Source organism: Rutidosis leptorrhynchoides, chromosome 1 (assembly GCF_046630445.1).
Source record: "Rutidosis leptorrhynchoides isolate AG116_Rl617_1_P2 chromosome 1, CSIRO_AGI_Rlap_v1, whole genome shotgun sequence".
Lineage (NCBI taxonomy): Eukaryota > Viridiplantae > Streptophyta > Magnoliopsida > Asterales > Asteraceae > Rutidosis > Rutidosis leptorrhynchoides.
In genome coordinates, this window is record NC_092333.1 from 545,634,172 (window position 1) to 545,706,260 (window position 72,089).

Consider the following 72,089-nt stretch of genomic DNA (forward strand, 5'->3'; position numbering starts at 1 on the left):
CAATTTTATTTATTTATCGCACTTTAATTTATCGTAATTTTATTATTGTCATTTACTTTACGCTTTAAATTAAGTCTTTTATATTTTTAATATTTTACATTAGGTTTTAACTGCGACTAAAGTTTTAAAATCGACAAACCGGTCATTAAACGGTAAAAACCCCCTTTTATAATAATAATATTACTTATATATATATATATATATATATATATATATATATATATGGCTAGCTCCCTGTGGAACGAACCGGACTTACTAAAAACTATACTACTGTACGATTAGGTACACTGCCTATAAGTGTTGTAGTAAGGTTTAGGTATATCTACTTTATAAATAAATAAATAACTTGTGTAAAATTGTATCATTTTTAATAGTATTTTCCTAGTAAAATATAAGCTATTTCGTATACACCTCTACGCACATCAGAGGGTTACAATAATTAATATGGGTTGATATTAATTCGAATAAACATTTCGGATAAAGAAATACGATAAAAACGATACGGTTTTGATAACTGCTTTTCGAGCAACGAAACTCTCGGATTTATTTTAATAATTAATTTATTAATTATTAACTTTTTAAAAATATTTAATTTATTGGGTTTTTAATAAATTAAGCGTTTGGTTGCGTTTTAACGATCGGTTTAGCGTTCCGGGCCTTCGGTACGACTAAACGGCACTTGAAACGAACCACGAGTACAAGGTTTTACACAAAATGAGTCCGAGATCCGAGCCCAAGGCCACATGGCCGTGACCTCATACATCATCATTCTTGATCCCATGATTAGCCCATGCATGTTGACTATTAGTTTTAGGCCCATGTTTGTTGACTTTTGGTTTTTAAACACTAAATAACTAACTAGATAATTCTCTAAACAATTATTACACCCTCATTCTATCCTACATCCACAAAAGTGTAGCTCATTCCTCCTCCCTCTCTTCTTCTTCACATCAAACACACACACACACACACACACAAATCAACCATTAAACTTGTTTGTTTGCTCTTACTCGTTTGATCAATCTTGCTCCGATCGTCGTTCTCTACGCGCTAGTATAAACAAATTGTGTTTTGAGATATAATTACACTAACCCCAATTCAATTAAATCTAATTTTATTCAATTACATAGTGTAATCAAGTCTAGTGCTCAATTGATTGTGTTATTACTCGTTGTTAGTCGTTAATTTGATCAATTGATATTGTTTACATGAAAAACGAATTGTATTCACAAGGATCTGATGAGAGTTGACTTTTGATCTGATCATGTAACATGTTTAGATGTTTAGCGTTCGAAAAACTATTAACTTTAGGCTTCGATTTCACTTGATTTCGTTACAGTATGCTTAAGATATGCTAAATCGAAGTTTTGACTAGTTTATAATTGAAATCTGAATTCTCTGAGATATGTGTTTATTGAATTAGCTAATGAAAAGTGTACTACTGTAATTCTTGTGAAAAATCATGCATGTTAGACTTAAGAATTACATCAAAAGCTTTTGTAATGCTCCCGATATGTTTAAACGAAGATTTATACGTTAAAGTGTACAGAAACTGTTTTAATGCTATAAATAATTACCTAGAGTGAACTAGAAATTGATTTAGGCTTTCATCTTCTGTATTATGTTATTTCATATGTTCCTTAACATATTTCATTTGCATGTTAACATCTGAAAATGTTAATTGCCATGAGTTATAAGATTGATAATTTGACATGTCTAGTTGCTATCTAAAACTGATAGATCAGTAAAGATCGGTTAGTTTGTACAAATTGGCTAAACAAAAATTGATCAATTTTTGATATGTGTTAGTTTAAATTATCTTTAAACCAAGGCCACTAGAATTGTATCAATTTCATGTCCCTAGCTCCGGTTATAGCCAAAACAAAATCAGTGCGCGGTCAGAAACTGACTTGGCAAACCATAAATGTATCCCTTCTGATTCCTAACTTTTAATTATCGTATGAGACCCTGGCCAGACTTTTTGGAATCGATTTTGAGTATACTTATTATCTGGAGTTTTCCATGTTTGTGTGAATTTTGTACTATGAGATAATATGCTAAGTTTGCTACATGTACATGAACTTTGTGCACAACGATAAACTGAAATTGTGAAATTGACCATGTATGACCTAAAACGTGTTGTTTGACTTAGGTTGGATATTTTGACCAACATTTGACATGAACCTACTGATGTTGACCTTAGTTGACTACTTTGACCAAGTTTGACTTTTGGTTTGACTTTGGTTGACTTTGTTTGACTTGCATGATCTAGTTGACTATATGTTGACTTTTACTTTGAAACGCGTTGAGTCGAGCAATAAGACAACTTATACTATGAAACCACATATGTTTAAGACATATTTATTGACCAACCTAAATACGTATACTTAGGTTGCATTACTCGACTATAATTCGTACAAGTTTTTGTCTGTCATCCGAGCTTTATTCAAAGGTGAGTCTACAGTCCCGCTTTTTACATGCTTTCAGGGATGAGAGTACACGCTGTTATACTTACATTATCAAATGCTTTTTGTATTGACACGAGTAGTATATATGCATATTGAGTTTGTTCACAAAGCCTCTAGCTTGAATACTTTTAATACCATCGGTGTAAGCACAATTTAGATGGACGGATCCATTAGGTTGACAACCTCACCCTACAATATTAACTGTGGTGCATTTACTTTGAACATTAGATATACTCGAACAAGTGTATAACATTTTATGAGGTAAAGGCAAGTATAGTGGTTTCTATACTCGGGTCATTGCTAGTATTCAGGTGCTCATAGATTATGAAAACATTTTCGCAACTTGGAGTTGTACTTGTAAAATCTCGTGGTCAAGGAACTTAAACTATTTCCTGATAACTATTTTTCAGATCCTGTTACATAACTTTAAACCTGTAGATTCACCAACATTATTTGTTGACCTGTTTTTGCGTTTTTTATTCTCAGGTCCTTAAGAGGTAGACTTCCGCTGTGTTTGCTGCGTGGTCTGGCCGTGGAGTCAGCATACTATTTAAAGAACATTATTTACTTTTGCATTTAAAACTTTTATAACTGTTTAAATACTGTTGGCTTGTGGTTACGATCACAACAGTGTTTCTATTTTGGGATTTATTGACTTATGTTTGAAAGTCAACTTTTAATAAAATTAAATGCGGTTGCTTTAAACGTCTCATATAGAGGGCGTAACTGTTAACTGTGGGACCCTGATTAACACGCAGTCAGATGGAAATTTGACGGGGTGTTATAGTGTCTGAGCCTTAAACATCACCATCCAGGCAAATCTCAATAGCCAAATCCGTGTAGCTCAAGATGAGGCTCTCAAAGAGGAGAATATCCCTCAAGAACGCTTGAACATTCTCTCTCGATTCGAGGTTAAGGAGACTGGACTCCGATATTTCGCTAAAAGAATTTGGGTGCCTAGTTATGGGGATTTACGAAGTCTTATTCTAGATGAAGCCCATAAGTCAAGGTATTCAATTCATCCAGGAGCTGGTAAGACGTACCACGATCTCAAGGAGCGATATTGGAGGCCAAACCTCAAAAAGGATGTTGCTATTTACGTTGGAAAGTGTTTAACTTGTTCCAAGGTCAAAGCCAAACATCAAAGTCCATCTGGGTTACTTCAACAACCCGAGATCCCGTAATGGAAGTGGGAAAGAATAATGATGGACTTTATCATGAAACTACCAAAGACGGTAGGCGGTTATGATACCATCTGGGTTATTATTGACCGTCTCACCAAATCCGCTCATTTTCTAGCCATGAAAGAAACCGATACAATGGACAAACTTGCGCAACTGTACATAAAGGAAATTGTATCTCGTCATGACGTACCTTTATCGATTATTTTCAACCGCGATGCCCATTTTGCTTCTAGATTTTGGCGTTCCTTACAGGAAGCCTTGAGAATACGTCTAGACATGAGCACCGCATATCACCCACAAACTGACAGAAAAAGTTAACGCACGATTCAAACCTTGGAGGACATGTTACGAGCTTGTGTTATTGACTTCGAAAAAGCTTGGGAAAAGCATTTGCCTCTAGCCGAATTCTCTTACAACAATAGCTATCACTCGAGTATTAATGCTGCACCTTTTGAAGCTTTATATGGTTGTAAATGTCATTCTCCTATTTGTTGGGCTGAGGTAGGTGATAAGCAAATCACTGGACCCGAACTCATCCATGAAACAGCCAAGAAGATCGTTCAAATCCAGAAAAGGCTCAAGATGGCCCGTAGTTGCCAAAAGAGCTATGCTGACATCAGACGTAAGGATCTCGAATTCTAAGTAAGTGACTGCGTAATGTTGAAAGTCGCACCTTGGAAAGGTGTAATCCGTTTCGGAAAGCTTGGAAAGCTAAATCCGCGATATATTGGTCCTTTTGAAATCTTGGAGCGTATCGGACCCGTTGCTTACCATTCGGATCTTCCTACTCAATTGAGTTCTGTTCATCCCACTTTCCACGTATCGAATCTGAAGAAGTGTCTTGCCGAACCAGAACTTATCATACCACTCGATGAGCTTACGATTGACGACAAACTCCATTTCGTGGAAGAACCTGTTGAGGTCGTGGACCGTGAGGTCAAGACTTTGAAGCACCACAAGATTTCAATTGTCCGAGTCCGTTGGAATGCTAAACGAGGACCCGAGTTTACTTGGGAACGAGAGGATCAGATGATGCAGAAATATCCTCACCTTTTCCCTACTCTACCGTCTCCCTCAGCTTAAAATTTCAGGACGAAATTTTCTTTAACGGGTGGGTAATGTAACGACCCGACTTTTTCGACTTATAGTTATATTTATTACTTTCACGAAACTATGTATTTGTGCGTACTGAGCTATATTATATTCTGGGATCATTATTCATGTTAATTACTTTCGTTAATATCTTACAACGTGTTATTAAGTGCTTAATCACTTAACTTGATCCTCGAATGATTTTACGACCGTTAGTGTCACTTATTGTTTAAAACGAGCTACGTACTTTGTACATGTTAAACTTTTATCATAATTGGAATATTATGACTACGTAAAACTAATTGTTATTTCCTAATGACAATTGCTTGACTTATTGGTTGCTTAATTACGCTTAGTGATTTACTAATGCACACTATGTAGTCTTAATGGACTTTTTACCATAATGGACTTAAGCCCACCCTACTCTAGCTATTGGACTTTTAAGTTAGCCCAATTTTAATGGATTTATGACCCATTAAGATGTAGGACAAAAACCCATTAAGTTAAGCCAACATACTAGCATCTTTGTTAGCCATTACTACACATGTTGCTTGGGATCCCAACATACAAGCACCACCTTTGTACCACCACCATGCAAAAAGCAAAATTTGTCCCCCCTTATCCCCCATAACTGTCACCACCATACTCCACCACCACCACTATAAATTCAAGCCTCATTCTTCATTTCACACTTCATTTCATTCTCATTTCACACACACTTTCTCTCTAATTCTCTCTCTAGTCTTTCTCACACTAAAATTGTAAGTTCTTGAATTTTCTTCTTTTTCTTTTTCTTTCTTGAATCACGACATCATCATCATCATCATCAAAGGATCAAGCTTTTTAGCTTTTTGATCTTGTTACATCTTGTAGATTCAAACTTTGATTTGGAATCTTCAAGAACATGAAAGATTTAAGCTTTTTGTCTTTGAATCTTCATTACTTTGTTGGATCTAAGTTTTAAAGCTTAAGATCACTTTATTTTGTTAAAAGATCAAAACTTGTGTTTATGATCTTCATGTAACTTGTAGATCTAACTTTTTGCTTTAAAGATCTTCAAGAACATTAAATATCCAAGCTTTCTAGCTTAGGGTTTCATTATTTTTTTTAGGTCTAAGCTTTTTAGCTTATGGTCTCATTACTTTTACTAGATCTTAGCTTTCTAGCTTATGGTCTCATTAATCTTGTAAAAATCCAAGCTTTCTAGCTTAGGGTTTCTTAATACTTGAGATCTAAGTTATTATTGTAGATCTCACTTACTTGAAACCTTTCTATGATCTTTATGGTAATAAAAATCAAGTCTTCACCATCTTACATGATAAAGATGCATGAACTTGTGTCAAAATGACAAAAGTTGAAGCTTTATTGTGTTTATACAATAAAGAGACAACTTTGATGTTCAAAACTCATAGAAAGTTAACTTTTACTTTTAGTTGTGTGTTGATGGTTAAAACTTGGTCAAAGTGATGCTAAATCATCAAAGAGTTGTACACTTGAGGCTTATACGCATCAAGGATGAGAACCGTGATGAGCATCAAACACCGAGAAATCCGCTGGAGCACTTGTTTCTGTTTTTTAGGGTCTGATCAGACTCCTGGGACATCTGGAAAGTTGATTTTTAGATAGTTCGATTTGAGTAGATGACTTTTCGTTTAAGACTCATCTAAATCCGATATACGGTTTAGGATTTATAGCCTTCCGAAAATCACTACGACTTCGTAACGACGTGCTAAAATTTCTGACCTACTCGAGCTTGAACCATCGCCACGGTCAAACGACATCGAGTTAGGATCTGAAAATTGAATAGCGGTAAGAGGACTCACAAACGGAGCCTTGGCCAATGGCCGCGCATCATTTCAGTTTGTATAGAGGTCGTAGCGGCTGTTTGAAGTCAGCCCTTTGTTTCGATCTCTATTCTTGATTAAAAACTTACTTTATCTTTTAAGTATGATGATAATGATGATGCCTAAGACTTAACTTACGTACTTTTAAACATTTTGGGACGATTTATTGACTTAGTAACCTTTGACTTAGGTTGAGGACCTTTCGGACCGACTTACTACTTGCGTACGTTTTCGTATCGATTTTACCGCACATTCACTGTGAGTTATAGCTCCCTTTTTACTTTACCTATTTTTGAGACTGAATACATGCGCTTTTTATGTTTTACATACTAGACACGAGTACTTTAACTTTATATATGTGTGGGTGATATAACGGCACAAATTTTCCCCTTAGCTCGGTAACGTTTAGTAATTGGTTTATGAACCGGTGAACGCGAATCTTAGATATGGATCCATAGGGTTTGACATCCCCACTCGGGCTAGTCGCGCTAGAATTTAACGGGTGTTTAATACTTCGTCTGTTTTAACGCACTCGCCAAGTGTACTTTTAGGGGGTGATATATTATTTTACGTTAAGTTAGTTACCAAGTGCCCATGGCTAAGCATATACTTTTCATACTGTTTTGAATACGAAATCTCGTGGTCAACATTACATTATTGTTTACAATAAAACTATAGCTCACCAACATTCGTGTTGACATTTTTAAGCATATTATTTCTCAGGTGCTTAGATGAAATTGCTTTCGCTGTAATAGACTGCTGTTATAGACTCGCTGTGTTAGACTTCTGCTACATTACTAGAGATGTCTCAAGCATGGACTTTTATTTTTACATTCACTACTTATGTCATTTTCGAACCATGGTTTTGTTATGACCTTAGTGTCACGTACTTTTGTTAATGCTTTCTATTTGTAGAAGCATGTTACCTTTGTAAAACATTTGACGTTGGTAAAAAAGTTATCTTTTCATGAATGCAAACTTTGTTTCAAAACAGCATGTAGTGTTATACCGTGTAATGGACCTGTTGTTGATGATCCGTACATGTTGGTTTTGGACGGGTCGTCACACCAATTCCAACGAAACTTGTTACTATTATCGGAATCGATCTGCAACGAACACATTTTTATCTACCTCTAGTGCGAATATCCTGCCATATTTATCTTTTAGTATGAATTCTCCAAGCCAACGATCATACCAGAATTTAACAGTTTGCCCATTCCATATTTCCTTGACGAAAGATATTGTGAATCCAATTCCTTTTGTATCAATTGCCAAACCCGCTTTGATAATATTACACCAAGTTGAAGTGCCATGGCAAAACCTGTCAATGGTAGAAGCATCTAACCCCCCGCCCGTCCCATAAATACTAGAAATAACCTTGACCTAAAGAGAATTTTGGTTCGTTTTGAACTTCCACCACCATTTACCCAAAAGTGCTAAATTTTTTGCATCCTTACATAAATAAATCAGATAGATAATCACTATGTTCTACGGAGTAATTTTTAATTGGAATTATTTAATGTGTATAAAATCCCTTATTGTAGGAATAGTCCTTTATGACAATTGTTTTTTAAACTAGTGGGCAATGCCCGTGCGTTGCACGGCTTGCTCCAAATTTCAATATTTTTAAAATTTATGTATCGAATCGTTAGTGTTAGGGCATGAACTGAGAACTATCAAAGAAGATAAAAATAACTATCAAAGAAAGCGCAATCATATATACATATATTAATAAAACTACACACAAATCAAATGTACATCTTTAAGTGAATTCAAAACAACTATCAAAGAAGATAAAAATTACGTAAAATAAGATAAAAATTCTTTTCACACAAATTACATCTTAATGAATCATACCGTAACATAAATATATATAATGTTCATGTGATGGACGGATGTTTGACATTGAAAGAGCAAATCAATCATGATGACGATGATGATGAATAACTAACGTCTATACAACTCTATCAATTATTTCAATTGCAAGGTATGACTAACTTTGAAATGAAAAATGAGCATTTATAGACAACAATGTATCAAAGTAGTTAGCTATTTAATATAAGAAAATAATAAAATTAAAACTTATATATTTATTATAAGAAATTGAAAGGATTGAAACTTGAAATTTATCTATTTATTATAAGAAAAATGAAAGGTTAAAGGTTAGTCATTTAATAAAATAAAAAATAAAAGAAACTAATTAGCTCAATAAATATTTAACAAATTTAACTTATGTCATAGATAATACTATTATTTCATTCTTCACATTTTTGTGATGGTAATAGCTCAATAATGAAAGATGATCAACTACAATATTCACCTATACCAATTCTTTAGCTTTAGGATTATATTAGATATCTACTTCATTACATGATTATAAACGGTAATATGATATGAATGTTGATATAAATCTATCTATAAGTCTATATACTTAAATATATCTATCAAAATGGGTAGATTAGTTTTAAAACGTTTTTTACTATGATAATATAAATTTATCTTTAAGTCTATAAATTTATTAGTATGGGTAGATTATAGTTTTAACTATTTTACTATGATGATAAATGTAAGAGGTAATGCATAATCTAAAAAGATATTCTTTGAATGGGCTCAATGGGTTAATGACCCATTGTCGATGCTTAATCCTGAACCTCCTTGAAGAACACTTCTACAGTATCAAATTGAAGCATCCTGTGTAAATTTTCATTTCTATATATATGTGTAATAGGATGCTGTCTTGCCTACAATGGCAATCTTAGTTTGATTTGGGCACTAGGTCCATGTGGACTCAGTAAACTTGTACATACCTATAGTTTGTGTTTTATAAAATTTTTGCCTTTAAAAAAAAGAGGTAATGCATATTAATGAGCTAATACTCAATATTTATAGAGATAGAGATATAGATATAATGAAAAATTAAGAATTAAGTTATTCATAAATGTATAAATATTTAATAATTTAGTAATTCTAATATTCATGAATAATTCATTATTTTTTATTTTACTAATTTTTATTTTATTTAATTTAGTTAACCTATTTATTACACTATACTTAATTTTCTAGGACTCAAAATTTATATATATATATATATATATATATATATATATATATATATATATATATATATATATATATATCGAAAGTGAAAACACAATAATGAACAAATAATATTTAATATTAAGGTACGAAAAGACATTAATAATATTGATATCGAAATGAACAAATAAAATTGAATGAAAGTATGATGACTAAAGGGCTTACGTTTTTCATGTGATGATGATGATGATTAATACAAATCTAAAACACAATAATAATATGTATATTATGAACAAATAAAATTGTGTGAAAGTATGAATACTAAAGAGCTTAAGTGTTCCATGTGATGACGATGATGATGAATACAAATCTAAAACACAATGATAATATTATATCGAAAGTAAACAAATAAAATTTGAAGAACTTACGTTTTGCATATAATGGCGATGATGATGAATATAAATCTAGAACACAATAATACGCAAGACTAATTGAATGTCTCCTCTTTATACTAAGGATTCAATAACCTTTTCTATCAATAGAACATGGATGGATGAAGAAAAAGAAAAACAAATGGTTAAATGCTAACGATCTTACTCTAAAAGCCCCGCCTCTAAATATACTCTAATAGAAGCACTTCAATATCAATTTAGTTTAATAGACAACTTTAACAGTAAAATCATTATGAACCAGTTTATATAAAACAATCCCCTTTCATCATTTTATGTAACTAATCATTAATCATTGCAAAAAAATGAAAAGCTAGTAATTATAATAAAAAGGTTCTTGAATTTTCTATTTATTAAATGTATTAGTTTTAATAATTAAAATAGAGATTCTAATTTACTTTTTACCATTACTCAATATATATTTTGTAGTAAATTTTTTTTATCATTAATAAATTTAACGAGAGGTGAAAATCTATTTAATAGACCGTATTTAATTTTCTGGAACTCAATTCTTATAGATACTAGAAGGCAATGCCCGTGCATTGCACGACATGTCTCAAATTTCACTATTTTGAAATTCGTGTTCCGAATGATTAGAGTCATGGCGGGAGTTGGTTGAAAACATATTAATCTTGAAGTGAAAGTTGATGTTGGTCCCATTATGCAAGCGGTTAAGTAGGATTATGTGTATATGTTTTGTTTGCCACTATGGAAATCTGCACATTTGGGTCATATGTACTAACGTATGATGAAACTATATATAAACAAAAGTTTACTAAAGGTGGTCAAATGAGTTAACAAATGATGACAAAATACATTATAATACATACATATAATAAATAAAAACATACATTACTTTTATAATTCACCATTAAATTTTTGAATGTCTCTCTTTATGACTTCATATGTGACAATAAGTAATTACATAATAATTGGAGTATACAAAAAAAACTTCTAAATATAAACATGAATCGTTACGTATTACTACACCACACAATATAAAACTTGTGAATAGAATAAGATTGGAGGTTCATAACATTGATTAACAATTGATATCAAATAAATAATTATTTATTTATTTATTAACTATTATTATAATGATATGTAACACCACCAAGAGTAATATGTAGTGACCCGAACTTTTTCATGTTTATATATATTAATTGAGATTGATATTTACATGATTAAATGTTTCCAACATGTTAAGCAATCAAACTTGTTAAGACTTGATTAATTGAAATATGTTTCATATAGACAATTGACCACCCAAGTTGACCGGTGATTCACGAACGTTAAAACTTGTAAAAACTATATGATGACATATATATGGATATATATATAGTTAACATGATACTATAATAAGTAAACATATCATTAAATATATTAACAATGAACTACATATGTAAAAACAAGACTACTAACTTAATGATTTTTAAACGAGACATATATGTAACGATTATCGTTGTAAAGACATTTAATGTATATATATCATATTAAGAGATATTCATACATGATAATATCATGATAATATAATAATTTAAAATCTCATTTGATATTATAAACATTGGGTTAACAACATTTAACAAGATCGTTAACCTAAAGGTTTCAAAACAACACTTACATGTAACGACTAACGATGACTTAACGACTCAGTTAAAATGTATATACATGTAGTGTTTTAATATGTATTTATACACTTTTTAAAGACTTCAATACACTTATCAAAATACTTCTACTTAACAAAAATGCTTACAATTACATCCTCGTTCAGTTTCATCAACAATTCTACTCGTATGCACCCGTATTCGTACTCGTACAATACACAGCTTTTAGATGTATGTACTATTGGTAGATACACTCCAATGATCAGCTCTTAGCAGCCCATGTGAGTCACCTAACACATGTGGGAACCATCATTTGGCAACTAGCATGAAATATCTCATAAAATTACAAAAATATGAGTAATCATTCATGACTTATTTACATGCAAACAAAATTACATATCCTTTATATCTAATCCATACACCAACGACCAAAAACACCTACAAACACTTTTATTCTTCAATTTTCTTCATCTAATTGATCTCTCTCAAGTTCTATCTTCAAGTTCTAAGTGTTCTTCATAAATTCTACAAGTTCTAGTTACATAAAATCAAGAATACTTTCAAGTTTGCTAGCTCACTTCCAATCTTGTAAGGTGATCATCCAACCTCAAGAAATCTTTGTTTCTTACAGTAGGTTATCATTCTAATACAAGGTAATAATCATATTCAAACTTTGGTTCAATTTCTATAACTATAACAATCTTATTTCAAGTGATGATCTTACTTGAACTTGTTTTCGTGTCATGATTCTGCTTCAAGAACTTCGAGCCATCCAAGGATCCGTTGAAGCTAGATCCATTTTTCTCTTTTCCAGTAGGTTTATCCAAGGAACTTAAGGTAGTAATGATGTTCATAACATCATTCGATTCATACATATAAAGCTATTTTTTTCTAAGGTTTAAACTTGTAATCACTAGAACATAGTTTAGTTAATTCTAAACTTGTTCACAAACAAAAGTTAATCCTTCTAACTTGACTTTTAAAATCAACTAAACACATGTTCTATATCTATATGATATGCTAACTTAATGATTTAAAACCTGGAAACACGAAAAACACCGTAAAACCGGATTTACGCCGTCGTAGTAACACCGCGGGCTGTTTTGGGTTAGTTAATTAAAAACTATGATAAACTTTGATTTAAAAGTTGTTATTCTGAGAAAATAATTTTTATTATGAACATGAAACTATATCCAAAAATTATGGTTAAACTCAAAGTGGAAGTATGTTTTCTAAAATGGTCATCTAGACGTCGTTCTTTCGACTGAAATGACTACCTTTACAAAAACGACTTGTAACTTATTTTTCCGACTATAAACCTATACTTTTTCTGTTTAGATTTATAAAATAGAGTTCAATATGAAACCATAGCAATTTGATTCACTCAAAACGGATTTAAAATGAAGAAGTTATGGGTAAAACAAGATTGGATAATTTTTCTCATTTTAGCTACGTGAAAATTGGTAACAAATCTATTCCAACCATAACTTAATCAACTTGTATTGTATATTATGTAATCTTGAGATACCATAGACACGTATACAATGTTTCGACCTATCATGTCGACACATCTATATATATTTCGGAACAACCATAAACACTCTATATGTGAATGTTGGAGTTAGCTATACAGGGTTGAGGTTGATTCCAAAATATATATAGTTTGAGTTGTGATCAATACTGAGATACGTATACACTGGGTCGTGGATTGATTCAAGATAATATTTATCGATTTATTTCTGTACATCTAACTGTGGACAACTAGTTGTAAGTTACTAACGAGGACAGCTGACTTAATAAACTTAAAACATAAAAATATATTAAAAGTGTTGTAAATATATTTTGAACATACTTTGATATATATGTATATATTGTTATAGGTTCGTGAATCAACCAGTGGCCAAGTCTTACTTCCCGACGAAGTAAAAATCTGTGAAAGTGAGTTATAGTCCCACTTTTAAAATCTGATATTTTTGGGATGAGAATACATGCAGGTTTTATAAATGATTTACAAAATAGACACAAGTACGTGAAACTACATTCTATGGTTGAATTATCGAAATCGAATATGCCCCTTTTTATTAAGTCTGGTAATCTAAGAATTAGGGAACAGACACCCTAATTGACGCGAATCCTAAAGATAGATCTATTGGGCCTAACAAACCCCATCCAAAGTACCGGATGCTTTAGTACTTCGAAATTTATATCATATCCGAAGGGTGTCCCGGAATGATGGGGATATTCTTATATATGCATCTTGTTAATGTCGGTTACCAGGTGTTCACCATATGAATGATTTTTATCTCTATGTATGGGATGTGTATTGAAATATGAAATCTTGTGGTCTATTATTATGACTTGATATATATAGGTTAAACCTATAACTCACCAACATTTTTGTTGACGTTTTAAGCATGTTTATTCTCAGGTGATTATTAAGAACTTCCGCTGTCGCATACTTAAATAAGGACGAGATTTGGAGTCCATGCTTGTATGATATTGTGTAAAAACTGCATTCAAGAAACTTATTTTGTTGTAACATATTTGTATTGTAAACCATTATGTAATGGTCGTGTGTAAACAGGATATTTTAGATTATCATTATTTGATAATCTACGTAAAGCTTTTTAAACCTTTATTGATGAAATAAAGGTTATGGTTTGTTTTAAAATGAATGCAGTCTTTGAAAAACGTCTCATATAGAGGTCAAAACCTCGCAACGAAATCAATTAATATGGAACGTTTTTAATCAATAAGAACGGGACATTTCAGTTGGTATCCGAGCGTTGGTCTTAGAGAACCAGAACTTTGCATTAGTGTGTCTTATTGAGTTTGTTAGGATGCATTAGTGAGTCTGGACTTCGACCGTGTTTACTTGAAAAATGATTGCTTAACAAATTTTGTTGGAAACTCTATATTTTTAACATGTGAATATTATGTGATATATTAATCTCTTAACGCGTTTGATATTATGTGATAGATGTCTACCTCTAGAACAAGTCCCATTGACTCACCTAATAATAATGAAGAGTCAAATGTAAATTGGAATGATTCGTGGACTGATTCACAAGTTCCCGAAGAGGAACCGGAAGAAGAGTCGGAACCGGAAGAAGAATCGGAACCGGATGAAGAAATAGAACCGGTGGGGGAAATAATAAAACGGTTAAGTAAAAGAAAATCCTCAACCAACCGACCAAGGTTAATTATGGTCAATGGTGTTTTCGCCAAGGAAGCAAAATATTGGGAGGATTACCAATTCTCCGATGAATCGGATTCCGACGAGAATTCCGATGATGTTATAGAAATTACCCCAACTGAATTTAAAAAGGCAAAAGAAAATAATAAGGGAAAGGGCATAAAAATAGAGAAATCTGATTCCAACCCCGATGAACTTTATATGTATCGTCAACCCCCGAAGTCCTTAAGTTGTAACAATGACCCGGGAACCTCTAAACCACCAGGTTTTTCTAAACCAATGTGGAAAACGACGGCTCGTATTAGGGGAACATCATATATCCCTAGAAACTTGGCAAAACTATCCAAAACCGAAGAAGAAGAAACAAGCGAGTCGGAATAAGATAGTTGTATTCGTGTGGTGTAATATATGTAATATAGTGTGCTTATGCTTTATGATATATGTAAAAATTGCGTGTATTAATAAGTATTTTTTTTATGAATCTAACTCTTGTCTATTTTACAGTATAAAAATACAAAATGGATAGACAACCCAATATTTTAAGAGACCTACCCAAAGACATGATTGATGAAATCTTGTCTACAGTCGGTCAGAATTCTTCGGCACAACTATTTAAGGCGAGATCAGTTTGTAAGACATTCGAAGAACGTTCCAAGAATGCCTTGGTTTATAAAAGGCTTTCGTTCAAAAGATGGGGGATATCACATTGGGAAATCCATAAGTTACGATGTGTTTACTTTGACGCATATATTGCGGGGAACCCAAATGCTATTTTACGCAATGGGTTAAGAAATTATTTTGACTCAATATATCCGAATATTGGACTTCGTGATTTAGAAAAAGCGGCTAACATGCAACATAAAGAAGCATGTTATGCTTACGGATTAGTAATGTTCACTTCTCACGAAAGTGAGAACAAGAACATCGGGCTACAACTATTAAACAAAACGTTCCCACAAGTGACGGAGTCGGTAATTGGGGTAAGAAATGAGGTTTTTAGCTTGTTACGGGACTGTTGGACATTACGTAACCCTCGTCCCTTTGACGACGTTACAACACGCTGTCTTATCAACGGCCATAACGGTTATGTTCCACAAGACCAAGGATGGGAAGTAATCCTAGTAAAACCAGAATGCATGACTTGTTTCTGGACGTATGAATTACGTGTCTTTATTGCCTTTGCTGAACGACTTGTGTACTAGCTAGAATTATCTTCACAACCATCTTGTATCAAATTTATTGTGTGCTATATTTCATGCTATATGTAAAATAAGCGGTATTGTAAGTTTGTAAAATATTGTGTAAAAGTTTGAACGCGAAATATTATTATAATCAGTTTTTCATATAGAATTGTAGTAGTTGAATTGTATATTAGCTACTAAGTATGAACTTAACGGGTAGGTACTATCCAAATTTAAACTTATAAAACGCTAATATGAAGAAAAAGCTTTTGTAAATGAGTTCATATTATGCTACGAAATACTATTAACTACTCTTAATATTCTGTATGATTAACTTGTTCCATTTGACTATTTTGAAGGAAATGGCACCGACTACTCGACACACCGTGAATATGAATGAAGAGGAATTCCGTACTTTTCTAGCTTCAAACATAGCCGCAGTACAGGCTGCGCTACATACCAACAATAACCTTGAATCCAGCAGTACAGGAAATCGTGTAGGATGCACCTACAAAGAATTCACTGCCTGCAAACCTTTGGAATTTGATGGAACCGAAGGACCGATCGGATTGAAACGGTGGACCAAGAAGGTCGAATCGGTGTTTGCCATAAGTAAGTGTACTGAAGAGGACAAAGTGAAGTACGCTACGCATACCTTCACAGGTTCTGCGTTAACATGGTGGAATACCTATCTAGAGCAAGTGGGACAAGACGATGCGTACGCACTATCGTGGTCAGCATTTAAGCACTTGATGAACGAGAAGTACCGTCCCAGAACCGAGGTCAATAAGCTCAAGACAGAACTTAGAGGGTTACGAACCCAAGGATTTGATATTACCACGTACGAAAGACGATTCACAGAATTGTGCCTATTGTGTCCGGGAGCATTCGAAGATGAGGAAGAGAAGATCGACGCGTTTGTGAAAGGATTACCGGAAAGAATCCAAGAAGATATAAGTTCACACGAGCCCGCCTCCATACAACAGGCATGTAGAATGGCTCACAAACTAGTGAACCAGATTGAAGAAAGAATTAAAGAACAGACTGCTGAAGAGGCCAATGTGAAGCAAGTCAAAAGAAAGTGGGAGGAAAACGGTGATAAGAATCACCAATACAACAACAACAGCAATTACAACAATAATCGCAACAATTATCCCAACAATCGCAACATCAATCGCAACTACAACAAACGGCCCAACAACAACAACAACAACAACAGCAACTACAACAATCATCCCAACAACAATAATAACCGCAACAACAACAATCAGAAGCAGCTATGCCAAAGGTGTGAAAAGTATCACTCGGGGTTCTGCACCAAATTTTGCAACAAGTGTAAAAGAAATGGTCATAGCGCGGCGAAGTGTGAGGTCTACGGACCAGGGGTTAATAGAACGAAAGGAACAAATGGTGTCGGAATGAGTAATGGCGGAGCAAGTAGTGTCGGAGCAAGTTATGCCAATGTGTTTGTTATAAATGTGGAAAACCGGGCCACATTATTAGAAATTGCCCGAACCAGGAGAACACGAATGGACAAGGCCGCGGAAGAGTTTTCAATATTAATGCGGCAGAGGCACAGGAAGACCCGGAGCTTGTTACGGGTACGTTTCTTATTGACAATAAATCTGCTTACGTTTTATTTGATTCGGGTGCGGATAGAAGCTATATGAGTAGAGATTTTTGTGCTAAATTAAGTTGTCCATTGACGCCTTTGGATAGTAAATTTTTACTCGAATTAGCAAATAGTAAATTAATTTCAGCAGATAATATATGTCGGAATCGAGAAATTAAACTGGTTAGCGAAACATTTAAGATTGATTTGATACCAGTAGAGTTAGGGAGTTTTGATGTGATAATCGGTATGGACTGGTTGAAAGAAGTGAAAGCAGAGATCGTTTTTTACAAAAATGCAATTCGCATTATACGAGAAAAAGGAAAACCCTTAATGGTGTACGGAGAAAAGGGCAACACGAAGCTACATCTTATTAGTAATTTGAAGGCACAAAAACTAATAAGAAAAGGTAGCAATGCTGTTCTAGCACACGTCGAGAAAGTACAAACTGAAGAAAAGAGCATCAATGATGTTCCCATTGCAAAAGAATTTCTCGATGTATTTCCGAAAGAATTACCGGGATTACCCCCACATCGATCCGTTGAATTTCAAATAGATCTTGTACCAGGAGCTGCACCAATAGCTCGTGCTCCTTACAGACTCGCACCCAGCGAGATGAAAGAACTGCAAAGCCAATTACAAGAACTTTTAGAGCGTGGTTTCATTCGACCAAGCACATCACCGTGGGGAGCTCCTGTTTTGTTTGTCAAGAAGAAAGATGGTACATTCAGGTTGTGTATCGACTACCGAGAGTTGAACAAACTTATCATCAAGAACCGCTACCCACTACCGAGAATCGATGACTTATTTGATCAACTACAAGGCTCGTCTGTTTATTCAAAGATTGACTTACGTTCCGGGTATCATCAAATGCGGGTGAAAGAAGATGATATTCCAAATACTGCTTTCAGAACACGTTACGGTCATTACGAGTTTATGGTAATGCCGTTTGGTTTAACTAATACACCAGCTGTGTTCATGGACCTTATGAACCGAGTGTGTGGACCATACCTTGACAAGTTTGTCATTATTTTCATTGATGACATACTTATTTACTCAAAGAATGACCAAGAACACGGTGAACATTTTAGAAAGGTGTTAGAAGTATTGAGGAAGGAAGAATTGTACGCTAAGTTTTCAAAGTGTGCATTTTGGTTGGAAGAAGTTCAATTCCTCGGTCACATAGTGAACAAAGAAGGTATTAAGGTGGATCCGGCAAAGATAGAAACTGTTGAAAAGTGGGAAACCCCAAAAACTCCGAAACACATACGCCAGTTTGTAGGACTAGCTGGTTACTACAGAAGGTTCATCCAAGACTTTTCCAGAATAGCAAAACCCTTGACTGCATTAACGCATAAAGGGAAGAAATTTGAATGGAATGATGAATAAGAGAAAGCGTTTCAGTTATTGAAGAAAAAGCTTACTACGGCACCTATATTGTCATTGCCTGAAGGGAATGATGATTTTGTGATTTATTGTGACGCATCAAAGCAAAGTCTCGGTTGTGTATTAATGCAACGAACGAAGGTGATTGCTTATGCGTCTAGACAATTGAAGATTCACGAACAAAATTATACGACGCATGATTTGGAATTAGGCGCGGTTGTTTTTGCATTAAAGACTTGGAGGCACTACTTATATGGGGTCAAAAGTATTATATATACTGACCACAAAAGTCTTCAACACATATTTAATCAGAAACAACTGAATATGAGGCAGCGTAGGTGGATTGAATTGTTGAATGATTACGACTTTGAGATTCGTTACCACCCGGGGAAGGCAAATGTGGTAGCCGACGCCTTGAGCAGAAAGGACAGAGAACCCATTCGAGTAAAATCTATGAATATAATGATTCACACGAACCTTACTACTCAAATAAAGGAGGCGCAACAAGGAGTTTTAAAAGAGGGAAATTTAAAGGATGAAATACCCAAAGGATCGGAGAAGCATCTTAATATTCGGGAAGACGGAACCCGGTATAGGGCTGAAAGGATTTGGGTACCAAAATTTGGAGATATGAGAGAAATGGTACTTAGAGAAGCTCATAAAACCAGATACTCAATACATCCTGGAACGGGGAAGATGTACAAGGATCTCAAGAAACATTTTTGGTGGCCGGGTATGAAAGCCGATGTTGCTAAATACGTAGGAGAATGTTTGACGTGTTCTAAGGTCAAAGCTGAGCATCAGAAACCATCAGGTCTACTTCAACAACCCGAAATCCCGGAATGGAAATGGGAAAACATTACCATGGATTTCATCACTAAATTGCCAAGGACTGCAAGTGGTTTTGATACTATTTGGGTAATAGTTGATCGTCTCACCAAATCAGCACACTTCCTGCCAATAAGAGAAGATGACAAGATGGAGAAGTTAGCACGACTGTATTTGAAGGAAGTCATCTCCAGACATGGAATACCAATCTCTATTATCTCTGATAGGGATGGCAGATTTATTTCAAGATTCTGGCAGACATTACAGCAAGCATTAGGAACTCGTCTAGACATGAGTACTGCCTATCATCCACAAACTAATGGGCAGAGCGAAAGGACGATACAAACGCTTGAAGACATGCTACGAGCATGTGTTATTGATTTCGGAAACAGTTGGGATCGACATCTACCGTTAGCAGAATTTTCCTACAACAACAGCTACCATTCAAGCATTGAGATGGCGCCGTTTGAAGCACTTTATGGTAGAAAGTGCAGGTCTCCGATTTGTTGGAGTGAAGTGGGGGATAGACAGATTACGGGTCCGGAGATTATACAAGAAACTACCGAGAAGATCATCCAAATTCAACAACGGTTGAAAACCGCCCAAAGTCGACAAAAGAGCTACGCTGACATTAAAAGAAAAGATATAGAATTTGAAATTGGAGAGATGGTCATGCTTAAAGTTACACCTTGGAAAGGCGTTGTTCGATTTGGTAAACGAGGGAAATTAAATCCAAGGTATATTGGACCATTCAAGATTATTGATCGTGCCGGACCAGTAGCTTACCGACTTGAGTTACCTCAACAACTCGCGGCTGTACATAACACTTTTCACGTCTCGAATTTGAAGAAATGTTTTGCTAAAGAAGATCTCACTATTCCATTAGATGAAATCCAAATCAACGAAAAACTCCAATTCATCGAAGAACCCGTCGAAATAATGGATCGTGAGGTTAAAAGACTTAAGCAAAACAAGATACCAATTGTTAAGGTTCGATGGAATGCTCGTAGAGGACCCGAGTTCACCTGGAAGTGTGAAGATCAGATGAAGAAGAAATACCCGCATCTATTTCCAGAAGATTCGTCAACACCTTCAACAGCTTAAAATTTCGGGACGAAATTTATTTAACGGGTAGGTACTGTAGTGACCCGAACTTTTTCATGTTTATATATATTAATTGAGATTGATATTTACATGATTAAATGTTTCCAACATGTTAAGCAATCAAACTTGTTAAGACTTGATTAATTGAAATATGTTTCATATAGACAATTGACCACCCAAGTTGACCGGTGATTCACGAACGTTAAAACTTGTAAAAACTATATGATGACATATATATGGATATATATATAGTTAACATGATACTATGATAAGTAAACATATCATTAAATATATTAACAATGAACTACATATGTAAAAACAAGACTACTAACTTAATGATTTTTAAACGAGACATATATGTAACGATTATCGTTGTAAAGACATTTAATGTATATATATCATATTAAGAGATATTCATACATGATAATATAATAATTTAAAATCTCATTTGATATTATAAACATTGGGTTAACAACATTTAACAAGATCGTTAACCTAAAGGTTTCAAAACAACACTTACATGTAACGACTAACGATGACTTAACGACTCAGTTAAAATGTATATACATGTAGTGTTTTAATATGTATTTATACACTTTTGAAAGACTTCAATACACTTATCAAAATACTTCTACTTAACAAAAATGCTTACAATTACATCCTCGTTCAGTTTCATCAACAATTCTACTCGTATGCACCCGTATTCGTACTCGTACAATACACAGCTTTTAGATGTATGTACTATTGGTATATACACTCCAATGATCAGCTCTTAGCAGCCCATGTGAGTCACCTAACACATGTGGGAACCATCATTTGGCAACTAGCATGAAATATCTCATAAAATTACAAAAATATGAGTAATCATTCATGACTTATTTACATGAAAACAAAATTACATATCCTTTATATCTAATCCATACACCAACGACCAAAAACACCTACAAACACTTTCATTCTTCAATTTTCTTCATCTAATTGATCTCTCTCAAGTTCTATCTTCAAGTTCTAAGTGTTCTTCATAAATTCTACAAGTTCTAGTTACATAAAATCAAGAATACTTTCAAGTTTGCTAGCTCACTTCCAATCTTGTAAGGTGATCATCCAACCTCAAGAAATCTTTGTTTCTTACAGTAGGTTATCATTCTAATACAAGGTAATAATCATATTCAAACTTTGGTTCAATTTCTATAACTATAACAATCTTATTTCAAGTGATGATCTTACTTGAACTTGTTTTCGTGTCATGATTCTGCTTCAAGAACTTCGAGCCATCCAAGGATCCGTTGAAGCTAGATCCATTTTTCTCTTTTCCAGTAAGTTTATCCAAGGAACTTAAGGTAGTAATGATGTTCATAACATCATTCGATTCATACATATAAAGCTATCTTATTCGAAGGTTTAAACTTGTAATCACTAGAACATAGTTTAGTTAATTCTAAACTTGTTCGCAAACAAAAGTTAATCCTTCTAACTTGACTTTTAAAATCAACTAAACACATGTTCTATATCTATATGATATGCTAACTTAATGATTTAAAACCTGGAAACACGAAAAACACCGTAAAACCGGATTTACGCCGTCGTAGTAACACCGCGGGCTGTTTTGGGTTAGTTAATTAAAAACTATGATAAACTTTGATTTAAAAGTTGTTATTCTGAGAAAATAATTTTTATTATGAACATGAAACTATATCCAAAAATTATGGTTAAACTCAAAGTGGAAGTATGTTTTCTAAAATGGTCATCTAGACGTCGTTCTTTCGACTGAAATGACTACCTTTACAAAAACGACTTGTAACTTATTTTTTCGACTATAAACCTATAGTTTTTCTGTTTAGATTCATAAAATAGAGTTCAATATGAAACCATAGCAATTTGATTCACTTAAAACGGATTTAAAATGAAGAAGTTATGGGTAAAACAAGATTGGATAATTTTTCTCATTTTAGCTACGTGAAAATTGGTAACAAATCTATTCCAACCATAACTTAATCAACTTGTATTGTATATTATGTAATCTTGAGATACCATAGACACGTATACAATGTTTCGACCTATCATGTCGACACATCTATATATATTTCGGAACAACCATAGACACTCTATATGTGAATGTTGGAGTTAGCTATACAGGGTTGAGGTTGATTCCAAAATATATATAGTTTGAGTTGTGATCAATACTGAGATACGTATACACTGGGTCGTGGATTGATTCAAGATAATATTTATCGATTTATTTCTGTACATCTAACTGTGGACAACTAGTTGTAAGTTACTAACGAGGACAGCTGACTTAATAAACTTAAAACATCAAAATATATTAAAAGTGTTGTAAATATATTTTGAACATACTTTGATATATATGTATATATTGTTATAGGTTCGTGAATCAACCAGTGGCCAAGTCTTACTTCCCGACGAAGTAAAAATCTGTGAAAGTGAGTTATAGTCCCACTTTTAAAATCTGATATTTTTGGGATGAGAATACATGCAGGTTTTATAAATGATTTACAAAATAGACACAAGTACGTGAAACTACATTCTATGGTTGAATTATCGAAATCGAATATGCCCCTTTTTATTAAGTCTGGTAATCTAAGAATTAGGGAACAGACACCCTAATTGACGTGAATCCTAAAAATAGATCTATCGGGCCCAACAAGCCCCATCCAAAGTACCGGATGCTTTAGTACTTCGAAATTTATATCATATCCGAAGGGTGTCCCGGAATGATGGGGATATTCTTATATATGCATCTTGTTAATGTCGGTTACCAGGTGTTCACCATATGAATGATTTTTATCTCTATGTATGGGATGTGTATTGAAATATGAAATCTTGTGGTCTATTATTATGATTTGATATATATAGTTTAAACCTATAACTCACCAACATTTTTGTTGACGTTTTAAGCATGTTTATTCTCAGGTGATTATTAAGAGCTTCCGCTGTCCCATACTTAAATAAGGACGAGATTTGGAGTCCATGCTTGTATGATATTGTGTAAAAACTGCATTCAAGAAACTTATTTTGTTGTAACATATTTGTATTGTAAACCATTATGTAATGGTCGTGTGTAAACAGGATATTTTAGATTATCATTATTTGATAATCTACGTAAAGCTTTTTAAACCTTTATTGATGAAATAAAGGTTATGGTTTGTTTTAAAATGAATGCAGTCTTTGAAAAACATCTCATATAGAGGTCAAAACCTCGCAACGAAATCAATTAATATGGAACGTTTTTAATCAATAAGAACGGGACATTTCATAATAAAGGTTATAAACTTTTTCAATAACTGTTATCTTTTTATTTTCCTTAATTTAAATTTAGTTATAAATATTCATTCATAAAAAGTAAAATTTATATGTCATAAATTATATGATTAGTTTCAATCTTTTCATTTTCCTTATCATAATTTTGTCATAAATCTATAACTAAGCTATGACATAAATAATAACAATAGTTTCAAATTTTTCATTTTTCATATTTAAATTGATAGCTATCGTTGTGTGTGTGTGTGTGTATATATATATATATATATATATATATATATATATATATATATATATATATATAATTATTTATCAAAATTTATTAAATAAACATGATTTATATATTTACATAGATAAAAAATATTACACCTATAATAATCATACTTATATAAATTATAAATAAAATGTAATAATAATAAAAATAAAAATGATAATTATTATTATTAATCATAATCGTAATCATATTCATAATTATAATTATGAATAATTATTTATATAAATTATCTAAATAAATATTATCTATATATTTACATGTATAAGAAAAGTTACACCTATAATAATCATAGTTATATGAATTATAACTAAAATGTAATAATAATAAAAATAATAATCGTAATCATATTAATAATTATAATTATGAATTATAATCATAATCTTAATTATTAATCATAAAAGTTATACAAATATACAATATAATAATCATAATATCATAATATTAACATTAAAAGGAGAAGCTTCAGTCAATCGATCCAACATAGTGTTAACCACGTTTCTTCTTGTATTGTCCGCGGTTTACAATATTTTAAAATTGGTGTTTCTTCGATACCTACAAAAACAAACAAACATATATTATATTTAATAATATATATATATATATATATATATATATATATATATATATATATATATATATATATATATATATATATATATATATATATCGTATATATCTACTATAATATTCTATATATCATTTCTTCTTTCCATCTTTAAAAAAATCGAGAATACAGCATTAGTAATATGGTGTATACTTTTGTATGATTGATATAGAAAACTGGAATGAAGGTAACATATTTATAGGCTAAAAAAATAACTTGCGAAAGGTTTATATATTTATTGATTATTAATTACTTTAATTCTATTTATGACATTTTTATTTAATATGATTTTTTTTACCATAATAATTTTTAACCTTTTACCAGTCTATTAAATTGTATGGGTAAATTTTATTAAGTTAAACGTAATTAATACACCATACTTATGATTCTAGGACTCAATCTATACTTTCTATTAAAATCCTATAATGACGATGTCATTATTAGGCTAATTCTTTTGTTAAAAAAAATCAAAAAACAAAAGAAAAAAAAATCTAAACATGGTAAGTGATGTCATTAATTTAAATAATTTTGAATTAAAATTAAATCTTATTAATTAATTATTATTATTAAATCTTATTAATAATTATTTTAATTATTAAAATTAAATAATTTTGAATTATTTTTATTAATTAATTTGAATTGGGTACGATAAGATATAAAAGCTAAGTAGAAGGAAACCAATTCTAAATTTATATTTTAATTTACATTTTTAAAATAAAATGACAACTAATATTATCGCTTATGATTGGATATGAATTTTTTAATATGTATTTTAGGTGTTTGATGAAATGTTTAGCTGATGAGTTTCTTAGTCGGACTTTGTGATTTCACGGGTCATTAAACTAAATGAATTTAGCATTTACGTTCACGTAATACTTAAAACATATCATTAAATTGTTTCGTTTAAACAAACTCGTAGTTCCACGGGTCATTTAACTAGTTACTATAGATATAGATATAGATATAGATATAGATATAGATATAGATATAGATAGATAGGTAGATGTGTGGTAGCTAGTTTCGTTCTCGATTATTCCAATGGATCTTTGTTTCTTGTCTACTTCAACCCTGAAGTTTAGGGTTAACATCTCAAAAGTCCCTCAATAAAGGGATATAAAAAGTCCCTCAAGACCAAATATTAAATATTCATTAGATTGAGTTTGCAAAATCGTGTTTTTCTAGAAGTTAAGAACTTAAGGGGACTTCTAATCACGAAATGTTGTCTTACTTTTCAGTTTTCAACTTACGTGTCATTTAAAAACTGATATGTTCAAAATACGCATTTTGATATATGATATTCTTATAATTTTTAGTAACAATAATAAATATAAATAAATACTGTAATATAATATGAAGTGTAACAAAATCACAAATTATAGGTTTTCCATGTGTATATAAATTCATTAAAAATTCCACTCGTTAAGCACATATTATAATTTTATAAATTTCTTACGGAATACAACATTTCTGTGTACAAAAGAGATTTTCACACTTAAAGTCACTACGAGAAAAATAGCATTAGTGATAAACGCTATTGATCACTAATAACACTAATTTGAGTAATAACTAAAATAGGTTGGTCATCTCGTTCGTATAGATCCGCCATAAAACATTATTAAAGACAAAAATATTAAACTTGATAACTATAATGACCATTTGTTTGGTCACTAATATTGTATAGTGACGACTTTTTAATGATGACTAAATGAGATTATTAGTGATCAAATAATAATTAGTCACTAAAAGATTGTCACAAAATTTAGTGACAATTTTTTTTTTATGTGAGCTTATAGGAGTTTGAGCTTATAATTTTAATAAGCTCCAACTAATAAGCTTCGTTTGATAAATATAAAAAGTAGAGCTTATGAAAATCATAAGTAAAAAGTAAACTCCTCATAGTAATTTATGATAAAAAATAGAGCTTATGAATTGAAAATAAGTTCTAGTTAGTTTACCAAACACTTATAAAATATAATGAACTCCAACTATCATATTTAAAAATAAGCTCCAGCTCCACCTCTAGCTCACAAACTCTAGCTCCAAGTCCAAATTCCGGCTCCAGCTAGTTATGTATGATAAATTAAAGATAGTTTTAACCTTACTAAAAAAAAAAAAGAAGGGTTTAGCTTCAACTATATGCTTCTAACACCTCCCGCTACAAACTAATGCTAACAAAACACACTATGAATCTCAGTTAATCTTAATTCTTAATTACTACGCCGTATAAATTGAAGATACAATCTTTTGACGATGGCTTTTTAATGTGGGTTGCTAGTCTGCCTCGATTATTCCTATGGGCTCTTCATTCTTGGTTACTAGAAGGACCCTGAATATATATTTAATGTCATACAAGACCCTAACTCATTCTTACTAGTCGTTTTAACTTTTATACTTTTACAGACAAATTTCATTAGTATGAAGTAAACAATAATAAGTCGATAACAATGAGAAGGTTTGAAAATCGGGACTAGTGGTCATGATTTCTCACACTCTAGTTTTCTTTGGTTTTAGGTGCTTGTGTGTTTTGGCATGTCTGTTTTGTTTGTTTGGCTTTGTTCGTTGGCTCACTGTGACGACCCGGAAATTTCTGACCAAATTTAAATTTAATCTTTATATGATTCCGACACGATAAGCAAAGTCTGTAATATTAATTCTCAAAATTTTTGAACTAATGTTATATATTCAGTTAACCTTTGACTATTGACCGACGATTCACGAACATCTATTTGTGTGTATATATATATATATATATATATATATATATATATATATATATATATATATATATATATATATATATATATATATATAATAAGTTGGAATATTAATGATTCATAAATAACTTGCAATGTGTATTTAAAAACTGATTTATGTATATTAAATAAAGATATATACATATATATAATTTCAAGTTATTTAGTAAACGATAGTAACATTCGTTTATTGATTCGATTGATATTTAGATAAGTTAACTAAAACGTTTAAGATGAACAAGTAAAACACTAATTTACTACAGTATTTTCGAATTGCTACAGTACCCGAAACGCTACAGTGTTTTCGAAAATCACTATTTGCTACCGTAAAAATCATTTTGCTACAGTGTTTTCGAAAATTACTATTTGATACAGTGAAAATGACTTTGCTACAGTAAATACTATTTGCTACAGTTAAACGACTTTGCTACAGTAAAACACTATTTGCTACATTGAAAACGACTTTGCTACATGAAATACTATTTGCTACAGTAAACACTATTTGCTACAGTACACTATTTGCTACAGTAAACACTATTTGCTACAGTGAACACTATTTACTACAGTGAAAAATCATGTCGGCAAGCAAAACGTTAAACAAATGTGAGCTGAAATTCCTAGCCATGCGATCGCATGGCCATAGAGTGTTAACCCCATGCGATCGCATGGGATGCTGTTTCAGAAATGGTTCTATAAAAGCTCGCGTGTTTGGCCGAATCCATTCATTCCTCTATCTTTTAATCTCACTGATCTCTATATATATTTTATAATAATAATAATAATAATAATAATAATAATAATAATAATAATATTATTATTATTATTATTATTATTATTATTATTATTATTATTATATTAAGATTAATATTATTATTGATCGTATTATTATTATTAGTCGTAGTATTATTATTAGTATTATACATAAAATACTACGATGAGGGTATGCGCGAGTTATTTCAAACGAGTTTTTCGAGCGGGATAAAGCTAAGAAAATTATGGGTTATAGCTATGGAGGTTATGGGTATTGTTCGAGGGTATGCTCGTGAGATCAAACTAGTATTTATCATCTCCGTTGCGTCTACGTACTTTCCTGTAATATTGAATCACAATATTGATACGTGAGCATTCATATCTCAACTTTTATATATTAATAGTGTATCCGTGACTAGTGCTCGAGTATAAATGTTTATACATGCTTGTATGCTTTAATTTTGTCGTTAGATAGTTTATGATGAATCACGAATTTGATACATATTCTACTGATATAAAGTATATGATATGCATGTTTTTGGAAAGCTGGCGAAAAATTATTAACTTTTCATTTAGAAATCGCGTGATTTTGATGAACGGATTAAAAGATATGGTCAACTGAATTATGGTTAACGTTAATTGAAATTGTGTTTGAACTGTAAATTAATATTTAAACAACTTGTCTATGAGATTGATAAATTGAATTTTTAAATATTACTAATCGAGTAAATGAATTTCTATATAAGGCACGTCTCGTCTTGTTGAGCAATTGTCAAAGTTGACTGTCTTATCATGTTTTAAAGCTTTATAAACATTATAATCTGATTTTACAAGTATTGGAAAACTATGTGAAATAATAAAATATTTTCGATTGCCATGATAATTCAAATATAATATAGCTCTTGAAATAAATAATATTTTGAGTTTGATAAACTATAAATTCGTTCAATTATCAAGACTTATACTATGATAATAAACATGTATAGATTTAAAGATCATATTGGGTCAGGTTGACTTTTGAGATGACTTTTGTTAACTTTTGCATGTCGGTCTCGAGCATTAGGATTGTGATACATTATGACCCGACCTAGCCTGTTAGACATTTATTGACCAACCTATGTTCTCTAGGTTGAAATCTATGATTACTTTGCATTTCGAGTTTCGGTCACATTTCGATGAATGACCTTATGTACTGCTAAGGTGAGTTTCATTTGCTCCCTTTTTAATTGCTTTTGCAATCTATATTTTTGAGCTGAGAATACATGCACTTTATTTTAAACGCAATGGATACAAGTACATACTAAATTCTACACCGAGTTTGAACCGAAAATCCCTTAGCTTTGGTAACTAGTAACTGCCGATTATAAGAACTGGTGGGCGCGAGTAGTTATATATGGATCCATAGGGCTTGACATCCCCGTCTGTTCCAGGTATAGAAACCCTAGCCTGAACTATAAAACAGACGTATACTATTTGAGTTTAGTACACGTTGGTTTGCGTGTATTGTACATGTTGGTTGCATGTATGTTAAAACAGGAGTACTTATTATAACGTTAAAGTTTAGTTACCAGGGTGCTCAATTTCGTAGAATATTTTGATAAACGTTTCTGGATGAAACAACTGAAATCTTGTGATCCACCTTTATATATAGATTATGCGCAACATTAAAACTATGAACTCACCAACCTTTATGTTGACACTTTTAAGCATGTTTATTCTCAGGTTCCTAGAAGTCTTTCGCTGTTTGCTTATACGTTATACAAGCTATGTGAATGGAGTCATACATGCTTTATTCAAGAAAACTTTGCATTCACAAAATCATCACCATGTATCTTATTTTGACTGCATTGTCAACAGATGTAGTATTGTAAACTATTATATACGGTGATTGTCTATACGTAGAAATTTTGGATTTATATATTCATTTATGGTGTGCCTTTTCAAAAGAATGCAATGTTTACAAAACGTATCATATATAGGTCAAAACCTCACTATGAAATCAATGAATGATGTATTCGTCCAAGTGAATTTGGACGGGTCATCACACTCGTGTTGTCCCTTGTTCGTTTTTAGTTAATATAAAATTCTCGTTATTTTGCAAAATAAATAAATAAATAACAATGAGAACTTATTATTGATTATAGAATACCTATTTTGGTATAGTATACGAACTCTAATAAGAAAAACAAAGGGAGTAAGATTTTTCTTTTAAATTTGAGCTTGATCAACTTAGGTTAACTTTACATTTTTCTTTTAAATTTGAATAATGATTTTATTTTATGGACAAATTACATAAAAAGGTAACCTATTTTATGTGTTTTCCTATTTTCGTTAAATGCCAACGCCGTAGGTAACCTATTTTAACATCACTGTCTAAAATAGTTTATATTGTAAAAAACTTTATAATTCTAATTTAAATTCATGTTTTTTGACCGACTTTGATCAACAAATCTGATTTTAACCCATTAACCAGCGTTAACCGATTACTTAAAAGGATTATGAAAAATCGGAACGAACTGTTTTTAAAAAAGAGTAATCAGAGACTAATCGAGAGTAATCAGAGATTAACTTGAAGTAATCAGAATTTTTTTTAAACAGTGCATAATATACATTACTATCAATAACTTGAATAGTATTGAGTTAACTGTAAATGTCGATTTATTGGCGACTTGACTGACTCTTAGAGCCTAAATTAAATTTCAGGCAGGATTTAAAACCCATGGAAGTTTGATTTTTACCATTTTCATGGCGTCTCAATTTTATTTTTTATTTTATTTTATTTTTTAAAAAACTTTTTCCTACTTATTGGCCGGAGGTCCACTCGGAAGCAATCTCTCTATCCGTCGAATAGAGAGAGGGATGATTTTCTCTACTTTTGAGAGTGTTTTCACTCTAGGTGGAGAAATGACTTGACTTTATTTTCGGATAGGGGAAGGATTGTCTACATCTCACCTCCCCATACACCACTTATGTGGTATTGAGTTTTATTGTTGTTGTTGTTGTTGTTGTTGTTGTATCAATAACTTGAATAGATTATTTATAACATGAGCTTGTCCCCTCATAAATTTTGAGTCAAGGTCGATCATATTTTAAACATGAATTCGGACAAAACTTCTCTTTTGAAGTGTATAATGTTACCAACAAAAAGAATAAGAATTTATGGAGCAAGAACAAGAAATGACTTATGAAACACACATAAATTTATCACACTATTAATAAAAAGACTTTAAGGACTAAAGATAACAATTCCAAAAACACAAGGACTGTTTAAATAAATTATCACAAAATAAAAATCCAAAAAACTAGAAGCCCTCAACTGCCATTTCCATCTTCAATTTCTGTTAACTGCGACCTTCTTCCACAAGAAATTCCATAAACCGTTCCTTAATTATTCTTTTTCTTACAAAAATTAAATTAATATAATTTCCTTCTATAAAAACAACACCCCCCACATGCTTAATTACATCATGCAATTAATTCATTCAAAGTCAAACTTCTTAGATTTTGCAAAAAACCAAACTTAATAATAATCCAGTCTTTTTTGGTGTTCCATCTTCATCAAACTTCCACTTCATTTCTTATATACCCATGAAATTATTTATGTAAATTTATAATTTTTTTTTTCTGTTTAGCTAAATTCGAAAGTTTGTAGCTTTAATCTTTTCAAATTCTAATAATTTATGCATTCTATATCTAACAACAATTCTTCAATCAAGTTAAGCAGTGATAATACTAAGAACAATCGTAACCGGAATAAGCCTAAAGTTAAGTTAACGCCTCGAATTCCGATCATGGGTCCACCGCCGGCTTCGGCAAAGGCGTTATCTCAGCCGAAAGTTTTCACCGGCGACCATGGCTATGTTCTTGAAGATGTTCCTCATTTGATTGATTACATCCCCAATCTTCCAGTAAGTGATTTTTTATATACTTGTTGCTAATTATGCATTTATTTATGCTCTATATGATATGATAAAAGGGTAGCTATTGTAATTATTCGTTTTTGATTTTATGATTATTATATTATATAGTTATTAAATCAATAAATAATAAATAATTAATCTTGTTGTCTTGATTTATCAGGGATCAGGGAGGTGAGTTTGAAGACTAAAGTTAATTACTTGATTAATGATCATAGTTGCACTCTGTTATATACACTAAACTTAAACTATTAAGTAATAAAAAGTAATAACTAGAACTTAACTATGCTAGTTAAAATGCAAAAACAAAACTAAACTTAGTAATAATTCTATGATTTTTTTCCAACTTTTAGATGCATGCAACAACATTAAAAGTTCTGCAGTTAGCATACTTTTGTTATTAAGTTGATCCTTAGGCTTGTTTCTGCTAGAATCAAACTTTAAAATCGAGGGGATTTGTCCCGTTAGATGTATGCGCAAGGGTAAAATGGTTATATATAGTGTAACTTTCTGATACTAATGTGTTATTATGTTTTTTTGCAGACTTATCCTAATCCACTGCAAGATAATCCTGCATATGCGGTCGTTAAGTAAGTTGTCAATCAAAGTACTTTTAAAAAACTTGTGTGTCGGTTTCACGGGTATTAGACTTGATGTTCTCGTGTTTTTGCAGGCAATATTTTGTTGATATGGATGACACTGTTGCTCAAAAGGTTGGCTATTTTCTATTTTACAATAGATTTCGTACGATTCTTGAATGTTTACATTTTTATGTCTTAATCTATTAAAATATTTAAGTTTATCCCACAATAAAGGAGTTGGTTTCCCTTTAACACTTCACGAAATTTAGCGAAAGAACTTGTGAACCTTATGTAGATTTTTAAACATATGAATATCATTTGTTCAATTTCTTGTTTTATGTGATTGATATTTATAGAGCGTGTTTACTTTTTAAAAGGTTGTTGTTCATGCCGATAGTCCTAGAGGCACACATTTTCGACGTGCTGGACCGCGCCAAAAGGTAAGAATCTTTCACATAGCTTCAACAATAATTTTGAATATGAATCAGTAAGCTAACATATTCTCTAATCTTTTTGTTACATATTATATTACGTGATGCAATTTGTTTGTTACTTCAGGTGTACTTTAAGTCAGACGATGTTCACGCTTGTATCGTGACATGTGGCGGACTATGTCCCGGTCTCAACACTGTAATCCGGGAAATAGTTGCTAGTTTACATGATATGTACGGTGTTACAAGAATCGAAGGGATCGAAGTGAGTAAACGTTGGTTTCAGTCTTACTTACAATATGGGCGTTCTCTTATTTGTTATAAAAATTAATAATTTAATACGCAGGGAGGATACAGGGGGTTCTACTCTCGAAATACAATACCGTTAACACCGAAAGTGGTTAACGGTATACATAAACGCGGTGGCACCATAATCGGGACGTCACGAGGTGGCTATGATAACACTAAGATTGTCAACAGTATTGAAGATCGGGGAATCAATCAGGTTAGTTAACACATTAATTAAAAATATTAATTTTTTATTTTGCTTTGTGTGACATAAATTACATTTTATGGCTCTGTTTATATTAGGTATATATAATTGGAGGAGATGGAACACAAAAAGGGGCATCTGCTATTTATGAAGAAGTTAGAAGGCGGGGTCTTAAAGTGTCTGTTGTCGGGATACCAAAGACCATTGATAATGACATCCCGGTATTTGCTATAATTTTGTTGTCGGTTTTCGTCCTGTTAACTTTTTTCGTTATAAACTTCAGTTATTTAAACTTGTCATGTTCATCATGTTTTGCAGGTGATTGATAAATCATTTGGATTTGATACTGCTGTTGAGGAGGCTCAACGTGCTATTAATGCAGCACACGTTGAGTCTGAGAGTAACGAAAACTGTATCGGTCTTGTTAAGTTAATGGGACGAAATAGTGGTAAGTTTTAACGACATGCTGTCAGTTTCATCTTTCTTTAGGTGGATGTGGCAATATGGGTGGGCTGGGTCAGGTTGACAACTAAACATCTGCAGTCCATTTTTTTAATCTTTTTAATAAATAATTGATATAGTAATTATGATTACAAAAGCGAATATGACAATGTTTCATCTAACTCTATAAATAAAACAGAAATGATCACTAATTTTTTTAAAAAAAAAAAAAAAAAGGAAATTTACCCCAGGGTGTTAAATTATATTTCATCTGTCTAGACTCTTTTATTTAAAAAAATAATTTAAGTTCTTACATAATTTCCATATTAAACTGTCATGCAGGATTTATTGCAATGTATGCGACACTTGCGAGTCGAGATGTTGATTGTTGTTTGATTCCCGAGTCACCTTTCTATCTAGAAGGACCAGGGGGTCTTTTTGAATATATAGAAAAAAGAATAAAAGAGGAAGGGCATATGGTAATTGTTGTAGCTGAAGGTGCGGGCCAGGATCTTGTTGCCGAAAGCTTAACCAGCGACAAAGATGCCTCCGGTAACAAGCTTTTGAGCGATGTTGGCTTGTGGTTATCTCAAAAGATCAAGGTAAGAAACATGAGTACAAACACAGATGCATGAGTTACAAACCCAAAAATAATTATGAGTTGGGGTATCCCATTTCTTGTGTTTGGGGCTGAGGTTTAGGTCGTGAGTTCGAGCATCGCTCAACTCACCCTCTTAATTAATCTGCCTGAAATCTGCCTGAAATACAGAGCTCCAGATTAACGTCGAGGGGGTTTTTCTTCCGGATCCATTCAGGATTCAAACCCGATCCGCCTGCCCCTCGTGATGGTTTAAGGATCGGGTGTTGCAATGCGACTCGGGTTTCCTCCCAAAAGTGCGCGTGGCAAATGACCACGAAGGTGGTTAATAACTTAATACCCCTCTGGGGGTTGCCGACAACTTGCCTTTTAAAAAAAAATGATAATTAAGAGTTGGAATTCATGACCTTAATAGTCAATGAATGTTTAAAGAGTTATTCCGATTTCTTATATGCAGGATCATTTCAAAAAACAAACAGATATGGAGATCAACCTGAAATACATAGGTAACAAAGGGTATTTTTCTGTTTTTTTTAAGATGGTGTGTTTGGATCTAATCGTCAGATTTGCACGACTTTAAGTTGCAATAATCAGTTTTTAAATATCGGATACGCAAATTCTACTTCTTTAATCTCGTTTAAGAGTATACTAAAGTAAAAATATTTCAAACATTTGATTGATCATTACAAGTTAAAGGTAAACACATCCAAACATGGTTTTTACAGTCTAGTAATAGTTGTACAGTACAACTGTTTATAACAAGTTGTACGGTTCTCGTGGTTAACAGATCCTACATACATGATTCGAGCCGTTCCAAGCAACGCATCAGATAATGTTTACAGTACACTTCTTGCTCAAAGTGCTGTTCATGGAGCCATGGCTGGATACACCGGCTTCACCGTGGGCCCTGTCCATGGCAGAGAATGTTACTTACCATTTTATGTAAGTTAAATTTACAATTTTAACCTTTCCTGAAAAAGACACATGGGTCAAGTGTTAAGTTATTATACTTATATTATTGCAGAGAATAACAGAGAAGCAAAACAAGGTGGTGATAACTGATAGGATGTGGGCAAGAATGTTATCTTCAACAAACCAACCGAGTTTTTTGAATACTAAAGATATCATTGAGTCGATTATGGATGAAGCGCCACCAACTCAGTTACTTGATGACCAGGTGGCGGATAACGGTGTAGTAACCAAAGAAGCGACCGTTTGCTGATTTGTGTTGCTTAAATGCCGAATGCTGTTTGTTTGTTTTGTTTAAACCAGTTAATGGAGATGAATAAGCAAGTCTTGAATCACTCAAAAGTATATATTTATTAAATTTTATATGTAGATTATTATTTTAAGGTTGGCATAAGAGGGATGTCCACTAATGGTCTCTGGATGAGGAGATAACGTTGTTTCTTGTATAATTGTTTGGCAAGACTTGTACTTAAACAATAAAACAGCCTACTTTATTGTTTAAGTTTTTCGGCACCGTGTATAATGGTTTTAAGTTTTTTGATCCAAAACATGCTTTTATCTTATGGTTAACTATTTTGAAAAGACTGAATACTCGAGACCGAGTGGAAAAGTTGATGTGCTTAATCAAAATTTTAGATGTGCTTTGTGTGGGAAGGAAAAAGATATATTCAATTAGTCACTTATTTTTTTATGTGTGACTATAGTTTAAAAGTATGGAAGAACATGAAGGCAAGATTGATTTATGAGGGTTTCATGATCGATTACATGATATTGTGAGCAGCCTTGCACATTATCCTTATTCGAACAATATTTAGAATATAATCAACAGATTAATGCTTGCTGCTATTGTATATTGCATATGTCAATGAAGAAAGTTACAGATGTTTTAAACAAAGGAAAAGAACAGAAGAAGAATTAAGTAGAATTAAGTAGAGAAATCGTGAAGTATGTTCAATTCAAGTTGTTGACTTTAGAAGTCAAACGCTCAGATGATGTGCTAAAAGTGGCGAGAATCTGGAATTTAAAGTGGGCAGATATGCAATTCAAAATGGAATGAGGGTTTAGGTTTGGTTTGTTTTTGTATTGGTTGGGCTTTGTATTGTTGTTGGTTTTTGGGCTTGGGTACATCCAGCCCATGTATTGTAATTGTTTGAATCTAATATATTCTTACTTTTGCCGGAAACAAAAAATGTGTTGGGCTCTCTCCTCTTGGAATCTCGTCTCTGGTGATCTTATACTGATAATTATGTGTTTACCCTTCCGTTTAGTTCATAGAGTTACTATGTGTTTGGATTTCTATAGTCACGTACATATTAATATATTATGTAGATGTGCATGAGTTCCCTTCCTCATTGTTACAACCACTAAGTTGGTAGACCAACCCACTAAATTTAAGGCTCCATTCTAAGTTTCAACCCAAATCAAGGAAAATCACAAGAAGAATATAGAAGATCTCTAGATTTTTCTCTTTGGTTCATTCTTGGAATGATCTGAAAACTAGTATAAATGGGTTTAGTACTTTAGTACTTTGGTTCATTCTTGGAACAATGTCCATACATGAAACTTTTTAGTACTTACATCTTGACAATGTCCATACATGAAACTTTTTTAGTACTTACATCTTGGAACAATGTCCATACATGAAACTTTTTAGTTTGATGATTATAAGTGATTGTTTTGTTGTTTGAACGAAAACAGAAGAATGGAAGTGGGTTTCGGTTGTGGTGTTTGAACAGGAGATGTAAAAGAGAAAACCCAAATTGGGTTTGGGTTCTTGTAGCTATTCGAACCACAAAACAAAAACCATAACCCGATAGTTGTAATTGGTGAGTTGTCGATGTTGGATAGTCTTGGTCGACACAAGAGCAAAATAGGAGAGTTGTTCGGGTGAGTTTTCCTTGATCAAACAAGCATATAGATGGGTGAGGATGAAGATTGTACATAGATATTATTATTATCATATAGAGAGAAAGGAGTAGGAGTGAGGGTGAATAATATATGTATATATTATGTGTGTGCCCCCTTGTTTTGTCTGTACGAATGAGAAAATATATATTCTTACATTTGCTTTATGTCAATGAAAAGATAAGACAAACGTTTACTGTTAAATCATAACTCGTGAAGTTTATTTGTTGAGATTCTCATATCTATGTATTGTTTATTTTATTTATTTATTATTTGTTCAAGATACTTGGTAGATTTTGATTATGATTATATATAAATATATAGAATCCATGCAAGACATACTAAAAAGATTTGAAACAAGAAAAGTACTATATCATGGGGAGAACTATAAATGCGATTAGTTTTAATAGATTTTCAAGATTTAATTCTATTCTCCATAAAACGTCAGCTCATTTTTGTTTAATCTGATTACAAGTTCAGTGCTTTCATATTAGCATACTTTTATATATCGAACAGGACCCATAATTATAACAGGACGGTCCTGATCCTATATATATTGAATAATAATAATAATAATAATAATAATAATAATAATAATGTAACAAGCATGAGTTACATAATTAGCATATTACAACATTATTTATTACATAGTTAAATAACATGTAAGACAATTATATATAGAATATATTACATCATATACACATAAGTAATATGTATATATATTATATATTAATATGTTACAAGTTATTTTATACATATATATTTATATATATTTATATATATTTATTTACAACAGTTCGTGAATCGTCGGAACTGGTCGAGGTCAAATGCATCAATGTAAACAGTTCCAAAAATTTTGAGACTTAACATTATAGACTTTGCTTATCGTGCTGAAATCATATAAAGATCAAGTTTAAATTTGATCGGAAATTTCCGGGTCGTCACACATTCCCAAATGGTCGATTACCCCGAACATTGTGTGGGAATTGGAGTTTGAACCGGGCATATTTGGTGACCCGAAGTTGTAGAGATTACCAGAACCGGACTCATTTTGATCGGGATTTTGAGACATGGTTTTGAATTGGTAAATATAAAGTTAAAAGTGTAGAGATGAGAGAAATGAAAGTGTTTTGTGGTAAAAAAAAAATGGAATGGGGTGTGTTGTTTTTATAGAGGTTTTAAAAAATTATTATTTAAATTATTTAATTTATATCGAATCCGTATATCAACAGATATATTTGCCACCCAACTCGACCGTTGCTCCTCTACCAATCAAAACTCTCGATGCACTGGAACACGCTTCTGAGATGGGGTTACATTGCCGGACAAAAATGACCACCATAACGCCCCACTACGGTGCGATGGGGGCAAAAATAGGCTATCGCGCTGCGTTATTTACGCGATGCGCCGTTTAAAGATTTTCTCTCTCCGTACAAACTTAACGTTCACAAGAATCATATCACATCCAAATTTTTGCCTGTATATAACAATCCAATAGTAGAGAATTAATAGTCACCACCATCACCATCTTACTCGTAATATCCTAAGGATCCTAACCGAACTAGCCTTGCCGGTGTCGGAGCTACCACGCGCCGCCAGGAGCAACCGCCGGAGGTGGGTTTATTCCGACGAACTAACGGCGTGTGGAATATCACCGCCAACCTATCTTGCCAGGGACGGTTTTTTCGCAGAGGAATCAACTTCGTTTCTGTTCTACGGCTCCACTCGGTCCCGTCGGTCACCGCCGCTTACTACCGGAAATCAATTTTTCCGGCCGGTTACCTCTTTCCCTTTTTTGTGCTATCTGCTTTTCATGTTATGCTGTTGTTTCCGTTTACATATTAGATTGCTTTTTCTTCTATATCCTTATTATATCTACTATTATATCTATACGTATTTCTATATTTATACGGAGTATCTATTATATATATCCTATTCTACTGTTAACGTATGGTGGTATTTTACTGGTATATATTTTAATTTATTTCATTTGTGTATTACCTTTTTATTTTAGTCCATATTTACATAATAAAACTAAATATTAAATTAATATAGAAACATACTGCTTTATTTCCTCACTTCGTTTGTATCTTATTTGTGTTATTTTGGTACAACTGGTATTCCATATTTTTTTTTAGTGTACTTTTGGTTGTGCTGATTTTAGGTAGCATTTTTTTATTTTTTTTATTTTTTCACTTGTTGCGGTTTACTCGACTTGCATAGGGTAAGATAGACACTAGGCATTCTCATGGTTACTTGAGGTCATGTCCTTCTTGTTCAGGGGCGGGTAGGTCCATAGGGCTTAGAAGTGGAAATAGGTTAGCGAAACCGGTTAGGATTAGAGCAGGTAGTTGGAATGTGGGGACTCTGACCGGCAAACGGTATGAACTAGTGGAGACTTTACGCAAACGTAAAGTGGACATTTTGTGTGTCCAAGAGACTAGATGGAAGGGTCGAGGGGCGGCTAAGGTCAAGGACTACAAGTTGTGGTTCTCGGGATCGAGAGTAGCTAGAAACGGTGTTGGTATCATTATAGGCCCACCCTATAACAATAATGTCGTGGAGGTGGGTAGACGGAGTGATAGAATTATGTCGGTTACGTTAGTTATCCAGGAGGTGACCTACACGGTCATAAGCGCTTATGCACCTCATGCGGGCCTGGGAGCAGCTGAAAAGAGACTCTTTTGGGAATCGTTAGACGAGGTTGTGAGGAGGTGCCCCCCGGACCACCGTTTACTTATTGGTGGAGATCTAAATGGTCATATAGGAACAGATGTCGAGGGTTACCCGGGTGCCCACGGAGGCTTTGGGTATGGAGTAAGAAATGAAGAAGGGTTCTCTATTCTCGAATTTGCAGTTGCTCATGATCTGGTTGTGGTGAATTCATTTTTCAAGAAGACGGAAGCTCAATTAGCGACTTTTCACAGCGGGGGTCATAGCACCCAGATTGACTATTTGTTACTTCGCAAAGGGGATTTTAGGACATGTAGGGACTGTAAGGTCCTGAATGAATTGACATGCTCCTCCCAACACAGACTGGTGGTCATGGATCTGGTTACCCAGAGACGAGTCACCAAGAGTGTCAGATTCGTCCAACCTAAAATCCGGTGGAAGAAGCTGAGCGGTGAGAAGGCAGAGACTTTTAAAACTGCTGTTGTAGGAAGATTTGGTGCAGAAGTGGAAATGGGACCCCAGAATGATGCTGACCAGATGTGGAATTGTCTAGCGTCCACCATTAGAGAAGTAGCCAAGGAAGCCTTAGGTGTGGCACTAGGAACATCGAGAGGACATAAATCTGATAGAGAATCATGGTGGCTTAACGACGAGGTTCAAAGCAAAGTCGAGATCAAACAACTAAGGTTTAGGGAGCTCATCTCTTGTCAAGAGGGGACTCCGGTTAATAGACTTAGGGTTTTAGAGAGATATAAAGAAGCCAAAAGAGAAGCTAAGAAGGCTGTAGCTCGTGCAAAAGAAAAGGCATACGAAGATTTGTACATGAAACTAAACTCCAAAGAGGGAGCAAATGATATATATAGAATAGCCAAAGCTAGGGAGCGAAGGCGCAGGGATCTAGATAACATCAAGTTTATCAAAAATGAAGGTGGTCAAACCCTAGTAAAGGAAGACGAAATTAGGAAAAGATGGGAAGAGTATTTCTCATCTCTTTTCACTGGGGGAAGATCTCAGCGTTACGAAGAGTTGCTAGGCTCTGATAGAGATCAGTTCCGGAACAACATAGAGTGTGAGAGGATCAACGAAGAGGAAGTAAGATTGGCACTACGAAATATGGGGAGAAATAAAGCTGTGGGGCCAGACCAGATCCCTATTGAGGCGTGGCGGTGCCTTGAAGATGATGGTGTTAGGTGGTTGACTTGCCTTTTCAACAAGACGCTTCGAAGCTCTAAAATGCCTATGGAGTGGAGGGTGAGCGAGACTATCCCCATCTATAAGAACAAGGGGGACGCTCAAAGCTGCAGCAACTATAGAGGCATAAAACTACTTAGCCATACTATGAAGCTTTGGGAGAGAGTGATTGAGACTAGAATGCGAAGCGAAACAAATGTTTCGGAAAACCAATTTGGTTTCATGCCAGGGCGCTCGTCGATGGAGGCAATCCATATTATTAGGAACCTAATGGAGAAGTATAGAGAAAAACAAAAGAACTTGGAGATGGTTTTCTTAGACTTGGAAAAGGCCTATGATTGCGTTCCACGAAACTTGATTTGGAAGACCCTTAATGGTAGAAGTATCCCGAGTACATATATTAGTGTTATTAGGGATATGTACGATGGGGCGAAGTCTTGCGTTCGAACGCCGGTTGGAAGTACCGAAGTCTTCCCAATAGAAGTAGGCTTGCATCAAGGTTCGGCCCTCAGCCCTTTTCTTTTTGCTTTGATCCTTGATGAGCTTTCTCGAGGGATACAAGAGTGTATCCCTTGGTGCTTGATCTTTGCCGATGATATTGTGCTTGTGGCCGAATCTAAGGAGGAGCTTAATAGAAGACTGGAGCAATGGAGAGTGGCCTTAGAAAGTAATGGTTTACTAATTAGTAGACAAAAGACGGAATATCTTAGATGTGATTTTGATAGGATCATTGAACAAGAGGATGGAGTGAACATCTGCATTGGAGACCAGATCTTGCATCCGCAAACCTCGTTTAGATACCTAGGCTCGATGCTCCACAAATCGGGGAGGATCGATGAAGACGTGACACACCGTATTAAAGTAGGGTGGATGAAATGGAGGGCAGCGACTGGGGTCTTATGCGACAAGAAGATCCCTCTAAAGCTGAAAGGGAAATTTTACAAGGTGGCAATTAGACCTGCTATGCTATATGGATCAGAATGTTGGCCAATGACGAAGGCACAAGAGAGGAGGATGGAGGTGGCAGAGATGAGGATGCTGAGGTGGATATGCGGTAAAACAATGCTAGATATGATCCCAAATAGCGTTTTTAGGGAGAACCTGAAAGTCAGAAGCATCATCGACAAGCTAAGAGAAGAACGACTTCGATGGTTTGGACATGTGAAGAGGCGACCCCCTACTGCACCTGTTAGGAGAATCGAGGCACTGACGGTTGACGGAGTAAGGAGAAGGGGTAGACCTACTCGTAGGTGGGATGATAGAATTAAGCTCGACTTGAAGGAACTTTTATTGACCGAGGACATGACTTCTGATAGGCTTACGTGGAGGACTAGAATTAGAATAGACGAGTAGGTTGTTGTTTGTTTTGCGTTTGTGGGTCTGTGTGTTTGTGTGTTTACCTGGACCTCTTCTTGGTTTTGTGTATGTATGTATGTGCTTGTTCGTATGAGTTTGTTTGGTTGTAGGGTATGTATGTTTGCTTGTGTTGGTTTGTTTGCATGTTTATGTTTAGGGTTTGGGTTATGGTTGCTAGCATGTGATGTAGGTATGTTTTTGGGTATGCATGTTTATGTTTGTTGGTATGCGTGCTTTTTTGTTGGCCGTCATGTCTATGGTTGTATGCTCGTATGTTCTCGTATGTATGTATGCGTATGCAGGTATGTTGGTATGTAGTGTAGCATTTCCCGTCATCCCTTGAGCTTCGCACGGCAGTCTAAGGTACGTTCCCATATATATATATATATATATATATATATATATATATATATATATATATATATATATATATATATATATATATATATATATATTTATATTTTATGGCTCTACTAAGTGAGTCAACGGCAAGCATCGATTTATTGGCGACTTTACCGCCACTTAGAGCCTAAATTAAACCCCAGGCATGATGTAAAACCCATGAAGATTTGATCTCACCATTTTCATGGCGTCTCGTTTGTATCTTTTTTTTTTTTTTTTTTTTTTTTTTTACTTTCTGGCCGGAGGTCCCTGGAATATCTGACGAATATAGAGAGAAAGGAATTTCTCTACTCTCTCGGAGTGGAGAAATGATCGCTCTTTATTCTAGGATAGAGGAAGGATTGCATTCTAAAAACAAAAACCCCTCCGGCCCTACTAACTTGGTAATAAAAATACTAATATTAGATCGATTTAATGTTCTTTCAAAAACTTCTCCAAACAAAATCACAAATAAATAATACTTAGATCATACGTAGATTAGATCTTGAAGAAGGTTGCAGAATGGGGATCAGATTCATATTGATGGTAAACAAACAAGGGCAGACACGTCTTGCTCAATACTATGAATACCTAACCCTTGAAGAACGCCGTGCTCTCGAAGGTGAAATCGTTCGCAAATGTCTCGCTCGCAACGAACAACAGGTCTTCATTTTCTCCCTTTTCTGTATCTCAATCTCTATTATCTCGGTTTGCAATTGACTATCGCTATCTCGATTTTTCTAGCTTATACTGCGCATAATATTTGGGGATTTGGTGTGACATTAGGTTAATTGACTATACACTGCAATATGAATTTATGGTTTTTGAAATTCATTCAATCAGTTGTATAAATTGATGATCAATTAGGTTGATTCACAAACTTATATTGTACTGATCTTTAAATACATTAGGTTACGTTTCGAATGATGTATAAACACGTTTGGTCTATCTCTTGTAAAAATGGAATAGAATTCTGTTGAACTTTAGAATTTGATGGAATTTGAAAAATTACATTCGATTCGTTTTTAACCAAACAATCGATAGAAGTATGGAAAGCCGTGTCCAGGTCGAATTAAACCCATCATGTTCCGCTAACCAAACACACCATACGCTTTATTCGATGTTCGAATGCCCATTTTTCGAATGATTACTGTAACTTGAATGATGTTTAGCAGTATGAATAACTAAAGTTACAGATACAGATAGTGATTTTACATACAATCATACATCAACCTACTACTAAATCTTTATGTTATTGTTACTTTGACCCTCAATAATTTAAAATTAGATTCATCACAAGTTTTTTTTCCAGAATTTCAAGATGCATATCCAAACACAAACCTTCTCTTAGGATAACTCTTATATCTAAATTGTATACTCTCTGTATCTGTTGTATCGTATTATCCCTTTAGTATTTGTATTGTAATTTATGTACGACTCTGCAACCCTATAAGATGTATTGTTCTCATTAATGAAAAGCTTGGTTAACCTTTAAATCTCTATATGGTAACAGAGCAGGTTTAACAACTTTTACTCCTGTTTTTTGACTATCATCTGCCGTGTCTACGCATATCATACCAAACGATGTGGATCCAAAGAATCCGATCATCGTGGTCACCCTTACCAAGATAATAAACTCACCTCAATGATTTATACTTCCTGGAAACTTCAAATTCAAACCACACTAGATGGTTACGGTCTCTTTAAGTTTCTTGATGGGTCTCACCCGACACCACCGACTACCCTCATGACCGAGGGCACATCAACGCCTAACCCGGCTCATCAAACATGGGTATGCCAAGATCGCTTGCTTTTTGGTGCCCTTATTGGCACTCTTGATCAAACAAGTTGTCCAACTCGTTTCTCTTACCACTACCACCAAGGATTTATGGGACACTCTTGCCCATACCTTTGTTAGTTCATCGCGCGGACACATCAAACAACTTAAGATGCGTCTGAAGCAAACTACCAAAGGACCACAATCAATCATCCAATATATGCATGCCATAAAAACCTGCACCGATCAAATGGCACTTCTGGTTCACCGGTACAACCAGAGGATATCTCAGATTATGTACTCGAAGGCTTGGACGACTCCTACCAGAGTGTCATAGATGGTGTAAATGCGCGTGACACTGCCATTACATTTACTGAACTCCATGAGAAACTTATTAATAAGGAGCTCACCATCAAAGTTCAACAAATTACTAGCAATCTTCCTGCTACTGCCACCGAACATCCACGCGCACTAGTCAGTCTTCCTACAATCGACCACCCTCTTCGTCAACTAGCCAACAAAGACCACAGTCTAACCACAAGTAGACTTCATCCTTTACCGGAGCCAAGGTTGGAGAACTCGGACCGTGGGGAGATCTCGTTTGGACATTTTTGTTGAGATCTCGTTTGGACATTTTTGGGGAGATCTCGGCATCTTGGAAAGTTCTCGTGGAGATCTCGGGCGTTGACTTACGTTGACCTTTTAGTTTATTTAATTTCAAATAAGATATATAAATAAATATATGTATACATGTTTACGAGATTTACCAAGAAAATCCAGAAAATGAGCGAGGAAACCGAGAAATTACGAGATTTTACGAGAAAATTCGAGAAATGAGTGAGAAAATACGAAAAATCGTCCCTTTGACCAAGTTTGACCCTGTTGACTGAGAAATCTCGGGAGATGGACATCTCGTCTCGTCTGCCTTTTAAAAACGAGATCTCGGAGAGAAATAAGGAGATTTACAACACTCCGGGGCAAGACCATTCCTTGAAAAATGTCAATGGTGTCACGCAAAAGGTCACTCTTTGCAAAAGTGCTTTGTCTTTGCCGAAAGCCACCCTACGATTCAACCTCCATCATACGGAGCCAATACACCACAAGCCAACATTGCCACCGTGCACTCACCCACTCAATCGACCCATTGAATTCTAGATACCGGCGCCTCTCATCATGTGACTCAAGATCTTGCTAATCTATCCTTGCATCAACCGTATGATGGAACCGATGAGATTGTTATCGGAGATGGTAAGGGACTCCCAATCACGCACATTGGCTCTTCATCGATCTTTACTCCCTCGAAATCTCTGTCTATTTCTAATGTTCTACATGCACCCAATATGCATCGTGATATTCTTTCTGTTTGTCAACTATGTTTAGATAACTATTTGCTAATCTCCTTTACTTCTGACTTTTATGTTGTAAAGGATCAGTTGACAAGAACTACTCTAATCGAGGGTACCCCTAAACATGGCACATACCCACTGTCCGCTGTTGTTTCTTCCATTTGCGCCTACTCTTCAGTCCGAGCTACCAATAATGATTGACATCATCGCTTAGGTCATCCAGCTTTCGACATATGCAAGTCCATAGTTGCGTCATCAAATCTTAGTGTTTCCAATTCTTATCTTTTTAATTGTAATTCATGTCTATAGAAGTCATAAACTTCCATTTCACACTAACACTTTAATTTCGCAATTTCTTCTCGATCTTATTTATACAGATTCATGGACTTCTCCTGTTTATTCCTTTAATGGGTACAAGTATTACGTTATATTTCTTGATCATTTTACCCATTATATATGGTATTACCCCCTCAAAAAGAAATCGGACACCAAACCTATCTTTATTCGGTTTAAAGCTCTAGTCGAAAAACCTTCAATCGTCAAATCAGCACACTTTATTCTGACATTGCAGGGAAATGCTTAGCCCTTCTAGCACTAATGGGGTGTCGCACCTCACCTCTCCACTGCATACACCCGAACATAATGGGTTTGCGGAACAGCGTCATCGCCACATCATTGAAACAGGCTTATCTCTACTTTCCCATGCTAAGTTGCCAACAACGTTTTGGTCTTTAGCACTCACCACCGCTTCCTACCTCATTAATCGCTTACCCACTCGTACATTGTCCAATAAATCACCCTATGAATCTTTGTTTGGGTCCATTCCGAACTATCTTAAACTACGCAGTATCGGGTGCCTATGTTACCCATGGATTCGCCCCTGCACCTTCCACAAACTTGATTCACGATCTCTGCCATGCATATTCGTTGGGTACTCCTCTACTCAAAGTGCCTATCACTATTTAGAGTCCGCTACAAATAAGATTTACACATCCCGTCATGTCAAGTTTGTGGAAGCTGAGTTCCCGTATCCTTCTTTAACCGCAACATCATCTTCCAGCATATACCTACACCTGACACTTGGTGTCACTTTGAAGTTCCAATTATTCCTGCGCCCACAGCCACCACTGGTGACACCATGGAACCACCATCCTCCCCACAGCTGCACACTGATATGCACCCCACCAATGATGTGCCTCCCTCTAACCCCGCACCTCTTTCCGCCAGTACTGGTGCCCCCTCGACCATTGTCACCCGATCTCAACATCAAATCCTTAAGTCTAATCCCAATTCTGCCAACCTTACCTCTATTCAACATCACCACCTTGAACCTACGTCAGTCACCTACACATTAAATGATCCGTCATGGAAAGATGCAATGCTTGATGAACTATCTGCTCTTCACAAGTTGCAGACTTGGGATCTTGTTCCCTCTGATCAAGCGCGCAACCTTGTAAAATGTAAGTGGGTGTTCCGTATCAAATACAAACCGGATGGCTCTCTCGATCGTTATCGTGCACGTTTGTAGCCAAAGGTTTCCAACAACGTCCGGGTCTTGATTACACTGAAACATTCAGCCCTGTCATTAAGCCCGCTACCATTCGAACACCATTGTGCCTTGCTGTTACTCGTAATTGGTCTCTACGTCAGTTGGATATTAATAACGCGTCTCTAAATGGCACGCTTGAGGAAGAGGTTTACATGGCTCAACCTCCGGGTTTTGTTGATCCTTCTTTTCCAAATCATGTTTGCAAGCTTCGTTAGGCAATCTATGGCCTTAAGCAATCTCCACGAGCTTGGTATAATGAGCTCACTACCTTTCTTTTGGGCTATGGTTTTAAGAGATGGGTTGCAGATGCGCCGCTATTCATAAATAACTCACGGGCTGCCCCCATCTATTTTATTGTTTATGTTGACGACATCGTTCTTACAAGCCCCGATACTGGTCTTCTTGAAGATTTTATTCAGTGCCTCTCTTTCACATTTGCTTTGAAGGATCTCGGTGCACCGTCGTATTTCTTAGAGGTCGAAGTGCTTCCATCTGCACAGGGTCAAAGAAGTGACCAATGGCCACTCACTGTTTGTTACACCTTCATTCTGGTTCACTTATTACAAATCCCACGGAGTATCGAGCACTAGTAGGTAGCTTGCAATATCTAACCCTTACTAGACCCGATGTGGCCTTTGCAGTTAACAGGTTGTCTCAGTTCATGCATGCTCCCAGAAGTGACCAATGGACCTGCACTCAAACGTGTGCTTTGGTATCTTGCAGGAACAATTGATCATGGAATTACTCTGAGTCGTGACTCTCCACTAGATCATCATGCCCATTCTGATACAATCCTATTAGCTGGAGTTCCAAGAAACAAAGGTTTGTATCTCAGTCCTCTACACAAGCCGAGTATTAATCTGTCGCTGCTACTACTTCAGAGATTTTATGGATCACTAATCTTTTGCAAGAAATGGGTGTCTCCTCTACATCTCTACCGGTTATCTATTGTGACAATCTTGGAGCCACGCTTCTTAGTGCTAATCCTGTTTTTCACTCGCGTATGAAGCATTTAGCTTAAACGTACCACTTTAGCCGAGAGCAAGTTCAGCTAGGAACTGTACGGGTAACTCATGTTCACTCGAATGATCAGCTTGCTGATCCCCTCACCAAGCCGCTATCTCGTGCTGCGTTTGCTTTGCTTCTGTCCAAGATTGGACTAGTTTCCCGGTCGTCCATCCCGCATGATAAGGTTTAAAGATAATGAAAGGATTAGGATAATTAGGATAACTATTATATTAAAATTGTATACTCTCCGTAGCTGTTGCTATATGTTATATCGTAGGTATAGTTATCCATTTAGTATTTGTATTGTAATTTATGTACGACTATAAGATGTATTTTTCTCATTAATGAAAAGCTTGGTTACCTTAAACCTCTATACGATGTACTTTGCATCTCTTTCTCACTTGCATTGATTTCCCAGGTTAAATTGCTGTATTACTTTAGTTTCAATGTTTTATGCTATGCTGATGACTTATCTTTTTTCACTTGCTTGACAACAGTGTTCATTCGTCGAGCATCGGAACTACAAAATTGTGTATAGACGTTATGCCTCTTTGTTCTTTCTGGTTGGTGTTGACAATGAAGAAGTAAGTCATGTCATCTCTTTATGCAACATTCAAAACGAATATGTAACAATAAATTCTGCAGTCTTGGTATGGACCTTTTATAGATTTTGTTATCAAAATATATATGTGCACTAACGATTTGGATTTTAATTTGTTTTCGGCAGAATGAGTTGGCGATATTGGAATTCATACATCTCTTGGTTGAAACTATGGACCGGCATTTTGGCAATGTGGTAAGTCATAATATGTGCCCTCACAATATCATCACTGCCCATGCAAGTTTATTTTGTAATAGATAAGAGTTGAAGTATAATCATGCATATTGTCATTCTAATGGTTACAAATTTTGGTATTTGAAGTGTGAGTTGGACATAATGTTTCACTTGGAGAAAGCTCATTTTATGCTAGAGGAGATGGTGATGAATGGTTGTATTGTTGAAACAAGCAAGACTAATATACTGGCACCCATACAACTCATTGATAAAGCATCTTGATTATTGTTTCATGCAATCATCTTTGTTGTAATGACATTAATTAACTGGTCCATATTTTACTATGTTGATTGTTTAATCTTTGTTATTGAGTTAAAAGATAATAATTTGGTTATGTTATTGGTTTGGACTTGTGAACATCCACTCATATAATGATTTAAAGAATCTGTTTAAGTTTTTGCATAGGTTTGACCAGGATATCATATGTGGATGGGAAAAATTAGGGTAAATGATATCATGTTGATTGGACATTTTTATTAGTTAAATAAAGGATTGGGAATACCTTCATTAAAGGTTAAATTCAAACTTGAAATACTAGCTATTTTAACCTTCAATTTCGAGTTGGCACTCACATTTTTAAAAATTTTCTGCTAAAACCCACTCATGTTGTTTGAAATTTGCAGTGGTTGCAGTTTGTGTAGCGGTGGTTACATGTGCTAGTGGTGATTACCGGTGGGTCGTTGTGCTTCTAGGTGGTCGCAGTTGAGGTTAGTGGTGGGATTTGGGGAAAGGATTCTATATATATAAAGGGGCTTTATGCTATTAACAAGCTATTTACGACTGACCCGACCCGTTAACAACCTTGCTTGCGATCTCGTTCACAACCTTAAAAGAAAGTCTAAAAATAATGATTACATACATGATTAACGATAATCCTTACGACTATTGTTAACACATATAAGATAAATGTATAATCAAGTAACCACTGTCACAAAATTAATTACTAACCTCTACATACAATTAATTTAACCGTAACCTCTACATACAAATTTAACCGTGTTAACGGTAACTCTAAAAGCTATCGTTGTAAAAATTCATATAATCTAATTTTTATTAGATTATTACGTGGCGTATCTATTTTTCTTTTTATATTGAAGTTCTTTAATAGGAACAAAAGAATTTGAGGCTATTAACTGGAAAACAAAACAAAAAAAAAATCAGCTGAAGTGTCTGCTAGCTTGAAAAAACTACAACACAACACAGATTTATTATGACGTGTGAGAATATGACCAATAAGATGTTCGCATTAATCCTTAAATTATTAAATAGTTAAGGTTTTCTAATTAAACTAATTAAATAGTATTGTACAGTATTTCATAAAGAAAAATTGGCCAACTAAAAGGTATCAGCAGCCATCAGTTAGGTTGTCCACACTTAACATAAAAATAAACACCTTTGTGTAAAGAAATTAAGGCAGGTTTAAGACACCATTTGTTTAATTTGACGTTTTACTAATACTTTATTTTTGATATAAATAAATATAAATCCTGAATTAGTTTAATACTCCCTCCGTCCCACTAAGTGTCTACATTTGATTTTCAAAGTCTTTCTTTGTCAACTTTGAAAATAAATATGTTCATCAAATATTATACAATATATTAAATCCCGTAAATCACCTCCTAATCCTATTGGCTAAAGCCCCTAAAAACACTGTCATACAATATACTAAATCCCGTAAATCACCTCCTAATCCTATTGGCTAAAGCCCCTAAAAACACTGTCATACTGTTTGCGTTACTGTTACACTGTTTACGTTCCTGTTCTACTGTCTAACCCTAATTAAACACCGCTCATTTCTTCTTGCCTCATTTCTTCTTCCCTCACTCTTCTTTCAAACGCACCACCATCGACCACCCCATCACCGCCATCACCACCAAACGACACCAAACACACCACAAACGACCACCCCATCACCGCCATCACCACCGCTCCACACCGTCGATTACTCATCGTTACGAACCCCACTAGCAGGAATCATTTGCGTGAATTCTCGGCTACATCGGTTGCTTTCGCTGGCCGAAATCAGTTGTCGCCTTCACCCTGGAATCACAAACTAAAGGAGAGAGGAGATTCAGGTATGTTTCTTCTTCTTTCTTTCTTTTTTTTTTTTTTTTTTTTTTTTTTTTTTTTTGTGGAATTTGGAGGTAGATTTTAGGGTTTCTGTTTTGATTTTCGACTTGGGTTAACTTTTCTGTTCTTTTTTTTTTTTTAAAAATTTTCTTTCGATTTTTAGTTATTGAAGGTAGCATAAATTGCTAAAACCCCTTGCTCATATTGCTGGTTATGTGGTGGCTGTGCAACAGCTATAGTGCAAGCATATTTTTATGCATTACAACTGTTTGTTAATATGTTTCAACGAACAAAGTAGAACCTCTAATTACCTTCTCAGAGTTATTTGCTTTCAGTTTTAATTTCGGTTTGTATGCATACAGATGGTGCCATACTCAGTATTAACAAATTTAGTTAGATTTATCTATGTTGGACTTAGTTGGCTTGACTTTCACAAGTTAATAAGTGAGTTCTCTTTTGAAACGAAATAATTATTTGATAATTGCAGTACCTTTGAGGTATGATTTACCTACATGTAATAGCACTTCTAATTTTTTATACTCTATGGTTGAGTGTTTCAATAAGTTAAGTGCAAAAAGAGGTTAAGATTGATGCAAATGATTCATGTATCAAATTGGGTTGTTTCACATAGTACCTTTGATTTGTTTCTTCAATTACTTAACATTCGAATCTCATATTCTTTTGTGTTGGGTCAAATCCATGTACCAAAAGAAAACATACACATGCATAGTCGTGAAAATGAATGAAAAGATCTTTGATGAAATGTTTGATACACTGTTTGCTTTATGTATATATCATTTGGTTGGTTTTAGCCTTTTTATAGGTTGATAACTTCTGTTGGTTTTGGTATATCATGTTGTATATGTATTTGAAGGTGTTCATTAAACTATTGATATATATTTGTTGACAATATATATCGTTGTACTTGCAGTGGGTACTTATGGACTTATTTTTTCTCATTCTTCTGCTGGTATCACACATTCTCGCAATCAGTTGCCATGTCAACCTTCTATTCTACATGAGTCTAAAGGTATTTAGTTACACGTTTATATCTTTTGTGACTAATCTTCATTTTCTGTTTACTAGATCATATAGTATTTTGTTTATGTAATTAGGAATCTTGATATAATAAAATATAAAAGTGTAACTAAATATATTTAGACTAATGTTTTTCGCTGATTGTCTTATGAATTTCTTATCGATTGCCTGAAAAGTTTGTTACCCAAGAAAGAACAAAACCTTACTTATAGGAATGGTTAAAACACGTCCACCATGTCGTGTTAAGTGTATTGGCATGTTTTGGTATTTTGAAAAGGAGTCTTGAACTTATTTTAGTTGAGGTTGGAAATTATAATTCGTTTGGGTCATAATTGTCCATTTCGACCCGTTTACGTTATTTATGCAAATTTGAAATTGTCTACAGGTTTATAATGTTATTTTAAACTTTTGGAGTGATTTTGGGTCACATAGATATATTTGATAAGAGTTTGGGTCGCCAACCATTTTTGGTGTCATTTTGGGTAAAAGTGTTAAAATGACTCTTGGCCTTACTTTGCGGGTCCGTAACTTGAAAATGGTTGAGTTTGGATGATAAGTATTAATAATGATAGAAAGTATTCCCGACATTCTTTAAAATGGTATATAATATGTTTGGTGTTGTCGAGTGTTAACGTGTTTTATACGAGCGTCAAAATGAAGGGTTTGCAGCTGCTGCTGGGTTGCTGTTGTGCAGCAACAGCAACATGTGTTCTAAAAATTTATTATGGGCCTGTTTTTAGAAGACCATTCTACATGAGTCTGAAGGTATTTAGTTACACTTGACATTGATTACAAGACTTCGGCTAAAATCAAGTAAGTTATTATGATTGAATGAAAAATTTGAATTTGATGTCTATGTAACATGTTTGTCATAACTGGGCTGGTCACATAATTCGTGAGTTTGTTGGTTCTTATACATAAAGTGAGTCTCTTTAGAGCGGGTTAGATTTTACTTAACATATTGGTGTGTAGAACATGACTGATCAATATAAAATGTTATAACCAAAACTTTCATAATCTTTCACCTAATATTCTTCTACCCAAAAATCCAAAATGGCCATATATAGATTTCCATTTTGCTGTCATTGCATATATAATGTGTATAAATGTTCTGTCTGAGTTCAGCCCGCTTATAAAGGGGATTGAATCCCTGAAAACTACAAAAGTAAATGCAAGTTGAAAAATGGGCGAGTCACGTGTTTGGTAATTGGTCAAATTGGGTTTGAGCTTGGTTGACTAAAAACATACATTTCTTTCAAATCTAAAATATATAAAAATTAAATTTTAAATAGTTTGCTTATGAAGTGTTATCATAGTAAACATCTCTATTTCATGAATCATGTAAACGACTTTCAAGACGTTTGACCCATTTGACCCAATTCTTTATAAACATGTCATAGTCAGAGTGGACCATCCATTTTGAAACATGTTGAAATAATATAATCAGTGCATTATGGTTATGTTAGAACATCAAAAGCTAAAGTTTTCCGAATTCAAAGAATTTGAATGAAAACAATAGTGTTTTCCAAATTCAGTGTACCCAATATTTGTAATTTCTAATTTTAGCTACAATAGAGTTTAAGACTTTATAGTATGTTCATTTCACAGGTACTTATTTTCCTTTCAGTTAACATGAGATGCAGCACTTGCGTACTTTTGACAAAGTTGAATGATTTCGCTACTCATGGACAGTTTCATATACCGCACAATCAAAAATGCCAAACCCTCGCTGCAGCAAAGCCATATTTGATGCTTTCTTTGTGGTTTGGATATTGATCAACATGGCAACTGGTCATGTAAGAATATATCTGTAATTTTTATTGTTTATGATTATTAAGGTTGAAAATCTTTTATTTATACTATGTTGGATTAGTTGTTTTCTTATAGTAGTTGAATCAGGAGTCAAATATATGCTGCTGTTTTATGTTCATCATTTTCATTTGCAGATACAAATGTTGTGTTGTTTCTATTATGTCATTTTATCTTCCTTGAAAAACCATAGTTTTGTTACAAATTTTATAACTATTCATAATTTCTGCTCTGTAGGTGTTTTCACATTATTATCGGGACATTGGTGATCGTGAGGCACATCAGAACTTTCTATGTAGTCTTCATAACTCTATGTCTAGAACTTCCGTATGTTAAACAGAAACTATAGTCTATATTGTCTGTATTAAAATCTATATGCATTCACCTATGCAAAACAACACAAACAAAAATCATTTATCCACTAGCGCAGCAACGCGCGGCCCTCTACACTAGTTATATAACACATTTACGGTCAAAGTTAATATGAAAAGATTTAAAAAGTCAAATATGGACATTTATAGTGGGACGAAAGGAGTAAAACATAACAGTCACACTTGTAATATTGTTCTATTCGATTCAATAGTTTATTAAATCATTAGAATATCCAAAATGCCGATTTAACGTGGCATAAGAATATAATTATAATAATTTGTAATATATAGAAAAGACCGAACCGAAATATCATTGGATGATGAATAGGTAAGTTTTGCTAATTGTTATTGTTCTTAAATAGTTGATTTGTATATTTGTGTTGATAGGTATTTTGATATATATTCTTATTAATAATATATTATTACCTTTTATTTTTTGGGTAAAAATATTCTTATTATTTTGTTACGAGTATATATTTACAACATCGTTTCCTTCTGTAGTTCTATAGTGGGCACGAGCCACGAAGTGAATAATTATGTGAATGTGAGCACAATTTTAATTAACAGTGCTATTTTATTTTGTGTGGGTAGGTGAATGGTTAGGTAGATATATGAGGAGTTAGGTTAGATATATAGGTTGATATGCATATATATAAAGAATTAGATTAAATAATACCATATGTTATTATTATTATATATTATATTTGATAGGTAGGTATGCATATGCATATGCATATGCAGTGGGAAAGATGCAGGAAAGTGTGGAACATCATGTTATTCATGTGATCATGGACAACTTCATATATAATTGAATGCCTGCATCATTTCAATATATTATTACTCCGTATTATATATAAGGACCTGTTCTTATAGTATTATATTTGATTTTTCAATAAATTGGTTAACATATTGCCCTTTACATGTGTATTTATTAAAAAACTGAAAGATAAAAATCGTCAGTAGAATATAATGTTGAGGATTGGTTAAGAGCACGTATCTTCTGTAAAGATTGTTACATTTTAATCCGGTACTAGTGGCGACTCTACTAACAAGGCTACTAATAAGCCGTGTGTCTCGAGACACCACTAGTGTAAAATTTTTAGTAGAAAATATTTTTTAAGTTGTATAGGACACCAATAAATTTAACTGCATGACCCCATATATTCTTTAAATTTATAGTTTTTTTATTTGTATTGGACATCACTGAACTTATCTACTAGGACTCCATATGTTTTTCGAATTTGTAGTTTTTTTAAAAGTAAACTACCACTAAATAACATTAAAATATAATTAGTCTTGAAAAAAATTCGGGATCCCATTATGTTATAATCCTGGAATCACCACCGTTATACGCAGTATATAAAATATATAGGTTACTTTGATTACAATTACAATCATAATAACATTATTAAAGTATATTCAGCTAGCTTTTTCATTGACCTAAAGTTTATTTCAATATGTATTTGTATTGTTTTCTATTATTATATAATAATAACAGGGATAAAAGAAAAAGATTATAACGTACAAACAAACAAACTGCACTAAAAGTATAATAAAATGAATATAATAATTATGAATTAATTATTAAATTAAAAGTAACAAAGAAAGCAAAGTGTCTAGAATTATGGGCAGTTAACGTCACAAACTCTCAATTTCTAGTCCGCTAACATACATAACACAAAATTACGGTATTAACTAGTAGACAAAAATGATGAATAGTACCAGAAGTATTTTTGTCATTTTTTTTTATTAACTTTCACTTTGCCAAAAAAAACCCCACACTTTGTTCAAACATTAAAACCGACCCCCCCAAACAGGGGGGTAAAGTGCCAAATCAACACTTTCATAAAAAATCTTAAATAAACTCCACCCAAATATTCAATAGGTCATATCTTCTCGCTTGCAACGAGTTAAATTTTTCCGGCATCATCGTTAAACTCGAAATAATTTTACGAACACAACGTCACTAACTATACGCAAAACGGATTCTTTTTTAAAAAACGCTAAATATTTGGGGTACTTTTCATACACGTTGATTTTGCGTTAAATTTTTAAAAGTCGACAATTCCATAGCGAAACGCGGAGATGCACATATATTGTTAATTTAAAATAACATTTAAATCTTTCACGGGTTATACCTTTTAGTTCGACTCGAGTTGTGCTTCAACGACATCATCGTTAGCCACGAAATAATTTTACAAACTAAGCGCAATAAAATATATTGAAAACCGAACCCCCGGCGCGAAGCGAGGGTTCGAAAACTAGTTACAAATCATTTCATCCATCCATTCCAGTCCATTATGTTATTACCGGATATTTTTTATAGGATTTATTTTTTGAAATGCAAGCTTTTGTATTACTCAATAAAGATAACAGTACAATATGATAATACAATGAACACGAACGGGTTGAGACGCGACTAATACATTATAAACTTGAAAGTGGGATGCCAAAGGTACAACCCATGAAGTGTAAACTAATAGGAATGATTAAGGTAGAAGCTCGGATTAGTGAGCCATATGTGCCAATCTTAAAGTTGTATTCCCGAGTATTATAAACTTTATAGGAAATTTTTTAAACATAACCCTTCTTAAAGCTGTTATAACAACCCTAATATTTCCATACCTGAATTGACTAATTTGACTATAGGGTTGTTATCCATACGTAATATATAATTAAATTTGACATTGATCAAATATTTATTTTTAGTTGACACTTTTTGTTAACTAAAGTTTACACTAATTATATAAAATAACTTTAGTTAATATTAATATTAATGCGTATTATATTTAAAACTATATGAAACATAATTATTAATTAAATGATAAGTTATTTTAATCATTATATATATATTTTTAGCTTATAAAAAAAAGAGATTTTTTTTTATAAATTAAATAATGAGCCCATGAATTTTGACTAAATATTTTCAAAAACAAAAACTTATTAAAAACATTTTTAACATGTTTTTATTTTTTGTCAAAATTGGCACCTTTATTTTATTTATATTTTTTTATTTTCACCAACTATTTTTTCCTATAAATACCTACTTCCATTTCATAAAAACTTGTATCAAATCTTTGGAAAAACTATCTCACAAACTTGGAAAAGTACTTGAGGTATTTTCTATATTTTTTTATCGAATTGCTTTTATTTTTTTGTATATTCTTTAAAAATTCGAATTTAATATATATAAATTATTTTTACATGTTATAATTAGTATTATAAGTATTATGATGTATAAAAATAATTTTGATAATTTATGGAATATTATTTATAATTAAATACGAATTATGTAGTATTTAAAAATAAAAACAATATAAAATTCGTAATAAAATATTAAACAGTAATTAAAATAATTATAAATTTTTTTTTGAGATTATTATGATTTTATAAACAAGTAAAAATTATAAAACTTAAATAAATAGGACCATTAGTATTTAAAAATAATTTACTTTTGCATTATTCTAAACCGAGAGAAATAATAAAGAAAATACAAAATAAATACAAACGTGTATTAAATATTTTTATAAAATTTTTATATGATTAGTAGCATCACTAGGTACTTTAAAAAAAATATAAAAAATAATTTTAAATTATTTTTCCTATTTATTTAATTATAGGCCGATTACAATGGTTAAATAATTAGAAAACATTAAATAAATAATATTTTAATATAAAATTTTATTTAATAACTTTTATAATATTTTTACATAATATAGAACCTGTAAAAAATATAAAATTATTTATTTAGGTCGATTTAATATTTATTACCTAATTAAATTTGATTAATATAAACCGAGTATATATATAAAGAAAGGTGGGAAATAAATACAAAAACTTGATAAAATTATTTTTATAAAATATCCTACTGAATTGTATAATTAACTAAGTTTATAAAAATTATAAATATAATATTTAATGAATTAATATTCGAATTAACGTATACTAGTATGATTTTCGATTAACATAAGTATATTACATATACTAAATTAATATTATTATTATAACTTACGGTTAATAACTAAGTATACTATATAATAAAGTATAATGCTGATAATGTAAGTTAATAACAATACATTATCAATAAACACTTATTTTATAACTATACTAATTTAATAATAATAACTTATAGTATATAATATAAGATAATCAAATTGTTAATACATTAATAAATATAATATAACATATAAAATAACATATAAACCTAAAGTGAAGGTTAATCAAAGATAATATACAATTCATGTGAAATTTATCGCTACTCACGGTCGTAAGTGAATGATGTCTAGGCTGCCATTTATGGGTAAGCTTGTGGATCTCGAATGCCATGACTTAGATTCTGGTCAAGAGTCCTGGGCCCCCGGTTACATCTGGTTATTCCTGACTTATTTGATAGCAACAAAGTTTGAGTAAAGTTATACAACGTCTTGCTAAAGATTAACCCGAACTTTCTAAAATTGGAAAATTACTATAAGTTGAAACTTTCCATAAATAGTAACCTTTCGAAAATGGAAATTCTTTAGTGAACCATTACTATCAATATAGTACTATATACTATTGTCTGTTAGGCAATGTCTGATCATACGTTCTATCTCTAGGTTGAGATCTCGGTCACGTCCTTCCGTTCAATTCTTTCGTGGAATACTCTTTTGTGCTACTAAGGTGATTTTCATAGCCCCACTTTTACTGTTTACTTAACTATTTATAACTTTTTGGGTGAGACACATGCTTGCTTTATAACTGTTTTACGCTTAGACACAAGTACTAAATTATTAACTATGCTGTCATGCTTTGATTCATGCTAAATCCCCACCGTAATATCGTCAATTGCTACGTTTAAATGCAAACTTAATTATTGTGAGTAGGCCTATTGAGAGTAACGTCTCTAACCATTCGACCGTTGGTCTTTGGTTACATAATAATGATTCTACGATACTGACAGTACAAGGTGTCATAGGGTAAACTTGTTTAGTAGCGATATTACAAAATGCAGCAACACTTTTAGATTGATATTTCTATATCAATCAACTTTAAACTAAATCTTGTGGTCTAAAACTTTGGATATTATTTATAAACCTGTGAATTTCACTCAACCTTTTTGGTTGACACTTTAAGCATGTTTTGTCTCAGGTGATGATTGAGCTAGCTGTTTGCAACTTTGTGATGATAGATTTGATGCTTGCATGGAGTCCACTTCGCATATTATATTTTAGTTCATAAATATTTATTTTATGTTTTAATAATAATGTAAACATGTATTACTGCTTCCGCTATTTTATTAACAAAGGTTTTATTTAAAAAGTCTCATATAGAGTCGTTCTCGTTTATACAACTGTGTTATGATATGATTGGTCACAATTACCCCTGGTCCATTTTGGGGGGTGTGACAGATTGGTATCAGAGCAGTGCTATTGTAGAGAACCAGGATTGCATTTTAAGTGTGCCTTATACAATTAGGTACCTTAGCAATGTAGGACTACAACTTTCCTTGAATATAGTGCCTTTAATTGTTGCCTTTAATTGTTAAATGCTACACTATACTTTAGAAACTTTACTTATCTTAGAATGCCAAGTCAATCTAAGAAATCTGTTCACTTTTCTAAGTACTATCCAATTACGCCACCGCGTTTAAATGCGACACTACGATTTCTGAAATTCTTGACATTCCTAAGTCATTTATCAGGGTTTGTGTATTACATATGTATTACATGAAATATTATCCATGAATTTTGAAACTACTATATTTGTTACTATTCATACTCAAACGTATATAACTCCCTGTTATATCACGTACCTATATGCCTTATGCCTTTATGCATCGGTTTGCGAACTAGAAAATGTTATTGAGTTATCGAGAATCTCAAAGACATTATAATGTCATCACTATTCATATTCATTACTTTTTTTGCTTTCTTGTTGTTTTGATCATTGAATTTTCCTGACGGATGACGTCTACGAAACTATAGAATAGAAAGCGTTTGGATTACCGATTTAAAGGATCCTATAGCTCAAGCCCCTGGACCTGAATAGGACATTACGAATTGAAAATCTTTAATCAAAAGATTATCAGATTACATACTTATCATCTAGACACGTCATACTACCATTATTAGAGTATAGACACATCATATCTTATTATATCTTATCGTATCTATCCCAATAATCTCTGTCTAACACTTTTCCTAAATTTTCTCCGTAAATTACGGAAATCTTTTTGCTACATATACATATTCAAGGAGATGAATATATCATCCAATATTCAACACTAATCTCATATCAAACCCTAAATCAAATCACATAATATGGATTTCTCAACCGATTCCTCGAGCTCCAATGGCAGCGTAACTGGAACAAACGAACCAATCAGCCATCATCTATTTTGGATGAATTGGGGATGGGTTCGTAGTAAACTTAATCAATGGAGACAAGAAGAAGGTAATCCCTTCCACCAACCGAATTCACCTCTTGGTGAAGAACCTGAAGCACTTACCGGCGAACCCATTCGGAACACTATTTTCACCCTCATTTCCAGGATATCCAGTCACGAATATATAATATCTAAAATTCTAGATCTTATTCATCCACTTGTCCGAACCGCCAATCATCCCGGAATAATAGAAGAAGTCAACGAGCTTCGCGCTCGAGTGGTGGCTTTGGAGAATATGGTGCGAAACCTACGAACACCAGCGGCAACACCAACAGCATAACCAGTACCATCAGCATCACCACCAACAGCATCAGTATCACCAACAACAACATCTGCATTTCACGCCTCAACATCACACTCAGTACCTTGGATATCAACATCATACGCCCATAGATACCAAGGAATATTAGTAATAATGAGTTAAGATGTACTGACTCATTCTTCCTGAAGAATTATATATGTATACTTTATATATATATGGTTTGAAACAATAATAAATCTTTTCGTACTAAGCTATTACGTGTAAATCTTAACTAGTATGTACTACTTGGTTAATTCATATCACTAATATGCTATAATGTGCATCCTTCGTTAATGACTTAATGATCGTTAATCACTGCTTCAGCACAATAAACTCCATTTCAAAATAAATCAAGTGTATTATTCAAATACATGTCTGATTTTACACTTCCATTTTCGATGTACTCGAAACTTTTTAGAAAACATTATTCGTGTCTTGTGAATTTCACAAGAATTCCACGAGCACCAACATCATATACCGAGGTATATCAATAATAATGAACGATGAAGTATTGATTCTTAACTCCATTAAAGAAATATTCCGCGACGATTATGTAATCTCTCAAGTTTTGAAGATTATTTATTCTTGTTCCAACCGCAAATCAAATGATTTTAATATTATATTAACTCATTAAATCTATATTATATTTGAAGAATACATATATGAACGTATATCTCCATAAAGATTGTAATTAAAGTTCTTTTGTACAAACTGTTAATTGTGAAAATATTTTAACGGGTAGGTAATACCCGAGAAATATTTATATCTCACATTAATATGTTGCATTGTACATTCTTCAATTCTGATTCAATAATCAGTAACTATACTACTTACATCCACAAGATATATGTATCCGTTCACTAAAGAACAACCATTTTCGTACAAATTCAATTACATATTCTAATTTTGACATATCAGAATCCAAGTAAAGCTTTAGCAGGTGTTATCTTCCTAAAGATTACTAAATTCATATATATATATATTCATTCGTATTCTATGATGAATTATCACATCAAACCACCGAAATTATCGTTCATTTCTTTTGAAATCAACAACGCATATTCATCAACCATTAGATCCGTTGACGATTACAATCAGCGTTTAATCATCTAAAAACGAAATTTCTTGAAACCATCTCGGATTGATAACCAATGATTCAACTATGGCTGCATTAAATGCAGAGGAAACAGCAAAATTGTAGATGGTCTCAATGGCCAAAAGTTTTATAATAAAGAATGGTACGTTGGAAAAGCTCAAAAGAAAATTTGGAACTAAAAAACGGATTGAGCTAACCATGGAGGAGACCAAGGACAAATACATGGACCAAACCCTATATTCAAAGAATCCAGGTAATTCTGGATCCGATGAATTCTTTAGAGAATATCTTGCTCCGAAGTCATGTTAAAAGCTTGCGGAAAATTTTTCTTCATCAACTTTCGAACTTATAAATTCCAAAATATCATCATAAATATCCTCTATATTTCTGATGATATCATCATAACGATTCTTGTCCGCAATTAATTATCTCTTTGCGATATCTTTATCACATCATAAAGGAAACTGTATTAGTTTCTATATTCTGTAAAATTCAAGTTTAAATTATCAATGATTTGAAGAAGTGTTGGGAATTGAAGCATGAGTTAGTATAATATAATGACGTCAGGCCAACGTGATTATATTACAGTAAGTCATGCTAAATTTTTAATGGAAGATGATGATTCATAGACTGTAAAAATCACCATTCGCCATGTTACACGACTCTTACATTCTATTTAACCTCTAAGCATATCAAGAAAATATTTTTCTTGATGATTCGGTCTTTTTCGAATATTCTGGTAATTTGACAAATCAAATCGTGCTATTACCTTTCCTTTCAACTTTATAAATTATGATCATTCGAAACTTTATACCTACGAGTTCTGGACCATTATTCGCTTGACTTGAAGTCGGGAAGAAGAAACAAAAGCATAAAGCTCTGACATATAAGGGAAAATATAAAGCCCGATAACGACTCCGAAACTACAAACAGTGTATATCAATGCGTATAGCAATATAAAGACACGGGAGAATTAAAAACACTATAACCCCAAGAGCATAGTAGAAGTAAACTGATTCCTCTGGTGGTAAAAGAAAAAGAAGAATGACTGCATATATGGTCAATATAATAACAAGTATCAATACAGGATTGAGCATATTAACAAATCTTTTGGAAGTATAAATTTAGGAAGAAAGTATAGAAGTGGTGAAGATAATGAAACGGAAGAAGCTAATTTATAGCAAAATTTTCAAACACGTCAATCAAGGCAATTCACCGCATTTAATCAAAGAAATCTCAAAATTCCGTGAATACCGGAGAATCAAATCTTATACAGATTATAAAGATTTCCTTTAAATCCCTTGAATTCCGAAAATCACCTTTAATTATGTCAAAAGTTAAGGCAAACTGATATTTCCTTATTTCAAACTTTTAAGATAACTTCATTTATACTCTTCCTATAATCAAATCGTTTTATCCATATTACCCAATGTTGATAAAACAATACTTTTAACTCATATTCATCATTCTTGTTGTAAAGAATGACAATCTCTATCAAATTTCACGACTATGATTTTCATGAACTCCTCTCTATTTTGTCTACCCTAGCGTGGTGGCATAAACGCTCAAGGTTTAAATGACCTCGATATTATTCATAACACATTTTATATATCTAATTTACTGAAATGACTTGTATAACATCATCATTTTGAATTATCTCCGCATTAATAATAAAATACACTTCGTAGAAGAACTTGTAGAAATTATGGTTTGTATGATTTTAATTCTTGAAACAGAACAATATTCTATCCGTTGGAATTCACGCAAGGCCCCGAGCATATCTGAGAACGTGAAAACCAAATAAAACGTAAATATCCTCGTCTATGTACGAACAACACCGATTAATGGTAACAACTAAATTTCGGGACGAAATTTCTTTTAACGTGAAAGGACCCGTCCTAATCCACCTGGACGAAGTCATCAACATTTGGTCCCATTGCGATGATCGGCTCCAAGTAATGTCCTTATATTGAGCAAATGCACAGCGGAAGACTTAATTCGTACCTGAGAATAAACATGCTTTAAAGTGTCAACCAAAAGGTTGGTGAGTTCATAGGTTTATCATAACAATCATTTCAATATGTTAATAGACCACAAGATTTCATAATCATAAACATAATACACTCGCAAGTGTATGTAAAGCATTCTAAGTGGTTGAGCACTTGGTAACCATACTTAACATTTAATCAACGTCGCATATTCCCTTTATTATGAAATCTCACTACACCGTACCAAGTGTAGTCACCAAAACGAAGTATTGTGCAACCGTTGAATACTGGTCGTCCAGTCCGGTTGGGGTTGTCAGGCCCGATAGATCTATCAACAGGATTCGCGTTTACAATACCCATGTAAATAGTAGTTACCTAGCTACAGGGAAATATGCCAGTGGTACAACTCAACGTAGAATATATTTTTAAATACTTGTGTCTATTTTGTAAACATTTACAAAAGCAGCGCATGTATTCTCAGCCCAAAAATATATATTGCAAAAGCAATTAAAAAGGGAGCAAATGAAACTCACTTTTGCCTTGAAGGTATTTAATTCAACTTGGTCTCCGATAGATATCACGAACCTAACCATATATATAATATATCAACATATTTTCTTTTTAAGTAATCGTTACATATATATATACTTTTAATACTTTTAATATTTTCTTAGTCCGTAGTTAGCAGTCCGATGTTAGAGGTCCACAATTAGTTGCTTAAATAAAATAAATAAAGACCCCATCGTATTCGTATTAATCAGAATTAATCTCGACCCATGGTACCATGTTGTCAAATGACGTGTTGCGTACATAAAGTACCGTGTTGTCAAATGACGTGTTGCGTACAATCATGAGGTCTTATGATTAATCTTCTCGTGTTGTTTACGGGTGGTCCTGAAATATATAAAATCAAATCATAAGTAATTATATATAAAATATCATATTAATTAGAAAAGATATGATTAATTTACTTTTTCTCCAAATATTTTCGTAGCTAAACTAGCTTCGGATACACAATCTTGTTTTAGTCGTAGTTTCTTCATTACAACTCCGTTTTTGTTGGTTCAACTTGCCACTTCCTTGGATCGAGTCAAATTTTAAGAATATGAACTGAAAATACCTTAGTTTGTATTCGAAATCATAGGTTATAGGTCAAACTTTGGTGAAACTTATGAAAGTGATCATTTTCCATCATAAAAACAACATTTAATGATCATTTTTCTAAAAATACTTACACTTTGAGTTAAACCATGAAATTTTTATATGTTAACATATTCATAAGAAATATCATTTTTCCAGAACATGAACTTCCAATTCAAAGTTCAAGATGGTTTTTAATTATCCAACCCAAAACAGCCCCCGGTTGCACTCCGACGACGTAGATTCAGTTTTTAAGATGTTCTTTGTAAAACTAAGTTATATATTGTTAGGTTAGCATATCATTATGATATATTACAGGTCTTGAAGTATTTTAAAAGTCAAGTTAGAAGGATCTATTTAGTTTGCGAACAAGTTTGAAATCATTCAAACTATGTTCTTGTTGTTAAAATTTTATACCACAAAATAAGATAGCTATATGAATATGAATTGAATAAGATTATGAACAAGGTTACTACCTCAAGTTACTTGGACAAAGTTACTGCAAAAGATAAGAAATAATCTTAGAATCAAAGAGTGGTGGAGTTAGATCAAAAGGTTGGAAGTAAACTTCTTCAAATGGGTAGTTATTTTGATATGTTCTTGAAAGAGTTTTCTTATGGTGTTTAAGGCTTGTAATTGAAGCTAAATGATGGGAAAAATACTTGGAGATGATCAAGTATGAAGTTAGGAGTATTTTGAGAGAGAAATGAGGGTGTAGGTATGAGAAAATGGAGTGAAGAAATGGTGTTCATTTATAAAAACGTTTTTAGTTTATAAAGAAAGAAAAGGATTCCTAATTTTGTTTTCTTACTAATAATTCATACTACTTGACAAATCCTAGTTACCTCATATCTAGGGCAGTAATAATGTTGATTAGGATGTTGATTTGATGTGTATATACCAATAGTAAATACGTATAGAAGCTGGGTATGATACGGGTACCTATACCCTAGATATACGTATAGAAATCTTGAGGAAACGGAACAAGAATTCAAATATAGCTATCTTTTGTGAATATACTTATATTGTTTTATGTATTTAAGTCCTTAAAAAGTGATTAAATACATTATATATACGATACATGTATAAGAATTATAGATTATAAGTATATATATCAAAGAATGTTACGTATAGTTATCGTTTTGAAAACTTAAGTTAGTAGTTTCAAAATATACTTATAACTCATTGTCATTAGTACACAATGAGATGTTAAACCATCCTTAGATCATGTTAAATATATATAAATACATATATATACACAAACGTATAATTATCATATGTTATATAGTTAGTGATATCATCGGTCATATTGGACGGTCAAACGTTGTGTACAACTCTTTTCAAAAACACAAGTCTCAACAATTTGGATTGCTTATCATGTTGGTATGGTTTAATTTATGTAAATATTAATCTCATAAGTATAATTTGGTCGGAAAATTCCGGGTCATTACAGTACCTACCCGTTAAAGAAATTTCGTCCCCGAAATTTGATAGAGGTTGTTATGGATAACAATAAGAAGGTTTTCATGACAAATATAAGGTGATAATGGAGTTTTATCATCATTGAGTAATGTAGATAAAACGATTCGATTATGCGAAGAATATAAATGAGACTATCGTAAAAGAGTGAGATGAGTAAAATATATTCGTCTTAACCGATGACGTATTTATGATTGATTTTCGGGATTTAAGGGATTTAAAGAGAATCTTACGTAATAAGATTTGGTTCTTTGGTGATTAAGGAAATCAGGATCTTCTTTAATTATATGCAATAATCTGTTTCGATTGCTCTGTCGGATATTTCACTATAAATTCACCCCTTCGTTTCCTTATTTTCCACGACTCACACCTTCTATTCTTTCTCCCTTGATTCTTACTTTAAAGCATTCATCAATATGCTCCATCCAGTCCTGATTCTTGATATACTCCTAATTTTTATATCTGTCATTCTTCTTTTTCATCTACCACCAGAAGAATCTATTTACTTCTACTATACTCTTGTATTTATAGTGTTTCTAATTCTCCCGTGTCTCTATATTGCTATCTGCATCGATATATACGGTTTGTAATTTCGGGATTATTATCGGAGTTTATATTCTTCATTATTTTTCGTAGCTTCATGCTTTCGTTTTCTCTTCCCGACTTCGAGTCAAGCGAGTAATGGTCCGGAATTCGTAGATATGAAATTCAGAATGAACATAGCTAATGCTCTAAGAAGAAAATGGTAATAGAACGATTTTGATTTGTTAAATTACCAGAATACCCTGGAGAAGACCGAGTCATCCATAAAAATATTCTCTTGATATGTTTAGAGATTAGATAGAATGTAAGAGTCGTGTAAATGACACATGATGACGGTACTGTGAATCATCATGCTTCATTAGAAACTCAGCATGACTTACTGTAATATAATGACGTTGATCAAGTGTCATTATATTATACTAATCCATGCTTCAGTTCCCAACACTACTTCAAAACATTCATATTTTAAACTCGAAGGTTTCAGAATTTAGAAACTAACACAGTTTCTTTTATGTTGCAGATATTACGGAGAGATAAATGATCTCAGATAAGAATAGTTGTGAAAATATTGCCAGAAATATGGAGGATATTTATAATAGAACATACGAGAATATCTTAGAATTTCTAATATCAATGGATGATGAAGAAGATTTTTGTGTGAAGGTTTAGAATGAGAAATAAGATGTTTGCTAACGATTTCAGCAGGCACAGAATCATTTGGATTATTTGAAGGCAAACTTATTCTTTGTTATTTGTCCACGGCTTTCTTCATAGTTTCGCATAATCCGCTTTTCGGTACTAAATTTTCTATCGAGCGTTCCTAACACTCCTTTCTTTATCATTAAACTTTTAGCCATTAAGATCATCTACAACATGCTGCTTCATCAGCATTTTCAAAGTTAACTGATCTGGGTCATCGGTTATCAAACCGAGGTAGTTTCAGGAGAATTGTGTTTTTAGAATGATTAATCGCTGATGGTAATATTGTGGAATATAAAAGGTTCCCCAGTAATAATAAAGAGTACGCATATATATCGCGGTTATAATAAAGTTGTTTCGGATGAAAAGTTGGAGTTGACTTGCTGGAGCTGTGACAAAATTAGCTACTTTGGAATGGGATTGCAAAACGATCTTCGGTAATAACAATGTCAAAGGAACTAGAACATATACGTGTCAAATGTTTACTCAGTTTCCTAGGGTTTTTCAGGTGCATAACTATATACATCAATCTTTTCTTCCGTAGATGAAGTGCAGTTGGTTTATCCTCTTGATTGAGGTGTTTTTAAGAATCATGATAGATTTGAACGCTGATTGTAATCGTCGAGATACAATGAGGTTTAAGATGAAATCAAGTGGCAATCTTGAAGAAATGTTTAGTTTCATATGTTATAATCAATATTTTAATTCATTTTAATTGTCCAATGTCATTAGTCCACAGTCGATAGTCCACAGTAACAGTCCAATAATTCATATATAGTTTAATATATAATATACAAATTAATTAATACGTGTCGTGACCCGTATACGTCTCAGACTCGATCACAACTCAAACTATATATATTATTGTAGAATCAACCTCAACCCTGTATAGAGAACTCGATCATTACTGCATATAGAGTGTCTATGGTGATTCCAAATAATATATATAGATGCGTCGATATGATATGTCAAAACATTGTATACGTGTCCCGATATTTAAAGTGCGTAAAATAATTACAGAAATTAAATGACGATAAATAAAAGTGCGATAATTAAATTGCGATAAATAAACTGCGATAAATAAAATGTAATCAGTTAGCTAGGAACAGTTAGCTGGAATAGTTAGCGTGGATTCTTAACAAAATTTTTCATAGTTAATTTGTTTGTTTCTAACAGATTTTATTTTGTCATATGTTTTCTTCATATGCCACTTGTTGGATTCTGGGAAGTCAAAATCCAAATATGAAATTGAATGAAAATGGTTATTCTGCGGTGAACGGATACGTATATCGGTGGTTGTAAGTAGGATAGTAAATGACTGTTGAATCAGCTTCGACGAATGTACAATGTAACTTATTAAGATGAAATCTAATTATTCCTCGGGTATTACCTACCCGTTAAAAAAAATTTTCACCATTAATATTTTGTACAAAAGAACTTTTAATTACAATCTTTATGAAAACATATATACATATATATTTTCTTCAGATGAAATCATGAATTTAATGAGTTAATATGATATTAATCTCATTTGCTTTTCGGTTTGAGCTAGAATAAGAAATCTCTAAAACTTTTTGAAACCACCTATTCTTCGCAGAATATCAATGAAGTTATGGATCAATACTTCGTTGTTCATTATTGTTGGTACTCCTTGGTATCTATCGTGCGTGTGATGTTGATGTTTGTGGGACAGATTATGATGTCGAGACGTGTGATGCGGATGTTGTTTGTTAGTGGTGATGATGGTATTGTTGATGTTATTGATGGTGGTGCTGATTATGCTGCTGGTGTTTGCAACCTTTGCACCATGTTCTCCAAAGCCGTCACGCGAGCGCGAAGTTCGTTAACTTCTGCTAGTGCACCGGGATGATTGGCGGTTGGATCGAGCGAATGAACAAGATTTGTAATATGAGATAGTATATAATCGTGACGAGATAATCTAGAAATAAGAGAGAAAATGGTGTTTCGAATAGGTTCGCCGGTAAGTGCTTCAGGTTCATAGCCAAGAGGGCAATTTGGTGGATGGAATGGATCACCTTCTTCTTGTCTCCAGTGATTTAGTATATTACGAACCCATCCCCAATTCATCCAGAATAGATGATGGGAAATTGGTTGATCCATTTCGGTGACGCTGCTTTCGGAGCCCGAATGGAAATCCATATCGGCATAACTGTCGGAATCTGAAGAATTCGAACTAGATGCGGAATCCATCTTGTATAATGGGGAAAATGAATTTTTGGTATGGAATAGATTATAGGAGTTAGATTTGGTACTTTTCAATACATAATTTACATATGGATATATAATACCAAAATCCCGTAAATTACGGAGAATCTTTGAAAAGATATCAGTCAAAGTTCGTAATAACAGATATGCTAAGATAAGAATTCGTCTATACACTATCAATCCAGTAAATGCAGTAAAATGTGTCTAGACTTATGAATGATAAGCAGGTAATTTCCTAAGGATGATAAGCAGATGATTTCGGACTAGAAATGATAAGCAAAACTTTTGACATGTAGACACGGTCGAAGTCCAGACTCATTAATGCATCCTAATAACTACTAGTTAGACACACTAATGAAAGACCTGGTTCGCTACGACCACTGCTCTGATACCAACTGAAAGGACCCGTCCTAATCCACCTGGACGAAGTCATCAACATTTGGTCCCATTGCGATGATCGGCTCCAAGTAATGTCCTTATATTGAGCAAATGCACAGCGGAAGACTTAATTCGTACCTGAGAATAAACATGCTTTAAAGTGTCAACCAAAAGGTTGGTGAGTTCATAGGTTTATCATAACAATCATTTCAATATGTTAATAGACCACAAGATTTCATAATCATAAACATAATACACTCGCAAGTGTATGTAAAGCATTCTAAGTGGTTGAGCACTTGGTAACCATACTTAACATTTAATCAACGTCGCATATTCCCTTTATTATGAAATCTCACTACACCGTACCAAGTGTAGTCACCAAAACGAAGTACTGTGCAACCGTTGAATACTGGTCGTCCAGTCCGGTTGGGG

General features: G+C 33.3%; 2 protein-coding genes and 1 long non-coding RNA gene across 3 annotated transcripts; all 3 read left to right on the top strand.

The window, feature by feature from the left end:
- Nucleotides 1-32,008: 32,008 nt before the first annotated feature.
- LOC139879011 (ATP-dependent 6-phosphofructokinase 7-like) lies at nt 32,009-36,576 on the top strand. Its single transcript, XM_071865400.1, has 12 exons — nt 32,009-32,552; nt 33,105-33,151; nt 33,235-33,274; nt 33,520-33,582; nt 33,701-33,838; nt 33,920-34,078; nt 34,165-34,287; nt 34,385-34,514; nt 34,850-35,109; nt 35,563-35,611; nt 35,893-36,047; nt 36,130-36,576. Exons 1-12 carry the CDS (start codon nt 32,325-32,327, stop codon nt 36,325-36,327), a joined length of 1,590 nt encoding a protein of 529 aa, XP_071721501.1. The 5' UTR covers nt 32,009-32,324; the 3' UTR covers nt 36,328-36,576.
- A 7,417-nt stretch (nt 36,577-43,993) lies between these two features.
- Nucleotides 43,994-50,608, top strand: LOC139879027 (AP-4 complex subunit sigma-like). The gene is made up of 4 exons (XM_071865402.1): nt 43,994-44,243; nt 49,758-49,844; nt 49,988-50,056; nt 50,183-50,608. The coding sequence occupies exons 1-4, from the start codon at nt 44,103-44,105 to the stop codon at nt 50,315-50,317; spliced, it is 432 nt and encodes a 143-aa protein (XP_071721503.1). The 5' UTR covers nt 43,994-44,102; the 3' UTR covers nt 50,318-50,608.
- Nucleotides 50,609-51,778: 1,170 nt separating this feature from the next.
- LOC139879043 (uncharacterized) lies at nt 51,779-55,462 on the top strand. Its single transcript, XR_011769902.1, has 4 exons — nt 51,779-52,170; nt 53,097-53,195; nt 54,812-54,999; nt 55,250-55,462. It is a non-coding gene; the product is annotated as an uncharacterized lncRNA (long non-coding RNA).
- Nucleotides 55,463-72,089: the final 16,627 nt, after the last annotated feature.

Coding starts and splice junctions, on each gene's coding strand:
- LOC139879011 (XM_071865400.1), top strand. CDS start 32,325: ATGCATTCTATATCTAACAACAATTCTTCAATCAAGTTAAGCAGTGAT. Junction 33,583..33,700: donor GTGCTGGACCGCGCCAAAAG/GTAAGAATCTTT, acceptor TTGTTACTTCAG/GTGTACTTTAAGTCAGACGA. Junction 34,288..34,384: donor CCATTGATAATGACATCCCG/GTATTTGCTATA, acceptor CATGTTTTGCAG/GTGATTGATAAATCATTTGG.
- LOC139879027 (XM_071865402.1), top strand. CDS start 44,103: ATGGGGATCAGATTCATATTGATGGTAAACAAACAAGGGCAGACACGT. Junction 49,845..49,987: donor TTGGTGTTGACAATGAAGAA/GTAAGTCATGTC, acceptor TGTTTTCGGCAG/AATGAGTTGGCGATATTGGA. Junction 50,057..50,182: donor ACCGGCATTTTGGCAATGTG/GTAAGTCATAAT, acceptor TGGTATTTGAAG/TGTGAGTTGGACATAATGTT.